Genomic DNA, 72,089 nt, shown 5'->3' on the forward strand with positions numbered 1-72,089 from the left:
AAGGAAAAAAACTCATTTTTTCGTTTCTGAGAGGCACGGTCGTGACTCTCGCTAAAGCACAACCGTGCCTCTTACGGAAGTAAAACCGTGATTCTCGCGATAGGAAAAAAAGTAGAAAACACGTTTTTTCTCACGTTTTCAAGAGGCACGGCCATGACCCTCGCGAGAGCAAAACAGTGCCTTCACGGAGGCAAAACAGTGACTCGCGAAAAGAAAAACGCGTTTTTTCACGCAAAAGAAAAAAAGAATTTCCGAATTTTTTATCAAAAAGCTAAGGAAGATAGATGGAAAACCTAAACGTTGAATAAAAAGGAAAAAAACCCGTTTAAAAAGCTGAAAACGTGTGTGAAAAAATAAAAAAATTTCAGAGAAAGCAGCCAGAGTGCGACACGTGGCGAATAGCTGAGAGTGTGCTAGGTGGCGCTGATCGTTGAAAGGCTGCCGAAGAAGCGCTCATTAACTAGTTGCTCTCATGCTAGGCAGCGACCTACGTGCCGTATAGAGTTTGCCAAATAGCTGGGCACCCCTATTTCTCATTTTAAGCGAGCACATGGGGACGTCTCGCGTCAGGGGGAGCCCAGATGGGCCGGCCCATCCGCATGGGAGGCAAAGGCTTGCTATTTAGTTTAGTTTTATGTTTTATGTTCTTTTTTTGCTTTATCTTTGTACTTTTACTTATATTTTAAAACATTTTACATATATATAAAAAACACTTTTCAAAAACACATTGAAAAAATGTTGAACAATTATTTTATTTTTTTTGCATAAGTATTAAAACATGTTGAAAAAGTATTTGAAAATTGTGAATAAGTATTAAATATGTTGAACAAGTATTTGAAAAATATTAAATAAGTAATAAAAATTGTTGAATGAGTATTTGAAAAATGTTAAACAAGTTTTTGAAAATTGTTGAACTAGTATTTGAAATGTTGAATAAGTATTAAAATGTTGAACAAGTATTTAGAAAATCTTGAGTAAATATTAAAAAATGTGTAGCGAATATTTGTAAAATGTTGAACATGTATTTAAAAAATGTTGAAAGAAGTATTAAAGTGTTGAACAATTATATGAAAAATGTTGAATAAGCGTTCGGACAACGTCGATCACTTATAAAAAAATGTTTATTGACACATACAATAATATACAGTGAAAAAAATATAAGAAAAACAGAAGAGAAACAATAAATGGAGAAGAAAAAGAAAACCAAACAAAAAATGAAGAAGAAACAAAACTGCAAGAAAACAAAAAAACGAAGAAACAAAATTCTTGCACCTTGGTGGGGCTACAAGGATGCATGACTCTGAGGGAGGCGATGAATTGGCTACCGAGCGACAATATGATGCCTACTCTGTTGTATCTGCGATTCTGCATGGGTGTCTACGGCTAGAACGAGAACATCACGTAGTGTAATTGCAGCCAATTACCCTTGCTTAATTTTTCTCACCATGCTATGCTCCAATTCACTATAGTGGATTTCAGGGGCTCCAGAGGTGATATGTCTTCAAATGCTACCTCATAATTTTTCATTTGTGGTGTTTCTCATAGTTGTTTCAGTAAGAGATCAATGGGAAACGACAATGTTTTGGATAAGAAGTTATTTATGTGAGAATTTATCTATTAGGTTCTTTTCATAACTTATCAGAAACTAATTCCATCCAATTACATTCATTGGTTTCCCCACTAAATTTGCTCAAATTTGAGAGGGGCTCTAGGCCCATATAGCAATTTCTGAAAAATCTCTAAGGGCTCATGTGGGTTTATTGACACTAGATGGAGTGGGAAGTTTAGTCTCACCCCGGAAGTGGAAGAGGAGTTGGACCTCCTTATAAGGGTTTCTCTTCTACACATTATTGGAGCTTGAGAAGAGATGAGGCCCTCGCGCACTCCTCCTCCGCCGCCCGCCTCGTCACACCGGGCCGCGGGTTGCGGGATTGAGCCGAGCTCACACCTACGCGCTTATTTTTGTCAGTCACTAACGGAGAGTTCTCTGACAGCTGGGCCACGATCTGAGACGTCGGATCATGGGCTGTCACGGACATGGGTCGAGCCCATGTCTCTCCACGCGGCTGCGCCTATATAAGTGCGCGGTGTCTCCTAACCCTAGCCGCCACGAACATATCACATCTGAGCAGGTCTCTGAAACCACGCCCTTCTGGTTCCTGTACGGGTGAGGGACGAATAGGTTTTTGGGCAGCGATTACGCGACTGCTCGCTTTCGACCGTCTACTTCCTCTACGTCCGTGTCGCCTTCATCATCATCATGTCCATCGACGCCGAACGTGCCGCCGCCGAGAAAGCTAAAGCCGACAAGAAGGCCGCCGAGGACGCAGCTACTGCCACCAAAGCAGCGGCCTCTGCATGGCCTACTGGAGGGTATAACTCATTTATCCGCTCCTACTGTTTTCTGTTTTAGCCATGCTAGCATTATACGTAGATTTTTCTGCAATTAGCGTAGTATGTTCTTGCTTGACTGAATATCAGTATGCATTTATTTGTGTCAATGCCATGCTAGTGATTTACTCGTGGATTAATTTAATCAAGAAATTGCCTATTTACTGAACAATCCACCAAGAAAGCTAAAGCCGACAAGAAGGCCGCCTTATGTGTAGAAATTTTTCGGCAAGTGGCTTTGCGGCTGCACTGAAACCGGATAAGTTTACCGATACGTATTTTAAGCGTTGACAGACTAAGACCATTTTATGGCTCACGGCTATGAACATGTTCTGGGTCACCGGTGTCTCCATGGGAACGATTGCTCCTGAACAGGAGAAGGCGTTCAAGGAGGCCACCGTTGTGTTTCTCGGAGCAGTTCTTAGCGTGATCAGAGATAAACTGGTCGACGCATATTTACATGTGCATGTCGCCAAGGACTTGTGGGAGGTGCTCGAATCTAAGTTCGGGGCCTCCGATGCCGGGAGCGAGATGTATATTATAGAGCAGTTGCACGATTACAAGATGGTTAAAAACCGTCCTGTATTGGAGCAGGCTCATAAGATAATATGCATTGTTAAGGAGTTTGAACTTCTTAAGTGCGAGTTATCGGACAAATTTATCGCGGGCTGCATAATCGCTAAGCTCCCTAATTCCTGAAGGAACTTTGCCACTACTCTGAAACATCAGAGGCGTGAATTCTCTGTCGAGGATGGCATTGGCCATCTGAGTGTTGAGCAGAATTCAAGGGCAAAGAACTCACACGGAAAAAGGGTCGAAGGAATTTCTGTTGCCAACATGGTTAACCAGAGGAACCATAACTCCCACAAGCCCAAGGGAAAGAACGGTGTCCAACACAATATTGATGTCTACTACACAACCTTCTTCTTGTAGACGTTGTTGGGCCTCCAAGTGCAGAGGTTTGTAGGACAGTAGCAAATTTCCCTCAAGTGGATGACCTAAGGTTTATCAATCCGTAGGAGGCATAGGATGAAGATGGTCTCTCTCAAGCAACCCTGCAACCAAATAACAAAGAGTTTCTTGTGTCCCCAACACACCCAATACAATGATAAATTGTATAGGTGCACTAGTTCGGCGAAGAGATGGTGATACAAGTGCAATATGGATGGTAGATAAAGGTATTTGTAATCTGAAATTATAAAAACAGCAAGGTAACTAATGATAAAAGTGAGCGTAAACGGTATTGCAATGATAGGAAATAAGGCCTAGGGTTCATACTTTCGCTAGTGCCAGTTCCCTCAACAATGATAACATAATTGGCTCACATAACTATCCCTCAACATGCAAAAAAGAGTCACTCCAAAGTCACGAATAGCGGAGAGCAACCGAAGAGATTATGATAGGGTACGAAACCACCTCAAAGTTATTCTTTCCAATCAATCCATTGGGCTATTCCTATAAGTGTCACAAACAGCCCTAGAGTTCGTACTGGAATAACACCTTAAGACACAAATCAACGAAAACCCTAATGTCACATAGATACTCCAATGTCACCTCAAGTATCCGTGGGTATGATTAAACGATATGCATCACACAATCTCAGATTCATCTATTCAACCAACACAAAGGACCTCAAAGAGTGCCCCAAAGTTCTACCGGAGAATCACGATAAAAACGTGTGCCAACCCCTATGCATAGGTTCATGGACGGAACCCGCAAGTTGATCACCAAAACATATATCAAGTGGATCACGTGGTATCTCATTTTCACCACAGATACGCACGGCAAGACATACATCAAGTGTTCTCAAATCTTTAAAGACTCAATCCGATAAGATAACTTCAAAGGAGAAACTCAGTTCATTACAAGAGAGTAGAGGGGGAGGAGAAACATAAGATCCAACTATAATAGCAAAGCTCGCGATACATCAAGATCGTATCACCTCAAGAACACGAGAGAGAGAGAGAGAGAGAGAGAGAGAGAGATCAAACACATAGCTACTGGTACCCCGAGGGAGAACTACTCCCTCCTCATCATGGAGAGCACCGGGATGATGAAGATGGCCACCAGAGAGGGATTGCCCCCTCCGGCAGGGTGCCGGAACGGGTCTACATTGGCTTTCGGTGGCTACGGAGGCTTCTGGTGGCGGAACTCCTGATCTATTGTGTTCTGCGGTGTTTTAGGGTATATGGAGATATATAGACGGAAGAAGTACGTCGGTGGAGCTTCGAGGTGTTGGGGAACGTAGTAATTTCAAAAATTCTCCTACGCACACGCAAGATCATGGTGATGCATAGCAACGAGAGGGGAGAGTGTGATCTACGTACCCTTGTAGATCGACAACGGAAGCGTTTGGTTGATGTAGTCGTACGTCTCCACGGCCCGACCGATCAAGCACCGAAACTACGACACCTCCCAGTTCTAGCACACGTTCAGCTCGATGACGATCCCCGGACTCCGATCCAGCAAAGTGTCGGGGAAGAGTTCCGTCAGCACGACGGCGTGGTGACGATCTTGATGCACTATCATCGCAGGGCTTCGCCTAAGCACCGCTACAATATTATCGAGGACTATGGTGGAAGGGGGCACCGCACACGGCTAAGAATATGATCACGTGGATCAACTTGTGTGTCAAGGGGTGCCCCCTTGCCCCCGTATATAAAGGATCAAGGGGAGGAGGCCGGACGGCCACTATGGCGCACCAAGGAGGGGGAAAGAAGTGGGGAGGGAGAGGGAAAGGGGGGGCGCCGCCCCCCTCTCCTAGTCCAATTCGGACCAGGGGGGAGGAGGCGCGCGGCCCACCTTTGGCTGCCCCTCTCTCTCTCCACTAAGGCCCATATTGCCCATTACTTCTCCCGGGGGGGTTCCGGTAACCCTCCGGCTCTCCGGTTTTCTCCGAAATCACCCGGAACACTTCCGGTGTCCGAATATAGCCGTCCAATATATCAATCTTTATGTCTCGACAATTTCGAGACTCCTCGTCATGTCCGTGATCACATCCGGGACTCCGAACTAACTTTGGTACATCAAAACTCATAAACTCATAATATAACTGTCATCGAAACCTTAAGCGTGCGAACCCTACGGGTTTGAGAACAATGTAGACATGACCGAGACACGTCTCCGGTCAATAACCAATAGCGGAACCTGGATGCTCATATTGGCTCCTACATATTCTACGAAGATCTTTATCGGTCAGACCGCATAACAACATACGTTGTTCCCTTTGTCATCGGTATGTTACTTGCCCGAGATTCGATCGTCGGTATCTCAATACCTAGTTCAATCTCGTTACCGGCAAGTCTCTTTACTCGTTCCGTAATACATCATCTCGCAACTAACTCATTAGTTGCAATGCTTGCAAGGCTTATGTGATGTGCATTACCGAGAGGGCCCAGAGATACCTCTCCGACAATCGGAGTGACAAATCCTAATCTCGAAATACGCCAACCCAACATGTACCTTTGGAGACACCTGTAGAGCACCTTTATAATCACCCACTTACATTGTGACGTTTGGTAGCACACAAAGTGTTCCTCCGGCAAACGGGAGTTGCATAATCTCATAGTCATAGGAACATGTATAAGTCATGAAGAAAGCAATAGCAACATACTAAACGATCGGGTGCTAAGCTAATGGAATGGGTCATGTCAATCAGATCATTCACCTAATGATGTGATCCCGTTAATCAAATAACAACTCCTTGTTCATGGTTAGGAAACATAACCATCTTTGATTAACGAGCTAGTCAAGTAGAGGCATACTAGTGACACTTTGTTTGTCTATGTATTCACACATGTATTATGTTTCCGGTTAATACAATTCTAGCATGAATAATAAACATTTATCATGATATAAGGAAATAAATAATAACTTTATTATTGCCTCTAGGGCATATTTCCTTCAGTCTCCCACTTGCACTAGAGTTAATAATCTAGATTACACAGTAATGATTCTAACACCCATGGAGCCTTGGTGTTGATCATGTTTTGCTCGTGGAAGAGGCTTAGTCAACGGGTCTGCAACATTCAGATCCGTATGTATCTTGCAAATCTCTATGTCTCCCACCTGGACTAGATCCCGGATGGAATTGAAGCGTCTCTTGATGTGCTTGGTTCTCTTGTGAAATCTGGATTCCTTTGCCAAGGCAATTGCACCAGTATTGTCACAAAAGATTTTCATTGGACCCGATGCACTAGGTATGACACCTAGATCGGATATGAACTCCTTCATCCAGACTCCTTCATTTGCTGCTTCCGAAGCAGCTATGTACTCTGCTTCACATGTAGATCCCACTACAACGCTTTGTTTAGAACTGCACCAACTGACAGCTCCACCGTTTAATGTAAACACGTATCCGGTTTGCGATTTAGAATCGTCCGGATCAGTGTCAAAGCTTGCATCAACGTAACCTTTTACAATGAGCTCTTTGTCACCTCCATATATGAGAAACATATCCTTAGTCCTTTTCAGGTATTTCAGGATGTTCTTGACCGCTGTCCAGTGATCCACTCCTGGATCACTTTGGTACCTCCCTGCTAGACTTATGGCAAGGCACACATCAGGTCTGGTACACAGCATTGCATACATGATAGAGCCTATGGCTGAAGCATAGGGAACATCTTTCATTTTCTCTCTATCTTCTGTAGTGGTCGGGCATTGAGTCTTACTCAATTTCACACCTTGTAACACAGGCAAGAACCCTTTCTTTGCTTGATCCATTTTGAACTTCTTCAAAACTTTGTCAAGGTATGTGCTTTGTGAAAGTCCAATTAAGCGTCTTGATCTATATCTATAGATCTTAATGCCTAATATGTAAGCAGCTTCACCGAGGTCTTTCATTGAAAAAGTCTTATTCAAGTATCCCTTTATGCTATCCAGAAATTCTATATCATTTCCAATTAGTAATATGTCATCCACATATAATATCAGAAATGCTACAGAGCTCCCACTCACTTTCTTCTAAATACAGGCTTTTCCAAAAGTTTGTATAAAACCAAATGCTTTGATCACACTATCAAAGCGTTTATTCCAACTCCGAGAGGCTTGCACCAGTCCATAAATGGATCGCTGGAGCTTGCACACTTTGTTAGCTCCCTTTGGATCGACAAAACCTTCTGGTTGCATCATATACAACTCTTCTTCCAGAAATCCATTCAGGAATGCAGTTTTGACATCCATCTGCCAAATTTCCTAATCATAAAATGCGGCAATTGCTAACATGATTCGGACAGACTTAAGCATCGCTACGGGTGAGAAGGTCTCATCGTAGTCAATCCCTTGAACTTTTCGAAAACCTTTTGCAACAAGTCGAGCTTTGTAGACAGTAATATTATCGTCAGCGTCAGTCTTCTTCTTGAAGATCCATTTATTCTCAATTGCTTGCCGATCATCAGGCAAGTCAACCAAAGTCCATACTTTGTTCTCATACATGGATCCCATCTCAGATTTCATGGCTTCAAGCCATTTTGCGGAATCTGGGCTCACCATCGCTTCTTCATAGTTCGTAGGTTCATCATGATCTAGTAGCATGACTTCCAGAATAGGATTACCGTACCACTCTGGCGTGGATATCACTCTGGTTGATCTACGAGGTTCAGTAGTATCTTGTTCTGAAGTTTCATGATCATCATCATTAGCTTCCTCACTAACTGATGTAGGTGTCACAGAAACAGGTATTTGTGATGTACTACTTTCCAATAAGGGAGTAGGTATAGTTACCTCGTCAAGTTCTACTTTCCTCCCACTCACTTCTTTCGAGAGAAACTCCTTCTCCAGAAAGTTTCTGAACTTAGCAACAAAAGTCTTGCCTTCAGATCTGTGATAGAAGGTGTATACAATAGTCTCCTTTGGATATCCTATGAAGACACATTTCTCCGATTTGGGTTCGAGCTTATCAGGTTGAAGCTTTTTCACATAAGCATCGCAGCCCCAAACTTTCAGAAACGACAACTTTGGTTTCTTGCTAAACCATAGTTCATAAGGCGTCGTCTCAACGGATTTTGATGGTGCCCTATTTAACGTGAATGCAGCCGTCTCTAAAGCATAACCCCAAAATGATAGCGGTAAATCAGTAAGAGACATCATAGATCGCACCATATCTAGTAAAGTACGATTACGACGTTCAGACACACCATTACGCTGTGGTGTTCCGGGTGGCGTGAGTTGTGAAACTATTCCACAATTTTTCAAATGTACACCAAACTCGTAACTCAAATATTCTCCTCCACGATCAGATCGTAGAAACTTTATTTTCTTGTTACGATGATTTTCAACTTCACTCTGAAATTCTTTGAACTTCTCAAACGTTTCAGACTTATGTTTCATTAAGTAGATATACCCATATCTGCTTAAGTCATCTGTGAAGGTGAGAAAATATCGATATCCGCGACGAGCCTCAACATTCATCGGACCACATACATCTGTATGTATGATTTCCAACAAATCTGTTGCTCTCTCCATAGTACCGGAGAACAGTGTTTTAGTCATCTTGCCCATGAGGCACGGTTCGCAAGTACCAAGTGATTCATAATCAAGTGGTTCCAAAAGTCCATCAGTATGGAGTTTCTTCATGCGCTTTACACCGATATGACCTAAACGGCAGTGCCACAAATAAGTTGCACTATCATTATCAACTCTGCATCTTTTGGCTTCAACACTATGAATATGTGTGTCACTACTATCGAGATTCAACAAAAATAGACCACTCTTTAAGGGTGCATGACCATAAAAGATATTACTCATATAAATAGAACAACCATTATTCTCAGATTTAAATGAATAACCGTCTCGCATCAAACAAGATCCAGATATAATGTTCATGCTTAACGCTAGCACCAAATAACAATTATTTAGGTCTAATATTAATCCCGAAGGTAGATGTAGAGGTAGCGTGCCGACTGCGATCACATCGACTTTGGAACCGTTTCCCACGCACATCGTCACCTCGTCCTTAGCCAATCTTCGCTTAATCCGTAGTCCCTGTTTCGAGTTGCAAATATTAGCAACAGAACCAGTATCAAATACCCAGGTGCTACTGCGAGCATTAGTAAGGTACACATCAATAACATGTATATCACATATACCTTTGTTCACCTTGCCATCCTTCTTATCCGCCAAATACTTGGGGCAGTTCCGCTTCCAGTGACCAGTCTGCTTGCAGTAGAAGCACTCAGTTTCAGGCTTAGGTCCAGGTTTGGGTTTCTTCTCTTGAGTAGCAACTTGCTTGCCATTCTTTTTGAAGTTCCCCTTCTTCTTCCCTTTGCCCTTTTTCTTGAAACTAGTGGTCTTGTTGACCATCAACACTTGATGCTCCTTCTTGATTTCTACCTCCGCAGCTTTCAGCATTGCGAAGAGCTCGGGAATAGTCTTACTCGCCCCTTGCATATTATAGTTCATCACGAAGCTCTTGTAGCTTGGTGGCAGTGATTGGAGAATTTTGTCAATGACGCAGTCATCTGGAAGATTAACTCCCAATTGAATCAAGTGATTATTATACCCAGACATTTTGAGTATATGCTCACTGACAGAACTGTTCTCCTCCATCTTGCAGCTATAGAACTTATTGGAGACTTCATATCTCTCAATCCGGGCATTTGCTTGAAATATTAACTTCAACTCCTGGAACATCTCATATGCTCCATGACGTTCAAAACGTCGTTGAAGTCCCGATTCTAAGCCGTAAAGCATGGCACACTGAACTATCGAGTAGTCATCAGCTTTGCTCTGCCAGACGTTCATAACATCTGGTGTTGCTCCAGTAGCAGGCCTGGCACCCAGCGGTGCTTCCGGGACGTAATTCTTCTGTGCAGCAATGAGGATAATCCTCAAGTTACGAACCCAGTCCGTGTAATTGCTACCACCATCTTTCAACTTTGCTTTCTCAAGGAACGCATTAAAATTCAACAGAACAACAGCACGGGCCATCTATCTACAATCAAGCATAAACAAGCAAGATACTATCAGGTACTAAGTTTCATGATAAATTTAGGTTCAATTAATTTACTTAAAGAACTCCCACTTAGATAGACATCCCTCTAATCCTCTAAGTGATTACGTGATCCAAATCAACTAAACCATGTCCGATCATCATGTGAGATGGAGTAGTTTCATTGGTGAACATCACTATGTTGATCATATCTACTATATGATTCACGCTCGACCTTTCGGTATCCGTGTTCCGAGGCCATATCTGTATATGCTTGGCTCGTCAAGTATAACCTGAGTATTCCGCGTGTGCAACTGTTTTGCACCCGTTGTATTTGAACGTAGAGCCTATCACACCCGATCATCACGTGGTGTCTCAGCACGAAGAACTTTCGCAATGGTGCATACTCAGGGAGAACACTTCTTGATAATTAGTGAGAGATCATCTTATAATGCTACCGTCAATCAAAACAAGATAAGATGCATAAAAGATAAACATCACATGCAATTAATATAAGTGATATGATATGGCCATCATCATCTTGTGCTTGTGATCTCCATCTTCAAAGCACCGTCGTGATCACCATCGTCACCGGCGCGACACCTTGATCTCCATCGTAGCATCGTTGTCGTCTCGCCAATCTTATGCTTCCACAACTATCGCTACCGCTTAGTGATAAAGTAAAGCATTACATCACGATTGCATTGCATACAATAAAGCGACAACCATATGGCTCCTGCCAGTTGCCGATAACTCGGTTACAAAACATGATCATCTCATACAATAAAATTTAGCATCATGTCTTGACCATATCACATCACAACATGCCCTGCAAAAACAAGTTAGACGTCCTCTACTTTGTTGTTGCAAGTTTTACGTGGCTGCTACGGGCTTAATCAAGAACCAATCTTACCTACGCATCAAAACCACAACGATAGTTTGTCAAGTTGGTGCTGTTTTAACCTTCGCAAGGACCGGGCGTAGCCACACTCGGTTCAACTAAAGTTGGAGAAACTGTCACCCGCAAGCCATCTATGTGCAAAGCACGTCGGGAGAACCGGTCTCGCGTAAGCGTACGCGTAATGTCGGTCCGGGCCGCTTCGTCCAACAATATCGCCGAACCAAAGTATGACATGCTGGTAAGCAGTATGACTTATATCGCCCACAACTCACTTGTGTTCTACTCGTGCATATAACATCAACATATAAAACCTAGGCTCGGATGCCACTGTTGGGGAACGTAGTAATTTCAAAAATTCTCCTACGCACACGCAAGATCATGGTGATGCATAGCAACGAGAGGGGAGAGTGTGATCTACGTACCCTTGTAGATCGACAACGGAAGCGTTTGGTTGATGTACTCGTACGTCTCCATGGCCCGACCGATCAAGCACCGAAACTACGGCACCTCCGAGTTCTAGCACACGTTCAGCTCGATGACGATCCCCGGACTCCGATCCAGCAAAGTGTCGGGGAAGAGTTCCGTCAGCACGACGGCGTGGTGACGATCTTGACGCACTATCGTCGCAGGGCTTCGCCTAAGCACTGCTACAATATTATCGAGGACTATGGTGGAAGGGGGCACCGCACACGGCTAAGAATATGATCACGTGGATCAACTTGTGTGTCAAGGGGTGCCCCCTGCCCTCGTATATAAAGGATCAAGGGGAGGAGGCCGGCCGGCCACTATGGCGCGCCAAGGAGGAGTCCTCCTCCTAGTAGGAGTAGGACTCCTACTAGGAGAGGGAAAGAAGTGGGGAGGGAGAGGGAAAGGGGGGGCGCCGCCCCCCTCTCCTAGTCCAATTCGGACCAGGGGGGAGGAGGCACCGGCCCACCTTTGGCTGCCCCTCTCTCTCTCCACTAAGGCCCATATGGCCCATTACTTCTCCGGGGGGAGGGGGGGTTCGGTAACCCTCCGGCTCTCCGGTTTTCTCCGAAATCACCCGGAACACTTCCGGTGTCCGAATATAGCCGTCCAATATATCAATCTTTATGTCTCGACCATTTCGAGACTCCTCGTAATGTCCGTGATCACATCCGGGACTCCGAACTAACTTCGGTACATCAAAACTCAGAAACTCATAATATAACTGTCATCGAAACCTTAAGCGTGCGGACCCTACGGGTTCGAGAACAATGTAGACATGACCGAGACACCTCTCCGGTCAATAACCAATAGCGGAACCTGGATGCTCATATTGGCTCGTACATATTCTACGAAGATCTTTATCGGTCAGACCGCATAACAACATACGTTGTTCCCTTTGTCATCGGTATGTTACTTGCCCGAGATTCGATCGTCGGTATCTCAATACCTAGTTCAATCTCGTTACCGGCAAGTCTCTTTACTCGTTCCGTAATACATCATCTCACAACTAACTCATTAGTTGCAATGCTTGCAAGGCTTATGTGATGTGCATTACCGAAAGGGCCCAGAGATACCTCTCCGACAATCGGAGTGACAAATCCTAATCTCGAAATACGCCAACCCAACATGTACCTTTGGAGACACCTGTAGAGCACCTTTATAATCACCCATTTACGTTGTGATGTTTGGTAGAACACAAAGTGTTCGTCCGGCAAACGGGAGTTGCATAATCTCATAGTCATAGGAACATGTATAAGTCATGAAGAAAGCAATAACAACATACTAAACGATCGGGTGCTAAGCTAATGGAATGGGTCATGTCAATCAGATCATTCACCTAATGATGTGATCCCGTTAATCAAATAACAACTCCTTGTTCATGGTTAGGAAACATAACCATTTTTGATTAACGAGCTATTCAAGTAGAGGCATACTGGTGACACTTTGTTTGTCTATGTATTCACACATGTATTATGTTTCCGGTTAATACAATTCTAGCATGAATAATAAACATTTATCATGATATAAGGAAATAAATAATAACTTTATTATTGCCTCTAGGGCATATTTCCTTCACGAGGGCCCCACAAGGCAGGGGCGCGCCCTAAGGGGGGCGCCCCCACCCTCGTGAGCACCTCCCTTGGCTCCTGACGTGGGGTCCAAGTCCATCGGTAGCTTTCCTTCCAAAAATAACTTCTCTAGTTGATTTCGTTCCGTTTTGACTCCGTTTGATTTTCCTTTTCTTTGAAACCCTAAAACAGGGTAAAAACAGAAACTGGCACTGGGCTCTGGGTTAATAGGTTAGTCCCAAAAATGATATAAAAGTGTATAATAAAGCCCATAAACATCCAAAACAGTAGATAATATAGCATGGAGCAATCAAAAATTATAGATACGTTGGAGACGTATCAAATACCGACTTTAAGAAAAAGGGTAAGAAGACCTTCAAGAAGAACAAGAAGGATGAGGGCTGCTTTATTTGTGGTTCGGTTGAACACTGGGCCAACAAGTGCCCTAACAAGTACAAGAAGCCAGGACAGGACTCCAAGTCTGTCAACATGATTGTGGGCAACAATGAGAATGGTGCACCTAGGTACGGTAATTTATTTACTATTTTTTCAGTGTTTCAGTCCACCGATTGGTGGGTGGACACAGGTGCAGGTGTTCATGTGTGTGCTGACATTTGATTGTTTTCTTCTTACCAGGTCACAGGCCACGGGTCCGTATTGATGGGGAATGGCGCAAGTGCTTCTGTTCATGGTGTTGGCATGGTTGATCTGAAGTTTACTTCGGGAAGGATCGTGCAGCTGAAGAACGTGCAACATGTCCCCGCCATCAAGAAGAGCCTCGTTAGTGGCTCCCTTCTAATTAGAGAAGGGTTTAAGTTGGTTTTCGGGTCTAATAAATTAGTTGTTACGAAATATGGACTCTTTGTTGGAAAAGGTTATGAGAGCGGAGGGATGTTCCGCCTTTCCCTCGCAGATTTTTGTAATAAAGTCGTGAACAATATTCATTCGAATGTTAATGAATCTGAAGTTTGACATTCACGTCTTTGTCACATTAGTTTCAGTGTAATGACGCGGCTAGCCAGGTTGGATTTAATCCCGAGTTTCACCTTAACCAAAGGTTCTAAGTGCCTTTCATGTGTGCAAGCTAAGCAACCTCGCAAGCCTCACAAGGCCGCGGAGGAGAGACACTTGGCACCATTAGAACTCATACATTCTGATCTTTGTGAGATGAATGGTGTGTTGACTAAAGGTGGAAAGAAATACTTCATGACGTTGATAGATGATTCCACTAGATATTGCTATGTGTATCTGTTAAATACTAAAGATGAGGCTCTACACTACTTTAAAATCTATAAGGCAGAAGTTGAGAATCAACTTGAAAAGAAAATTAAACGAGTCCGATCAGATCGTGGTGGAGAGTACTTCTCGAGTGAGTTTGATTCCTTTTGTGTGGAACACGACATTATTCATGAGAGGACGCCTCCCTATTCACCCCAGTCAAACAGGGTTGCCGAGCGGAAAAATCATACTCTAACTGATTTGGTTAACACCATGTTAGATACATCGGGTTTATCCTAGGCATGGTGGGGGAAGGCTATATTAACGACATGTCATATCCTGAATAAAGTTCCGACAAAGGATAATGAAATCACTCCCTATGAGAAATGGGCGAAGAGAAGGACAACACTTTCGTACTTGCGTACTTGGGGCTGTTTGGTGAAAGTCAATGTGCCGATCCCCAAAAAGCGTAAGCTTAGACCCAAGACTGTGGACTGCGTTAATTTGGGCTACACTAAGAACAACATTGGCTATAGATTTCTAGTAGTGAAATTTGAGGTACCTGACCAGAAGGTCGGTATAATTATGAAGTCTAAGGATGCTACATTCTTTGAGGATATTTTTCCTATGAGAGATATGCAAAGAACTTCTGGACAGGAATCTGAGGAGACTCCTGAGCCTGCCATTCCTATGGATTATTATGAACAAACAGATGATGAAAATCCTAAGGAGGATGACAAGGAAACCCTTCATAGGGGCAAGAGACAAAGGACTGCAAAGACCTTTGGTGATGATTCCTTCGTGTACCTCGTGGATGATACTCCCACTTCTATTTCAGAAGCGTATGCCTCTCTAGAAGCCGACTACTAGAAGGTGTGGTCCGTAGCGAGATGGATTCCATCATGGCTAACGGGACATGGGAGATCACTGAGCTCCCTATGATTGCAAACCATTAGGATGTAAGTGGGGGTTCAAAAAGAAGCTCAGGCCCGATGGTACGATTGAAAAGTACAAGGCTAGGCTTGTGGCCAAGGGCTATGGCCAGAAAGAAGAGGAAGATTTCTTCGACACTTATTCACCTGTGGCTAGACTGACCACCATTCGAGTATTACTCTCGTTGGCAGCCTCGCATGGTCTTCTCGTCCACCAGATGGATGTTAAGACGGCTTTTCTGAATGGAGGGCTAAACGAGGAAATCTACATGAAACAGCCAAATGGCTTTGTGATAGATGGTCAGGAAAGAAAGGTGTGTAGGTTTCTGAAATCTTTATATGGCCTGAAGCAAGCACCTAAGCAATGGCATGATAAGTTTAATACAACTCTGACATCTGTTGGTTTCGTTGTTAATGAGGCTGACAAATGTGTATAATATCGCCATGGTGGGGGCGAAGGAGTTATACTGTGCTTGTATGTTGATGACATACTGATATTCGGAACCAACCTCAAAGTCATTGAGGAGGTCAAGTCGTTTCTGTCTCAAAACTTTGAGATGAAAGACCTTGGTGTGGCTGATGTTATCTTGAACATCAAGCTACTGAGAGATAATGAGGGTGAGATTACACTTCTGCAATCCCACTATGTTGAAAAGGTGTTGAGTTGTTTTGGATATTCGGATTGCACACCATCTCAAACACCATATGATCCTAGTGTGTTGATTCGAAAGTCCAAAGGCACGGGCTATAGATCAGTTGAGATACTCTCAAATCATTGGTTCACTGATGTACCTAGCGAGCGCAACGAGGCCCGACATCGCGTTTGCTATGAGCAAACTGAGCCGGTCTGTTTCCAAACCGGGTGATGTGCACTGGCATGCTGTTGAACGAGTTACGCGCTATCTGAAAGGTACTATGAACTATGGACTTCACTATACCGGAGACCCGTCGGTACTTGAAGGGTATAGTGATGCAAATTGGATCTCTGATGCTGATGAGATGAATGCCACAACTGGGTATACGTTTACTCTTGGAGGTGGCGCTATTTCCTGGAAGTCTTGCAAGCAAACGATCTTAACGAGATCGACAATGGAAGAAGAATTAACGACATTAGACACATATGGTGTTGAAGCGAGATGGCTTCGAGATCTTTTGATGGACTTGCTATTGGTTGATAAACCGGTTCTGGCTATCCTTATGAACTGTGACAATCAGACTGTCATCACCAAGGTGAAGAGTTCAGAGGACAACATGAAGTCCACCAAACACATAAGAATGAGATTAAAAGCTGTCAGAAAATTAATAAACTCCGGAGTAATAGCGTTGGACTATGTCCATACAGCTAAGAATCTGCCAGATCCCTTTACGAAAGGGCTATCACGTGTTGTGATAGATAATGCATCGAGAGAGATGGGTATGGGACCCACATGAGTTGCCATGGTGGCAACCCAACCTATGTGATCGGAGATCCCGTGAAGTAGGACCTGGGAAAACAAGCCAGTGGTGAACTAAGGAGAGTAACTATACTAACCCACTCCGTTGGAGACGCAATACTCTCAAGACTGTATGGTAGGATGACTATTGTCTTAATGAGTTCCAAAGCTTATGTAAGCAAGATGCTTTCCTACAGAGTGATCTTTGGAGAAACACACCTATGTGAGCCCGACTGCTGGTCATGGTCTATGAGATTGGGGTGATCTCTAGTAAGCTCATGAATAGGCCAGTAGTGTGACTTATATGCTCCACCCGAGGGGTCAGCTTTCGGCAGCCCAGTACTAGTAAGACATGTGGTGAAGCTTCTTTACGCCAAACTGACAATTCAAGGCATAGTCCATTGTTCAATTGTGAAGGAGTGTAGCTACTTGCTCTAGGTGAAGCTCAACCTTAACAGGTCTTCACTGAAACACTGGTATATCGAAACAGTAATTGGAACAGAGGACACAATGGTCCCTAGAGATCTGGTGGGGGATTGCTGAAATTTGAGATGGACTCTAGGCTCATATAGCAATTTCTGAAAAATCTCTAAGGGCCCATGTGGGTTTATTGGCACTAGGTGGAGTGGGAAGTTTAGTCCCACCCCGAAAGTGGAAGAGGAGTTGGACCTCCTTATAAGGGTTTCTCTTCTACACGCTATTGGAGCTTGAGAAGATATGAGGACCTCGCGCACTCCTCCTCCGCCGCCCGCCTCGTCATGACGCGTCGCGTGTTGCGGGATTGAGCCAAGCCGAGCTCACACCTACACGCTTATTTTTGCCAGTCACTAACGGAGAGTTCTCTGACAGCTGGGCCACGATCTGAGACGTCGGATCATGGGCTGTCACGGACTCGGACGTTGGTCGAGACCACGTCTCTCCACGCGGATGCGCCTATATAAGTGCGCGGTGTCTCCTAATCCTAGCCGCCACGAACAGATCACATCTGCTCCACGCGCACGCCCGCCGTCATTCCCTTGCTGCTGCTGCCGCCGGTGACTCAATCCTGTCCGTCGCGTACACGGTCGACGGGAGAGCAGGTCTCCGAAACCACGCACTTCTGGTTCCTGTACGGGGTGAGGGACGAATATGTTTTTGGGCAGCGATTACGTGACTGTTCGCTTTCGATCGTCTACTTCCTCTATGTCCGCGTCGCCTTCATCATCACCATGTCCACCGACGTCGAACGTGCCGTCGCCGAGAAAGCTAAGCCGACAAGAAGGCTGCCGAGGACGCCGCTGCTGCCACCAAAGCAGCGGCCTCTGCATGGCCCATTGGAGGGTATAACTCGTTTATCCCACTTTTACCGTTTTCTGTTTTAGCCATGCTAGCGTTATACATAGATCTTTCTGCAATTAGCATAGTATGTGTTTGCTTGACTGAATATCAGTATGCGTTTATTTGTGTCAATGTCATGCTAGTGATTTACTCGTGGATTGATTTAATCGAGAAATTGCCTATTTACTCAACAAAATTAGCATATAGGTTGGTCTTTATGTCAGCCTGTACCGACAAATTTCACATTTGTTGCCAACAGGAAAATTATTTTTCATGTTTGTCTTTAAGTTTCATTGTGCATTCATAGATCTTCAAGTGCAGTACTAAGATATTTCTGACTTATTATACTTCTTCACTTTCAGAAATTTCAGACTCGATAGCCTAACAACATGTACTTTTCAAATTCTTGCAATGATGAATATTTATCTTTAAATGTTCAATGTTTGTAGACTCTGGCGTATTAGCGCGTCTCCTACTTCATATTTGTCTGCAACTTAGTGTGCTGAAAATGCAGACTTGAAGCAGCGCAAGGAAATTATGAAAATTTTCATGTCGGTGTTGCAATTTGTTCGCTTCATTTCTCATATCTTACCGATAGCCGTCAGTCTAGAGTGCCCATCAGTTCTCTTAAGCGATCTATCTCACTAATGTCCCGCGGCAACGCGCGAGGCATCACCTAGTATACATAAATTTACATTCACATCCAAAGTCCTTCAAGGTACACATCGGCCACTAGGCAAGATACCATTCACGCTAGCCATGCATCATCAGCAATTGAAATTACATTTCAGAGATACATATCATATAAATAAACTCTTGGTACCGTCATATCAAAAGTCCTTTAAGGTACACATCGGGCAAGATACAATATGCATTAGCCGTGCATAGGAACTGCGATTTAAGAGAACTTGTGGTTCAGAGATACAGATCACACACATAAATCCTTGCTATAAATTCATACAACTCTTGTAATATCATGATAGATTATTCGTTAGGGGGGCAGGCCACCCTTAACGCTGTGCGACGGTGCCCTTGGTCAGATTCAGGGCCCGCTGATGGAGGGACTCGTGGAGGCAAGCCCCAACACGGATGCTGTCGGGCAATAGTTGGTACAAGCACATCTGCAGCCTATGGCCCGGGTTGGGAATGCAGACAGGGAGACCATGCCCGATCCAGCGTGCCGCCGCATGGGCGTACGAGTCTGGTGTCGGCGTGATCAACTGTGACATGAGGCCTCCCCACGTCATCATCTTCGCCATCATCTTCGTGTCCACAAATAGTGGGACCTGCACCAGACACAAATAACATATTGGTGTGGTTTCTGTCAATTAACCTCAGACTAATTTCGTACACTTATGCACTTTTTTTTGGAGTAAAGGGGATTGTATTGATTAAGTAAGTGTCACATTACAATCTCGAAGGAAAAGGCCTAAATATCTTTAAGCCAGCCACGCATGACACAAATGGACCAACGTCCATTTTTTGTCCGGGCAACATTTCAGGCCTAAATTTGGGCCGGGTTTGCGCCGGCACAGACACACAGCGGATGCGCGCAACGCCCGCCGTTGCCTCCCCCTGGCCTGCCAGTCGGTGGCACACTGGCCATTCCCCCTTCCTCCCATCGACAACCAGCTCACCTTGCCGTCCCACCCGTCGCCGCCGCCACCCAGTATCGTTGCCCAGGCTGGCCGCCTGCACCAACATACCTCCCCCAGCAGCACGCCACCCCCCAACGGCCCCATACTCCGGTGTTTGGTGAACCATTTTCGCCGACGTCGCAATACCCCGACGTCTACGCCACCACCTCTAGCCTCCCCTGCCGGCAGCACACAAGTGCGACTACCTCGCTCTCAGACGATGTCACGTTCGCCTCCATGCCGATAGACCTGCTATCTGGTCTCGGAGAGGCGCAAGACTCTTCACCGGCCGGTTTCTTCCACCACACCTGCAAGGCGTTCGACGGTTTGCCCGCAAGGTACAAATGGATACCGACGACGAGTATTTTTTCCACAATTTCATTTGCGATTCGGATGATTCTTCATCCGATGATGAGGAGATTGTGGTTGCTGCTTTGGTCGTCCATGACCATATTAGTAGGAAGCGGCCGATGTTTGGGGCTCGATCCCGGGTCATACTCCGGCGTTGAATCGCAACAGAAAGAGTGGCCATTGCCTACTTTGACAGGACTACTTCCAGTCCCCTAAATCGCTCTTCCAACCCCACATATTCTAGTGTCGTTTCCTGATGGCTAGAAATGTGTTCAACCGTATCCGGGAGGGGGTGGTGGCGTACGATAACTATTTCGAGTGCAAGGGGGATGCCATGGGAAAGATTGGCTTCTCCTCTTTTCAGAAATGCGTTGTAGCGATGCTTGCATACGGAGTACCCGGTGATCTCATTGATGAGTATGTATGAATGAGTGAGTCCACGTGCCTAGACTCCATGCACAAGTTCTACAAGATTGTGGTAGTGTTTGGCCCGGAGTACTTGAGAGAGCCAACTACTGTAGATACAGTCCGATTGTTGGCGACCAATGCGAGTAGGGGCTTTTCAGGGATGCTTGGTATCATAGATTGTATGCACTGGGAGTGGAAGAACTACCCTTCTGCTTGGCAGGGGAAGTATAGGGGCCATGTGAAAGCATGCATTTGAGGCCGAGGCTTCACAGGATCTCTGGATTTGGCACTCTTTCTTTGGCATGGCCGGATCTTACAACGACATCAACATGCTTCGGCGCTCTCTGGTGTTTGCAAGACTTGCAGAAGGCAACTGCCTAGAAGTCAATGTTGATATCAATGGCCACCACTACAACAAAAGGATACTACCTAGCTGACGGTATCTATCCTCGGTGGACTACTCTTGTGAAAACAATCCCTAACCTTGCAGGAGAGAAGAGGAAGAGATTTTCCCAAGCACAAGAGGGTGCAAGGAAGGATGTGGAGCGTGCCTTTGCTGTGCTTCAATCTCGATGGGCATCGTTTGGTATCCTACTAGAACTTGGAGCACCAAGAAGTTATGGGAGGTAATGACTCTTTGTGTGATCATGCACAACATGAGCGTACATGATGAGCGTCCGGATGAAATCTATGACCAAGGGTTTCAATTCAGGGTGACAATGTGCCTCAGCATGGAGGAGCGGCAACGTTTGCACAGTTCATCAAATTTCATCATCAAATGCGTGATTGAGAAACTCACATTCATCTGCAAGATGATTTGGTTGAGTATATGTGGGCTCACGTTGTCAACCAGTTGATGTAATGCCTATTTTTTCTTTCAAATGTATTTGAGACAATTTAAATTTTATTTGGCTTATAAACTATGAGATATTTATTTGGTTGTGAAACTATCAGATATTTGTATTTTGTTTGAACTATGTGAACTTGGGCCAAAAGAGGTCAAAAATAGCCGCAAAGCAGCCATGAGGACGAAAATGCGTCCGCTTGTTGGGTGCACTACTGACCCAAACACGAAGCGGAGCAGATGACGAGAGGACACGCCGACCCAAAAGGACAAAAAAGAATAAAATATGCGTCCGTTTGGGTCAACGTGTTGGAGCTGCTTTAACAATGCTACAGTTTGACCCTCCCGTCGATCTTCTCTTACCAGCTTCTCTATTTCTCTTCTCCTTTCCACTATTTGTGTACTAGTTCCCAATTATATATTTAACTGATTTACATAAATTAGGAAAGTATGTTTTGGTCCTTCATGTTTATGCAAAGTATATATTTGCCCTCTTATCTTCTTTTGTGGACATTTCATCTGTCATGTTTCCAAACTGGGTATGATTCGTCCAAATGGTGGTTTCATGCTGATGTTGACCGGCATTGACCTTTGACCTCAGCACATAAGTGCCACCTGGCACATGATGATCCACACATCTCTCTCATGCGCGATGTCTTCGACCCAAGCCACTGCCAGGTGATGGTCGCGTGGAGGGTTCCCTACACAGCCTCCCTTCTTCCTCACAGTGTGCGCCACCTCCCGCCCGGGAACAACCACGCCGTCGACCATGGCCGACGCCGCCTCGCCACCCGACGCCAACAAGAAGCACACCACGTGCGGCTGGGCGCATCCGGCCGCAGGCACACCTCACCATCGCTTGCGCTCGAAGCCTCCTCAGCCTCTTCCTGTTGTGCCTCATCCTTGCGACCTCGAACTTGAGGCCGACAAGCTTGCGCAACGGTCCTGCGAGCTGCTGCTGGAGCCCGGACATCAAGGCGGTGGCCATGTCCACGACGTCCTGGACGTCGAGATCGAGGCCCTGGAGTAGGGGCTACGGCAGGAGGAGGTCCGGCAGGCCCTCGTCTCTAGCGACGGGAGTGCGAGGCTGCAGAGCATATCTCCTCCTAGCCCAGAAACTACACGACAACTATTCGACAAAATGCTTATAAGACCGTACGAGAAATGGCTGGTTTCGAAACCTGAGGAACCAAATGTCGACCGGAAATAGATGAAGAGACCAAACGTCTACTTATAAACTTGAGGGGCTAAAACAATATTTTTCTCTTCTTAGTCAGCATCTCCAGCTGTTGGCCTCTCCAGGAGGCATAAAAAACGTCGTCCGGGGACGAGCTGGCGGTAGAATCGGCTCTGGGGGCGGTTGGGCATCCCGCCGTCTCCCCCAGGCGTCGATATCGGCCCATTCCTAGCCGTTTTTCGGCCCACTTTCAACGAAAAATGGCCCATATCGGCGAGAATCGGCCCATATTCAGCGTGGTTCGGCGTTGAATTCTTAACATAAATATTTTTTTATCACATCATTCATCACAGAAAATCAAATAGTTCAACAAAATAATGCAACAACAAATATTACAATTATGTAGTTCAACGAATAAAAACTCATATTTCATCACACGTCAAGCTAGGCGTCGTCTGACGGTGTGGGTCACGCGTGCTTTTCCCTTGCACCGGAGCCCCCGAGCGCCCCCCAGTGCGCCGGGTTCGGCCTGCGATCGCCGGGCCAAAAAACGGCCGGCGGATTTCGGCGTCCTAGGGGGCGCGACTGGGATGTTTTTTCGGTGCCAGCGCGGAAAAAGTCACCGGGGAGGGAGGGGGCGCGGCTGGAGATGCTCCGAGGAGTTATATATTCACCCCTTCTTAGTCTGGCATCCTCGTTTTTACATGTTCTCTCATCTCTGATTTTTTTCCACCAGATTTTCTTTAAAAGCGCATTAAATATCCCATCTTTAGTGACTTAACAAATAAAATTATGTTTATTCTGGTAAGCTAATAAATACTTACTAAATGAGTGTTTACCAAATAAAATCACATTATTTTACCCAATCGCATTAATAATGGGCTAATCTATCAGAATATGTATCCCCGGGTTGCAAAGCATGGGCTTATCTAATTGATATTTTACATAAAAAGAATGTAAGATTTTCGTTTTTCTTCTTCATTCGTCCAATCCTCACATATATCCTCCCTCTCCCTACTCGTTTTGATTTGTTTGTTGCGAACTATGCAAAACTTTGTTGTATTTGTTGGCTTTGAATTATTGAACATGTATGAATGTTTTATAAGATGCAGTGGACTCATGCGCTGAATGAGAATGTGATATGTGTGTCTACGTGTATGTGATGCAACATATTTTATGTCAATATTTATGAATACTTTCGTGTGAATATCAATTGCGAGTTTGGCAACAAAAAGCAATTAAAATGACATCCCTGAACAACAAATCAAGGCTGTTCTACTCTTGAAATTACTTGTAAATTGAAGTATTGCCAAGCGCGCACATGCCTTTGCACCGTCCGGTCACAGTCACATACAGTAGCTGAGACACTGAGTCGCTAGCTGGTTTACTGTCTCATGCATTGCACGATCACAAGTAGACCCACGATAGTTGTCACAAAGAAATGGTGGGAGACCGATGGTGTGGGGAGGTGGGACGTGTCATGGGCAGCGGGCAGGATAGACCGGGATGTGATGATGTGTAGCAAGTCTGGTGCAATCCTTTGCAATTAATTCAGTTCCCATTTTATTAAAGCTACTCCCTTCGTACCAGGCTAGTCATAGTGGCCGACGCCGATAAACCCGTCGCTGGTCTGACCCACCTCACTGCAGCCCTCGTCGGCGTGACCACGGTCCCTAATTTGGCCTCCGTCTCCATGTGGCCTCCCAGATTTGCCCCACCTCGGCCGGTTGACGTCGCGCCGAAGCTCCCTGCTAAGAAGCAGCGGGCCGCCAAGCCACGCGATGAAGGCGTGAAGCGGCAGATGACGCGGGGGTGCAACCCGGTGGCGAACCAACGTTGGCAAAAATTTCGAAGCCGGACACGGCTGCGGCGGGCGATTGGCTGCCGGCGGCGGCCGTGACTTCCTCCTCCGGCCAAAGAGGCCCTCCTCCACCTTCGCCGCCGCCCCTATGCCGTTCCTCCTCCTCTCTAAGCATCCAATCGTCGCTGCTCTGCCGTCCCGATTCGCGCCGCCACTGCTGCTCCACCACCGCCCTAATTCGGCCGCCGCCCACTAGTTTTTACATCTTCTTTTTGCATCACCTATTGGAGTTGCACTTTTACATCTTCGTTTTGCATCATCTGTTGGAGTTGCTCTTTTTTGGAGATATAAATTTTTACATCTCCTATTTTACATCTTTAAATTTGTATCTTCTATTAGAGATGCTCTAAGTAGTTACTGAGGATAGAGATGTTTGTGAAACTAACACCTCTTAACATAAAATGAGTCAGTATCTAAATAAATGAAGGCTTGTATGATACTCCAATATAGACTAGTAACATATACTCCCTCCGTTCAAAAATACTTGTCGGAGAAATGTATAAAAATAGATGTATCTAGAACTAAAATACGTCTAGATACATCCATTCCTTCGACAAGTATTTCCGGACGGAGGGAGTATAAGGTAATAATATAGGCCCAGTAACATATGCATGTTACAAGTCTAAATTACTTCCCAGTATGACCAGCATGCAGCTGAACTTAGGTGGCTATGGATTGGACGAGGGAAAAAAATCCAACATGGAAACCATCCAATAAACATGCACAACTCTTCCTCGTAACCAGCCAAAAATCAGCTATGAATCCCTAACTAATAAATAGGCATTATTGTTTAGCTACTCCATGCAGTCGTTAAATTCACATGCAAACCGCTTAAGGCCAGTTAGGCTAGTCATAGTGGGAAGTAATTTAGACTAGTAGGCTAGTCATAGTGGGGAGTAACTTAGACTAGTGTCATGTATATGACACTAGTCTATGTTACTACCTTTACTAGAAGAACGTCCGTGCGTTGCAACGGGGCCACATTAACTTTAAGAGTTCAATATTAATCATGTTAATAATACATTTAATATTCTCATACATATCAAGTGACACTGGCAACCTTTTTTGTCAATGTAGCAACGGGCTCAGTTGCAACGGGCTCTTTATACATATCAGACAACTCGCTACTACTTAAACTACAACTATGGCTACCAATATTTTTTTGTCAATTTAGCTCAGCAATAGTGCCTGGCTTAATAGACTGCTTTGCATTCACCCCCTCAGAAGACAGAGAGAACCAACTCAACATGTCAGAAGATTAACAGAAATTTCATTTGTATGGCATGAACATATAGCAGGAGCACCAACACATAGATCAGCAGAGAGCAGAGCACAGCATGCACACACTCGGGCCATCTATATCATACACACACAGCAACGCACACACACATCACGCTGGCATACACATACAGAAAAGCAGGCACACACGCATCATGCGCATTGGCCGGTGCGACGCACGCAAAGCAAGTACGTACGCACGGAGAGCAAGCTAGCAAGCACGCATGCATCCAACCCCGCCGCTGCATGCGCTGGCAGAAGGTGAGACAGCAAGGGAGACTACACATTGAAGCTGTCCATGCAAGGCTGGAGGTGCTGGGCCGACGACGGCGGTGTCAGGACGACGCTTGATTCGTTCCCGGTGGCGTGGAGCTTGGGGCGGCAACACGGCGATAGCTAGTTCTCGGGGATGGGGGTTTGGGGCGGGGGCAGTCGACCCGATGGCTGGCGAAGTTAACGGGCTCGGGCGGCTGGAAATTCGGCGGGTGGCGGCGGCACAGCGCGAGGATGGGACAGGCGGAAAACCTAGCGGGCGTTCAACTACCAATACCCACGCCTTTTTTTAGGAGAATTGCTTGTGAAAATAACGTGCGACGACGACTTAGCGAGCGGATCCCCTTAAAAAAGACATAGCGAGCAGATTCCCTTAAAACTGGTAGGAATGGATACGATTGATGACGTTGATAAATAGTGGTGAATGTTGGCCTAATTTACTATCATCATGCATGGAAACGAATCATCAAGAAAAAGAATACTTCCTATTACTACACTCATAGGAAGCTTCCTAATCTCTGCTACCAAACAGTTTCTGCCCAAACAAGGAAGGAAAGTTATGGACGTGATTCGGAAAGAAACAAACGTTATGAAGATTAATTGTGATTGATTGTGATTGATTCTTTTACGTAAAGACATTACTAAATAATTTGCATCAGTATGGAAAGTTCTGATCCGTTCAGTTTTTTTCGTTGTGTGAGAGGGTGAAGTGAAAATAAACCGATGAAGTGGGGGAGGCGACAAAAAAAATCTATGACGGTTAACCTACAAAAAAACGGACGAAAGTGGTGGGACGAAAAAAAATCTGAAAGCGAGACTACCAACTGCTCCATTATGAGTAGAGATAGTGCTAAGTGTCATAGAAGTAGTATCATATATGGCTGCATTTATTAGCTTATAGACTCAACTTTTCTTGGAAAGCACTATGTGATGGTAACATAATATGTTACTCTAAACACCTCTCTCCTCATTAACTAGCTGCCACGTAAGTAAACTTGCATTGGGGTGTGTTATGTTACTAGCTAAGTTACTCCCACTATGACTAGCCGTATCATGCATATGAAATAAGTCTGTATTAGGCTAATCATAATGAGTATCATATACTAGTATCATCATGTATATGATACTAGTGTATGATACTCCCTCTGTTTTTATTTAGTCTGCATATTAGATTTGACTGAAGTTAAACTGTGCAAAGTTTGACCAAGTTTGTAAAAAATAATATAAATATTTACCACAACAAATCTATATGATGTGAAAGTATCATAGATCATCTTATTTACTGTCATGCATGACACCAACATAATAGTATATCATTTATTATGATACGGTATCTTCCTATGTTGCTTTAACCCTCTCTCTTCTTTAATTATCTACCACATCAGCGTGTTTGCTACTCCCAAGTGCATGATACCGCCTAAGATACCACTACCTTCATACTCCCTCCATCCACGCATAAGTATACATATATAAAATTTAGAACAGATTATGGAGTAAAGTAAAAATGCATTGAAAAGATGCAAGCCAACATCTCTCTCCTCTTTAATTACTCCACTCTCAATGAGCTAAGAGCATGTCTAGAGTAAGGAGACCATTTGTTAAATATCATTGGTCTTGATTATCGTGTGATGAGAGAGAAGATTATTTTCTATTTTAAGGTGCATTGGGGAGATTGATGTACATTATTTTGTGGACAAATTTGGAAGCCGAACGTACACTTATTCGTGGATGGAAGGAGTATTGCAAAGTAACTTAAAAGTAGTATTATAAATGATTGCATTTCTTAGATTATGGACTTATTTTGCTTTAGGTTCCGTTATGTTACGGAAACATATTATGTTACTTCAAACACCCTCTCCTTATTAACTACAAGCCACGTAAGCAAACTAGTCTTGGATTACGGTATGTTACTATCTAAGTTACTTCCACTATGACAAACAATTAAAGCAAGTTTGCTTAGGTGACAAATAGTTAATGAGAAGAGAGGTGTTTGTGGTAACATATGTTACCGTAACATAACATAATCCAAGACAAAATGAGTCTACAACCTAATAAATGTAACAATCTATGATGCTACATTATTATTTTGCACTATGAAGATAGTAACATACTCTTAGGCTAGTCATAGCGGGGAGTAACTTAGAGGGTTCTTGGATCCAAGGGACTATTTTTAGTCTGACTAAAAATAGTCTCTTTTAGAGGCTAAAGTTCCAACCACCCCCGACTAAAGAGAGGCTAGGACTAGTCTTGAGGCTAAAATTTTTTAGTCATAGAAAACCTACTAAAATATGTATTAGCCCTCTCTCTCCTCATTTAATTCCTCTCCTTTAACACATGCAAGTTCTGGATTGGAGGGTTTGGAGAATAATAAATGCTCAATAACTTGATTTTAGTCTCTTTAGTATTTGGATCCAAGCATGGATGAGGCTAGCAAGTTTTAGTCCCACTACTTTTAGTCATGGGACTAAAACGTATCCAAGCACCCTCTTAGACTAGTGTCATGCATATGACACTAGTCTAAGTTACTACCTTCATAATGTAAAGTAACATAATAGTAGTATCATAGATGGCTTCATTTATTAGCTCATAGACTCATCTTGTCTTGGAAAGTGCTATGTTACCATCTCTCATTAATTACTTGCCACATGAACAGAATTTTCTCGAAGTGCATTATGTTACTAGCTAAGTTACTCCCACTATGACTAGCCTTATAGTCCTCACTATGACTAGCCTCATTCCCTCGCCTAATCAACGCCTTAGTCCTCTCTCCTCGGCATGCATATATCATTTATTTTGCAATTAACAACTAATTAACATGCGCATGAGAGAAAGTGTGGCCGGCCAAACGAGGCATGAAAGAAAACAAGGAACAATCCATGCTTCCTGCCTAGGAGATTTGGGAGTGCTATTTGGTTTTCATAATATGCCTAATGCACTGGTACGCGAGGAGTATAACTTGAGAGTATCGTAATTAAGATTCATTTTCGCCCTTAGGTTCCTCGTGGTTAGATGTTTCGAAGCTATCTCCTATATGGCCAGGTACGTTTTGACAAACTTTTTTCAAAGCAACTTTAGTGATACGAAGAAACAACATTCATGCACTATGTGTACTATTGAATTTGTTTAACATTCTCCTAGGTTGCTTCCTTGTCATTGCTAATTAGTTGCATGCATTAATGTGAAAATCTCCTACCAATGTTTATAACTCAGTGGTCTGCCATTACTTATGAGTTGTCTCTGGTAATGTGAATATTGGTCTATCGATGTTGCTAAGTTGCCTACCTCTGAATCTACGTTGCTTATAGTAATCACTGATTATGGAAAGCAGGTGAGGACAATGTTAAGTTACTCCCTAGCGTGGCAGGCAACTTAGGATAAACTTTTATGCAACTTGACATTCATGGTAACCAACTTAGTTAAACATCAAGCTAATCGACGTCATGGTAGGTAAACCTAACAAAAATGTGTTTCCTATAGCATGAAAATTGGTTTCAAAAAATAATTTTGCTAAAACATCTACGCGTGAGATCTAATTTCAAACACCTCATCTACGAGAGCTCCAATGGTTATACTGGATCATAATTCTAACACAAGATTCAAAATGTATAGCTTTTTGATTAAAAAAACTGAATTAGGATGGTCGGCCCGATTGAGCACCTCTGGAACATTGGGTTTTGTGGTCTTGGGCTGGGAGAAATCCCTGCTATGCGACGTCAAGGCTAGCAATGGCGACATCCGTAGACGCCGTCCCCTCCCTAGAGGCGTCGCTTTGGCCCCAATCCAACTCCCCTCCTCTTGCTCAGGGGAAACCCTTGGTACGACCTTTGGACCAGGCAGCGGCGGTGTCATGGCATCGTCCCTTCCTTGGAGGCCCCGTCTTGTTCATCGAGGAGTTTCAGTGGCATGGCTCAATTCGTTGTCAGCTTCTACTACGGGTCTGGGCCTCATTGGTGCAATGTACACCATCGCGGGTGCTCTCTCAATGATGCCATCTCTTGGTCCGCCCAGGCCCTGCCGATCACTTGCGCCGACTTCTTCTTGGCACAATGGGTGGGATGCGTTGGTCTGTGTTGACCTCGAGTGTTGGTCTTGTTGTAAAGGTCCGCGGCGTCGGTTGTGACGCGGCTCGATTGCTCTGTGGGTTGTCTCATCACCACTGGCATGCAGTTGGCTTAGGTGGAGCATGTATCATAGTACGCGTGGTGGGTGTGTTTGGTGGATGTGGTTGCTAACTTTTTTGATTGGCATTGTAATGGCCGAAAGGCATTGTATCCGGCTTCTTTGCCGCTTCTTCTTCAATATAATTCTATAAGAAAAAAAACTAAATTAGTTGTTTTTCTCAAGTTGGCTAAAGCTAGCACAGGGCACATGGGGGCGTGGAGATCAAGTGTGGAGGAGACGGGAGCAGCTGGGTCCAATTTTCCTTTGGGGTCGAAGGGAAAAAAGATCAATTTGTCTAATTCACATCTAGATATTTTTTAAGAATGTCACATCTAAGCTCCCACAATATATAATGCAGCAATAAGAAACAAAAAAATTAGGACAAAAAATAGACAACAAACAGAGTGAAAATCCGATTAGATGTGACATAACTATGTCACATTTAGATGTGTCCTAGACAGACCAAAAGAAATAGACAGAAGGTTTCTAGTATGAATGTGTTCTCACGACCATTAGTAAGCAAACATTGGCTAGATGCGTCTTTATTTTACCCTCTTTTTGTTGCGTACATCAAGTGGTCATATATTTTCTTTGTTCAATAATGTAGTGCATATAAATTTTCTCGAAAATTAAAATCTACAAGTTTATAGAGAAAAATATTGAAATCTAAAGTCCAAAATACATATATATCATTAGATACATCATGTGAGACATATATTTTCGTATTGTATAGATATTTTTTCCTTATAAATGTGATGCAAGTTTATGAAACATGACCTTTTAAAAATACAGTAATGCTATTCAGCGAACGTTCACTGAGGAAGCATCGCAGAATGAACAATTTTTTTATGACAATTTATGTTGTCAGTAGTATGGCAATTCTTTTATGCGAACATGGCAATTTCCGCTCATGAGATTCAAAATCTATAACTTTTTAGAATTTAGTCCTCGTTAAAACTGCTAGCCTCCTTTCCTCCTCCTCCAGAAAAGTCTCATTCCTTCCCCCGTCGGCGCCGCCGCTGATCCGCCCCACCTCCGATGACCTTTGGGCCATGGAGGCGCGGAGGATCTCGGTCCCCCGCCGGCAGGAGGGACCCCATTGTCATTTTTATTAGGTTTAACATATTGGTTGGGGTTGTGTTGTGGTAGCAATCGATGTCCCTCAGTAGGAATAATGTCTCCCACGTTTGATCCCCATCCCGATGGTGCAAACAGTATTGTTGGAAGACGTGTGGAGGTGTGTTTTCGTCGGATCTCACGAGATTTAGTCGGTGCTGGTCTTCGATGGATCTATTTGGATCCAGTGTATGATTACATTTTTGATCTTTTTGGTCTACAACCCTCTTCATTGATGATGGTTGCTGCTCTAGTGTGCTGGTCATTTCGGGTTTTAGCACGACGACTTCCCGAACGTCTACTACAATAAGGTTTGCCCGGCTTCAGTGAGGGATGGGCAATGACGACGCCGCGCCTTCGGCTCGCTTCAGTGCAAGTAGTCATTGTTAGGTGGTCCATGGACATGGTTGTAATTTTTTTTACCTCTTGTGTTCTCTGTACTATCATGATTGATGAGTACATTAAAAATTTCTTTTGTAAAAAAAATCTATAACTTTTTGATTGTTTAATACTAAATTAGTTGTTTTCCTCAAGTTCCCTAAAGCTACCGTAGGGCATGTGAGGGCATGGAGATCAAGTGTGGAGGAGATGGACCAGGCGGTCCAGTTTTTTGGGCCGATGGGGAAAAAGATAGACCAGATCTTCTTTGATGGATTGGCGAGATGCATCTTTATTTTACTTTCTTTGTCGCGTACATCAGTTGATCATATATCTTCTCCATTAATTTGATATTGTAGTGCACATAGATTTTCTAGAAAGTTAAAACTCTACAAGTTTATAGAGAAAAATATCAACATCTAAGTACCAAAAACAGTTATGCTTTTCAGTGAACCTCCGCTGGGGGAGCACGGAATATTGAACATTTTTTATAGCAATTTGTGTTGTCCGTAGTATGGCAATTCCTTTAAGCGAGCATGGTAATTTTTGTTGAATAGCATTACGTTTTGTCAGAATTTGCCGTGTTTGTTTTGAAGAAATTTTCTTGTGTGATTTAAAGAATTTGCCATAGTAAACGTTTGCATTTGTCATGCTCCCGACGAACATTAGCTGGTTAAGCTGGTCCTAAATAAATGTTCATTATATTATCAAATGGAAAGGGAATAGTAGAATGAATTAATATAGAAAATTGTAAACTTACCTGACACTGCACATCGATGCCTTTGCCTCTGTACTCAACGTAAAGGCTCCTGGAGAACTGAGCAACGTACCTATTTCAAATGGAAAAAGTTTATTTTAAACCCTGAATTTATAGAAGTTTGGCGAAACAAACCCTAAAGTCGATCCCACGGTTCTTGTTGGGCCGGTCCGCTTTAGTTTTTTTCCTTCTTCAAAACACGCAGTTTTTCTTCTTCTTTAAAACTGCAAAAATAAGCACGCAGAGTGACTTGAAACCGGGACCTCCTGTTGTTGGTCAACGGAAGTAACCACGAGGACAGCACGTCTGTCGTGTTCACTTGTTCCCTTTTCCTTCTTCTTTTTTCTCTCTTTTCTTTTTCTTTTTCTCTTTCCTTTTTCTTTTTATTTTTCATTTTCATTTTTTCCTTAAATTCGTGGTCATCTTAGTAGGAAAAATAGCAAACGAAAACAAATCCCGGTCGATGTTTGGCACTCTCTTCTCGTGCTCATTCCTACGGTACGAATTAGATTTTTAATGCACGTGTGGTAGTGTAACACTGCATATTACCGTTTGGTGGCGGCGTAGATGGAGTAGAACGGTACGGAGGGTAGCGCCACCGTGCAGCCGGAGCCGATGTTGACGACGGCGCCCCTCCCCCGGTCCACCATCCCGGGCAGCACGGCCGCCGTCACCTCCGTCAAGGCCCACAGGTTCACCCGTATCATGCTCACCCACGCCTCCGCGTCGACCTCGTGCAGGTACACCACGCCCGGCTTCGCCACCCCGGCGTTGTTCACCAGGAGTCCGACGTCCAGCCCTGCCACCGCCTCCCGGAGCCGCCTCATCGCCTCATCCCCTGCCAAAAACACCATCAGTCAGCACATCTGGATTATTTCTACGTTTCAGTACTGTGTGTGCTGCAGTGGTGCTTCACCTCGAGGAGTGGAGACGAGGGAGAAGTCGAACTGCACGGTCTTGGCCAGCACGCCGTGCGTTCGGGAGACGGTCTCGGAGATGTCCTGGAGCATGGCGGGGTCGCGGCCGACTAGCACGAGGTTGAGGCCGCGCCGCGCGAGCTCCAGCGCCATCGAGCGGCCGATGCCGGACGTCGGGCCGGTCACGACGGCCCACGCCCCGTAGCGGCGGCGGAGGTCCTTGGGCTGGCGCAGGCAGAGCGCGAGGCCGGAGATGTGGAAGAGGCGGTACGCGACCACGGCGACGTAGAGGGCGCCGAGGATGCCCAGTGAGACGAACCATGGCTCCTGCTGCCGGAGGAACGCGTCGGTGCCCATCCACCTCCTCTCTCTCTCTCTCTCTCTCCCGCCCCCCTACGCTGCGCTGCGCGTGCTAATTAAGCGCTTGGAGGTTGCCGCTGCCTGTGCTAATTAAGTGCGTGTCGCGGGCTTGTCCCGGATGTAAATTCTAGGCCAACCATGGCGGCAGCTCGTGCCCTTCCGACAAAAAATGCCCAAGTGGAGCGGCCAGCGGCGCCCCTTTCCCGCCCCCCGGTGGCCTGCAATAAAAGTGCGGGCACGCCCAGCTGGTGCTCGTGGGGACTATGAAATGAAGTAACAGGGGACCGATCCCCTCGGGTTACATCTACGGGTCACATCTACGGGTTTCATTAACTTGCAATTTGTAAATATAGGAGTGTAGTACTTCGATCAAGAGCAGTACTCTACGTAACCAGGGCCGGTCTTAAGATTTCGGCGGCCCTGGGCAAAACGAGAACCTAAGGCCCTTATATTTTACTTTAAAATTTTCTTTCGCTTTTCGAGATGCAAAGTCGCTGGTAATGATCAATCTTGGGAATTTGCCAAACCTAACCGCTCTTGGGACATTTACAAACCTCACATTGTTTTTACTAATATATACTAGTCGTATTTAAATGATGCACATACTTCTTACAGTAGAACAAAAGCAATCACAACAAGGAAGCATACCTCGGCCATTATCAATGTGATGGCTCCTTCTACATGTCATTCTTGATAATATTTTTTGCTATTTGATGAAGCATTAGAACCATCTTCTAAGCCCTAGAAATAACATGGATAATGAGTTAAATATCATAAGCAATATGAGAAATCCGTTGACCCAAAGATTCAGTGTATTACTTTATATAATCTGCAGATACAAAGACATCATTTTCTGTCACTTTGATCCTGATCTAAGTTCAAAGTTTCTACAACGAACGGACTACTTTTTTCTGCACGTGAAGCAAGGAAGGGGATAAATCTCAAAATCCATACAAATTCACATGATTCAATAGAAAGGAGCCGACGCAGTCACTACCAGAACATAAAAACGACCCTATTGGTATCGACGGTGATGACCTTGCTGTGATTGGGAACTGGGGTTTGTTGTGTTCTGGACGATGGGAAAAAAACGTTGCGTCAGCGTGTTGCCGCATTTGGGGACTGGAGTTCGACTTGGACCCCCGCCGCTAGGTCACCGGCACCAGGCTGTCGCGCGCAGCGGTGATAAGAAGAAGAATTCCGAGGAGCTGGAGCGACGACTGACGTCTTGATGAAGAAAAGAAGAGACAACTGACGAAGCGATCGATCTGATTGATTTTTTTAGGGAAACGTTTAGATCTGGCACGCCGGTCCAAACTTCCACCGGTCGCGTGACACGCTGGCACTCACAACGTGCTGCAGCCTTGTATTCCCTTCACGCGAAAGGTTCCGCGCGAGACGCGTGCGTGGTGGGTTCGTGCGAACCGTTTTTTTACCTTATCTCTTTTTCCCCTCTTTTTTCCTGGCCACACAACGCCACATCGGTTTTCTTCCACCTCCAGCCCGCGCGCTGAACTTCTCTCATCCGTGCTCCATTGCCCTCATTAATAGCTTCAACCGGCTTCAGAGAAAGCTTCAACCGTCCGCATTTTTTGCTACAACCGACCGTCACCGGAACCAGCAATGTTTTGCTGGAACCGGCCGGAGAGGGAGCTGGAACCAGCAAATTTTTTTGCTGCATCCGGTGACAACATCTTTTTTGATAAGGAGCTGCAACCCACAACAGCGGGGATGACGATGCTACAAGCACGAACCGGGGACCGGCACCTGCAAGCGTGGACGTGTTGCACGGGGATGCTTCAACCATCTACGGAAAAGCTGTTAACGACACTCGACGAAGCTACAAGCAGCGACGGAAATTGCTAAATGCATCATTCTTTCTTGCAGGGACAAGAGAGAAGCAGGTGTTAAAACCGGTGCACATCGAAGCTACAACCGTCAACCCAAAATGCTACGACCAGTGGCATTTTTTGCTAGAACTAGAGAAAGAATAGGCTTCGACGGACGTGCGTCATAGCTGCAACCATACTGAAAAATGCTACGCCTGGCAACCAAAAAAGCTACATCCGATTTTGAAAAAAGCTTCAACTGGATACGGGGTAGCTGGAGGTCAGCCACCGCGCAGCCAAAAAAGCTGCAACCGGCGTCGAGAATAGCTACAACCCGCTTCTAAAAAAGCTTCAAACCTAGATCGAAAAAGCTTCAACCGTCAACAGGGAAAGCTTCAACCAACCAATGTCAAACTCAAAAGAGTTGGAACCATTACGAGAAAAGCGTAAACCTTAGACAGAAAAAGATTCAACTGGCATTTTGTTTTTTGCTACAACGCACCACCGGCGTCGGCAGTTTGTGGCGCCGCCCCGACCAGCACTGCCCTGCTAGAAGCACAGTGCGTGATGCTACAACTAGCGTACCAACTTGCTACAACCAGGGTCTCGTTATGCTATGATGCATCGCCGACGTTGATCTTTTGCTACAACCACACCGGCTATTGCTACAGCCCACATTTCTTATGCTACCACATACCACCGGCGCCGGTTCTTATGCTACAACCGCGTTGCTTTTTTGCTACAACCAGCATTGCCATTTGCTACTATGAACCAATGGCAGCGGAGAAAAAGCTGTGACAGACGATTTTTTTTTTCCTGGAACCGACGGTGTTTTCTTGCTGCGACCGGCAGAGTTTTTGCCGGGACGGTGACGACTGCTCGTTTTTTTTGCCGGGATGGCGAGGCTGCACTAGAGACGGCGAGGGGGCTACGAAGGCGAGTACATGATGTTGCAACCGACGACAAAGAGGGACCATGAACGGCGTGGGTGGTGCGTAGATCATGACGAATGGCGGCGAGACAGTTAGCGGGGGCAACGACGGCGAGGGCCACGAAAGCGCCGGTGATTCGTCGGAGGCCATGGCAAACCATGTCGTTGTACGAGACAGCCTGCATGGGAAGTCATCTACAGCCGGTCAAAGCTGTGTTCCTGTCTCTAATTCGAGACGAAGTGGTGCGGAGGGATGACGTGGTTTTTTTTAATCCAATGACCACAGATGGATTAATCCAACGACTGTGATAGGACCGGCGCAGCGCTTGGGCCGGTGCGCTGGCGCAGATTACTGCCTATTTTTTTAGGAGTCAGCGATCTGATTGATGACGAAGAGAAGAAGCGGCTGTGCGTAGCTATGCTTCAACTAGCGCTAGCGATCAGCAAGGGAATTGGGCCTAGCTTCGCTTCCTTTCTTAATTTTTTTCTCTGCCTAATATTTTTCCTCTATACTAATGTACCTGCATGCCAGATCGTGGGCCCCTCTGAGTCTTGGGCCCTTGGCCGTTGCCTCGTTGGCCATACCCTAGGGCCGGCCCTGTACGTAACATTTTAACCTAAAAACACAAGCTATTTTTTTTAACTGCCTGAAGACTGGGCATCGGGCTTGGTGGCAGCGCGGAGAAGGATGCTAGAAGAGGCATGGTTGGCTTAGCGTCGAGCAGTAGGACGACGGAAGCTCGCGAGGTGGAGGATGGCGGACGACATCGTGGCTCGAGTACCCATGGGAACGGAGTTGTGGTGGTGCTCGGAGGCGGAGACGTGGTGGAGACGAGGCCGCAGCGGAAACCCTTGCGGGTAATAGGATTAGACGAAGCACTGGGCGCAAGGGCAGAGCAGCGAGGCCGTGCCGGGTAACCGGAGGAGGGAGGAGAGCCGGAGTTGGGTCGACGAGGAGAGACGCAGGAGACAGCCGGCGTCAGCTGGGAATGGAGGCGGCGATGGCAGCATTTGGACCACGCGTTGGGGAGAGATGCAACGGAGAAGAGTGAGCCAGTATGCGAGGAGAAGTAGGCTCAATTGAGTTTTACAGGGTTCTGGACAGGCTTTCGCGGGCCGCTGCGAGAGGCATTACCCACCATCCATTTGGGACTCAAGTCAAATGATCATGTAGTTTTGTCGTGTGCTAATAACTCGTGCAGTTTTTCCTTGAGATTTATTACATTGTCTATGAACCTTGTTAGACTAGCCATAGTGAAGAATAACATACACTAGTAATATATTCCTAGACTATGTTATTACCTTCATAATCGATAGTAACATAAGTGTGGTAACATGCAAAGCTTTATTTATAATAAGTGATGTTATTGAAACTACCTCTCTCCTCCTTAACTCATTGCCACATAAGCAAATTTGCTGCATTGGACTCGATGTTACTGCTGAAGTTACACTAGCCACAATGAAGAGTAACATACACTAGTAACATACACATATCCCTAGACTATGTTACTACCTTCATAGTGGGTAGTACTCCCCTCCTTTCCGGTTTATAGGGCTTATCTCAAAATTTTAGTCTTTCCATTTTATAAGCCTCAATTTGATTGTTCTTCATCACATGTTCAGATTTCAAGGTGCATTAAATCATTACATGCAATTATTAAGAGAAAATCAACCAATGCATGTACTTTATGCATGCATGCATTGCAATTAATGCATTGGTAAACATAATTTTTTGAGGAAAATAAGAGCATTAGTTGGATGCTTTTGCAAACTATAAAAAATATTTCACCACTCACCATCTACCTTGGTTGGTGAGATTTTTGAATTAAGCCCCATAAATCGGAAATGAGTGAGTAACATAGGTATGGTGTCATGCAAAACTCCATTTATTAGATTATAGACTCATACTGCATTGGGATATGTGATGTTATAGTAACATGCTAAATTACTAGAACTACCTCTCTCTTCATTAACTCATTGCCATATAGACAAATTTGCTGAGTTGGACTTGAAGTTAGTGCTGAAGTTACTCCCACTGTGACTAGTCTTACTATTATACTCTAAATGATGGACAAGAATTTATTGCACTGTCTTTTTGTGAACCCTGTTAGTATATTGTAAATGGTGGTCAGGAAATTTATTGCACCGTCTATGAACTCTACTGGCTGCAGTTATGCTAAATTGTAGGGGAAAAAATACCGGTGTCTACTTAACTGCTTATACTCAGTATATACATGAAACTAGTAGGGCCACTGGAATAAGTATCTCTAGTCAGTCTCGTACGTGGTGGCATTGGTTCCGTCGTCCCCATAGGGTGTGTGAGTATTAGTTTCACCGTATATGATTCATCTAGTTGTGGGTTAGAGTCGTCAACCATGACGTGTCAGTTTATAGTGAAACGTTATCTCGTACCTCACAATGGTGCTTTTGACTTCAAAGTGAGGTTGGGTCTCCTCGTCTGGCCTTCTCCTTCCTCTTGAGTTTGAATGTTCATTCTTTGGATCCTTGTCGTTGTATCTTTTGACAAAGACTTAATCCTCTTGGTTGCAATTACAACGACTCCTTGCCTTCGGTGATGCGGAGTAAGTGCGGCATTCAGATAGGCTCACGGGATGTCGTCTGCTTGTGCAGGTCGAAGATGGTGATGAATTTTTCTTTGAGCTTGTTTGTAAACTTCATTTTCATCAAGAGTGTTCTTGTAAGACTCGGACTTGGTTAACATATTGCGTATGACCTTGTGGTTAGTACGGTTAGACGCAGCGCTGGGCACGAGGGCAGAGCGGCGAGGCCGTGCTGGGTAACCGGAGGTGGGAGGAGAGCCGGAGTTGCGTCGAGGGAGAGGGGTGCAGGAGAATGGAGGCAGCGACGACAGCAGGAGGCATTGTCCACCATCCATTTTGGACTGAAGTCAAACGATTGTATGATTAAAGGATTTTAGGGCAACATGGATAGCTTTGTTGTGTACTAACTCGCGAAGTTTTTCCTTGAGATTTACTACCTCCGTCTGGGATTTTTAGACCGGCGAGCAACTCAGCGAGGTACAGTTTTACTACGCTGCATGTAAGAGAATTAGTTAAATAAATAGTGCATGCAAATAAAACAATAAGGTTGACCATTTTGGAAATATGCCCTAGAGGCAATAATAAAAGCATTATTATTATATTTTCTTGTTCATGATAATTGTCTTTATTCATGCTATAATTGTGTTATCCGGAAATTGTAATACATGTGTGAATAATAGACACCAACATGTCCCTAGTAAGCCTCTAGTTGACTAGCTCGTTGATCAACAGATAGTCATGGTTTCCTGACAATGGACATTGGATGTCATTGATAACGAGATCACATCATTAGGAGAATGATGTGATGGACAAGACCCAATCCTAAACATAGCACAAGATCGTATAGTTCATTTGCTAGAGTTTTCCAATGTCAAGTATCCTTTCCTTAGACCATGAGATCGTGTAACTCCCAGATACCGTAGGAGTGCTTTGGGTATACCAAACATCACAACGTAACTGGGTGACTATAAAGGTATACTACGGGTATCTCCGAAAGTGTCTGTTGGGTTGACACGGATCAAGACTGGGATTTGTCACTCCGTATGACGGAGAGGTATCACTGGGCCCACTCGGTAATGCATCATCATTATGAGCTCAAAGTGACCAAGTGTCTGGTCACGGGATCATGCATTACAGTACGAGTAAAGTGACTTGCCGGTAACGAGATTGAACGATGTATTGGGATACCGACGATCGAATCTCGGGCAAGTAACATACCGATTGACGAAGGGAATTGTATACGGGGTTGCTTGAATCCTCGACATCGTGGTTCATCCGATGAGATCATCGAGGAGCGTGTGGGAGCCAACATGGGTATCCAGATCCCGCTGTTGGTTATTGACCGGAGAGCGATCTCGGTCATGTCTACATGTCTCCCGAACCAGTAGGGTCTACACACTTAAGGTTCGGTGACGCTAGGGTTGTAGGGATATGTATATGCAGTAACCCAAATGTTGTTCGAAGTCCCGGATGAGATCCCGGACGTCAGGAGGAGTTCCGGAATGGTCCGAAGGTAAAGAATTATATATAGGAAGTGCTATTTCGACCATCGGGACAAGTTTCGGGGTCACCGGTATTGTACCGGGACCATCGAAAGGGTCCCGGGGGTCCATCGGGTGGGGCCACCTGCCCCGGGGGGCCACATGGGCTGTAGGGGGTGCGCCTTGGCCTATACGGGCCAAGGGCACCAGCCCCAAGAGGCCCATGCGCCAAGAGATAAGGAAGGGAAGAGTCCCGAAGGGGGAAGGCACCTCCTAGGTGCCTTGGGGAGGAGGGATTCCTCCCTTGGCCGCCGCCCCCCTAGGAGATTGGATCTCCTAGGGCCGGCGCCCCCCTAGGCTCCCTATATATAGTGGGGAAAGGAGGGCCTCTCAACCACGCCTTTGGTGCCTCCCTCTCCCTCTCCAACACCTCCTCCTCCTCCATAGAGCTTAGCGAAGCCCTGCCGGAGTACTGCAGCTCCATCACCACCACGCCGTCGTGCTGCTGCTGGAGCCCTCTTCCTTAGCCTCTCCTTTCCCCTTGCTGGATCAAGAAGGAGGAGACGTTACGCTGACCGTACGTGTGTTCAACGCGGAGGTGCCGTCTGTTCGGCGCTAGGATCTCTGGTGATTTGGATCACGTCGTGTACGCCTTCCTCATCCCCGTTCTTTGAACGCTTCCGCGCGTGATCTACAAAGGTATGTAGATGCAATCCAATCACTCGTTGCTAGATGAACTCATAGATGGATTTTGGTGAAACCGTAGGAAAAATTTTGTTTTCTGCAACGTTCCCCAATAGTGGCATCATGAGCTAGGTAAGAAACGTTCTTGCTAGAACCCTTTTTCAGCCACGTAAAACTTGCAACAACAATTAGAGGACGTCTAACTCGTTTTTGCAGCAAGTGCTTTGTGATATGATATGGCCAAAGTTGTGATGAATGATGAATGATATATATGTGATGTATGAGATGTTCATGCTATTGTAATAGGAATCACGACTTGCATGTCGATGAGTATGACAACCGGCAGGAGCCATAGGAGTTGTCTTTATTTTTTTATATGACCTGCGTGTCATTGAGAAACGCCATGTAAATTACTTTACTTTATTGCTAAACGTGTTAGCCGTAGTAGTAGAAGTAATAGTTGGCGAGCAACTTCATGGAGACACGATGATGGAGATCATGATGATGGAGATCATGGTGTCATGCCGGTGGCAAGATGATCATGGAGCCCCAAGATGGAGATCAAAGGAGCTATGTGATATTGGCCATATCATGTCACTATTATTATTTGATTGCATGTGATGTTTATCATGTTTTGCATCTTGTTTGCTTAGAACGACGGTAGTAAATAAGATGATCCCTCATAATAATTTCAAGAAAGTGTTCCCCCTAACTATGCACCGTTGCGACAGTTCGTTGTTTCGAAGCACCACGTGATGATCGGGTGTGATAGATTCCAACGTTCACATACAACGGGTGTAAGACAGATTTACACATGCAAACACTTAGGTTGACTTGACGAGCCTAGCATGTACAGACATGGCCTCGGAACACAGAAGACCGAAAGGTCGAGCATGAGTCGTATAGAAGACACGATCAACATGAAGATGTTCACCGATGTTGACTAGTCTGTCTCACGTGATGATCGGACACGGCCTAGTTAACTCGGATCATGTTATACTTAGATTACAGGAGGGATGTCTATCTAAGTGGGAGTTCATTGAATAATTTGATTAAATGAACTTAATTATCATGAACTTAGTCTAAATTTTTTACAATATGTCTTGTAGATCAAATGGCCAACGTAGTCCTCAACTTCAATGCGTTCCTAGAGAAAACCAAGCTGAAAGACGATGACAGCAACTACACAGACTGGGTCCGGAACCTGAGGATCATCCTCATAGCTGCCAAGAAAGATTATGTCCTACAAGCACCGCTAGGTGACGCACCTGTTCTCCCTGCAGAACAAGACGTTATGAACGCTTGGCAGGCACGTACCGATGACTACTCCCTCATTCAGTGCGGCTTGCTTTACAGCTTAGAGCCGGGGCTCCAAAAGTGTTTTGAGAGACACGGAGCATATGAGATGTTTGAAGAGCTGAAAATGGTTTTCCAAGCTCATGCCCGGGTCGAGAGATATCAAGTCTCCAACAAGTTCTTCAGCTGTAAGATGAAGGAAAACAGTTCTGTCAGTGAGCACATACTCACTATGTCTGGGTTGCATAACCGCTTGACTCAGCGGGGAGTTAATCTCCCGGATGACGCGGTCATTGACAGAATCCTTCAGTCGCTTCCACCAAGCTACAAGAGCTTTGTGATGAACTTTAATATGCAGGGGATGGAAAAGACCATTCCTGAAGTATTTGCAATGCTGAAATCAGCAGAGGTAGAAGTCAAAAAGGAACATCAAGTGTTGATGGTGAATAAAACCACTAAGTTCAAGAAAGGCAAGGGTAAGAAAACCTTCAAGAAAGACGGCAAGGGAGTTGCCGCGCCCGGCAAGCAAGCTGCCGGGAAGAAGCCAAAGAATGGACCCAAGCCCGAGACTGAGTGCTTTTATTGCAAGGAAAGTGGTCATTGGAAGCGGAACTGCCCCAAATACTTAGCAGACAAGAAGGCCGACAAAACAAAAGGTATATGTGATACACATGCAATTGATGTGTACCTTACCAGTACTCGTAGTAGCTCCTGGGTATTTGATACCGGTGCAGTTGCTCACATTTATAACTCAAAGCAGGAGCTGCGGAATAAGCGGAGACTGGCGAAGGACGAGGTGACGATGCGCGTCGGGAATGGTTCCAAGGTCGATGTGATCGCCGTCGGCACGCTACCTCTACATTTACCTACGGGATTAGTTTTGAACCTCAATAATTGTTATTTAGTGCCAAGTTTGAGCATGAACATTGTATCAGGATCTCGTTTAATTCGAGATGGCTACTCATTTAAATCCGAGAATAATGGTTGTTCTATTTATATGAGAGATATGTTTTATGGTCATGCTCCGATGGTGAATGGTTTATTCTTAATGAATCTCGAGCGTAATGCTACACATATTCATAGTGTGAATACCAAAAGATGTAAGATTGATAATGATAGTCCCACATACTTGTGGCACTGCCGCCTTGGTCACATATGTGTCAAACGCATGAAGAAGCTCCATGCTGATGGACTTTTAGAGTCTCTTGATTACGAATCATTTGACATGTGTGAACCATGCCTCATGGGTAAAATGACCAAGACTCCGTTCTCAGGAACAATGGAGCGAGCAACCAACTTATTGGAAATCATACATACTGATGTGTGCGGTCCAATGAGTGTTGAGGCTCGCGGTGGCTATCGTTATGTTCTCACCCTCACTGATGATTTGAGTAGATATGGGTATGTCTACTTAATGAAACACAAGTCTGAGACCTTTGAAAAGTTCAAGAAATTTCAGAGTGAGGTTGAGAATCAACGTGACAGGAAAATCAAGTTCCTGCGATCAGATCGTGGAGGAGAATACTTGAGTCATGAGTTTGGCACATACTTACGAAAATGTGGAATAGTTTCACAACTGACGCCGCCTGGAACACCTCAGCGTAATGGTGTGTCCGAACGTTGTAATCGCACTCTATTAGATATGGTGCGATCTATGATGTCTCTGTGACGCCCCCGGTTCAATCGTACACTAATCATGCACGCAAATGTGTACGATCAAGATCAGGGACTCACGGGAAGATATCACAACACAACTCTACAAATAAAATAAGTCATACAAGCATCATAATACAAGCCAGGGGCCTCGAGGGCTCGAATACAAGTGCTCGATCATAGACGAGTCAGCGGAAGCAACAATATCTGAGTACAGACATAAGTTAAACAAGTGTGCCTTAAGAAGGCTAGCACAAACTGGGATACAGATCGAAAGAGGCGCAGGCCTCCTGCCTGGGATCCTCCTAACTACTCCAGGTCGTCGTCAGCGGGCAGCACGTAGTAGTAGGCACCTCCGGTGTAGTAGGGGTCGTCGTCGACGGTGGCGTCTGGCTCCTGGACTCCAGCATCTGGTTGCGACAACCAGAAAGAAAGGAAAGGGGGAAAAGGGGGGAGAAAGCAACCGTGAGTACTCATCCAAAGTACTCGCAAGCAAGGAACTACACTACATATGCATGGGTATAGGTGTAAGGAGGCCATATCAGTGGACTGAACTGCAGAATGCCAGAATAAGAGGGGGATAGCTAATCCTATCGAAGACTACGCTTCTGGCAGCCTCCGCCTCGCAGCATGTAGAAGAGAGTAGATTGAAGTCCTCCAAGTAGCATCTCCAAGTAGCATCTCCAAGTAGCATCTCCAAGTAGCATCGCATAGCATAAACCTACCCGGCGATCCTCTCCTCGTCGCCCTGCGGAAAAGCGATCACCGGGTTGTCTGTGGAACTTTGAAGGGTGTGTTTTATTAAGTATCCGGTTCTAGTTGTCATAAGGTCAAGGTACAACTCCAAGTCATCCTGTTACCGAAGATCACGGCTATTCGAATAGATTAACTTCCCTGCAGGGGTGCACCACATAACCCAACACGCTCGATCCCATTTGGCCGGACACACTTTCCTGGGTCATGCCCGGCCTTGGAAGATCAACACGTCGCAGCCCCACCTAGGCAAAACAGAGAGGCCAGCACGCCGGTCTAAACCTAAGCGCGCAGGGGTCTGGGCCCATCGCCCTGAGCACACCTGCACGTTGCGTGGGCGGCCGAAAGCAGACCTAGCCTAGTGGCGTTCCAGTCCAATTCGGCGCGCGCCGCTCCGTCGCTGACGTCTGAAGTGCTTCGACTGATACCACGACGTCGGGATACCCATAACTACTCCCACGTAGATGGTTAGTGCGTATAGGCTCGTAGCCGACTCAGATCAAATACCAAGATCTCGTTAAGCGTGTTAAGTATCCGCGAACGCCGAACAGAGCCAGGCCCACCTGTCTCCTAGGTGGTCTCAACCTGCCCTGTCGCTCCGCCACAAAGTAACAGTCGAGGGCCGTCGGGAACCCAGGCCCACCTCTACCGGGATGGAGCCACCTGTCCTTTCAGCCCCCTCGTCAGAATCACTTGCGGGTACTCAATGAGCTGACCCGACTTTAGTCACCATCTGTATAGCATGTATGTAGCAAGGCAGACTGACAAGAATGTAGGGCCAATGATGATAAACTAGCATCCTATACTAAGCATTTAGGATTGCAGGTAAGGTATCAACAGATGTAGCGACAATGTCAGGCTATGCATTAGAATAGGATTACCGAAAAGCAGTAACATGCTACACTACTCTAATGCAAGCAGTATAGAGGAGAGTAGGCGATATCTGGTGATCAAGGGGGGGGGGGCTTGCCTGGTTGCTCTGGCAAGAGAGAGGAGTCGTCAACAACGTAGTCGATCGGGGCAGCAGCAGCGTCGGTCTCGGAGTCTACCGGAAAGGAGTAACGGAGGGGGAACACAATAAATAACAGAGCAATCAAATGTAACACAAAGCAAGACGCGGCAATACGTTGTGCTAGGGGTGACCTAACATAGGGTTAGGCGATACCGGTGAAGGGGGAAACATCCGGGAAAGTATTCCCGGTGTTTCGCGTTTTCGGACAGGTGAACCGGAGGGGGAAAGTTGCGAGTTCGATAGGTTAGGGGTGTGTGGCGGACGAACGGACTGCGTATCCGGAATCGTCCCGCCGTTCTGAGCAACTTTCATGTTGAAAATATTTTAATCCGAGTTACGGATTAAAAGATATGATTTTCTAAAGATTATATTAATTTCTGGAATTTAATTAATTAATTATTTAATTCGAAAATGAATTTATGACGTCAGCATGATGTCATGCTGATGTCAGCAGTCAACAGGGTTGACTTGGTCAACCTGACGCGTGGGTCCAATGGGACCCACCTGTCATACTCTGTTAGGTTAATTAGGATTTAGTTAAACTAATTACTGTTTAATTAAGCTAACAAGTTAATTAGATTAATTAATTAAGGTTAATTAACTTAATTAATTTAATTAATTAATTAATTAATTAAATTTGTTTTTATTTTAATTATTGTTTTTATTAATTTTTATTATTATTTTTTTTATTTTTTTTATTCTCAGGGCGTGGGCCCCGGATGTCATTGGGCCAGGGGGCCAAACGGGCATACGGGCAGGCGGGTGCGGGCAAAGCCACAGCCCTGTCCGATAACAAGGGGCGGCCGGAACGGGCTCCTGGGCGCCGGCACGGCACTAGCGCTGGCGCCGGAGGTGGCCGGTGCGGCGCAGGCGCGACGAAGCCAGAACGGGGGGGGGGGCTGCGAGACGACGCCGGAGCGCGACCGGATCGAACTCACAGCGGCGGGAGTGAGCAGAGGCGGCAATAGAGCGGCGCGGACGCGGCGAGTGAGGCCAGGCGCAGGTGGTCGAGGCAAGGCCACGCGCGGGAGTGCGCGAGCGCGGCGCTGGGTGAGCGCGCGGTCGGGGGAGAGCCGCGGTCGGCGTGGTGGCGGGGGCGCGCGCGCGCGGAGGCGCGGCCAGATCCGGTGACGGGAGAGAGGGGAGGGGCGCAGCTCACAGGGGGGATGTAGGGGACGAGGCAATGGGGCTCGGGGAGGATGCTAGGGATGTCGTCGGCGTGGAAGCAGACCGGTGGGGGGGCGTGGTCGAGGCGGAGCGATCCGGCGAGGTAGGTCCGGCGGGGTGGCCTGCGAGGTCCAGCGGCGTCCGGTGTGGCGACGGGGATGGGGCGGCTCTCGGCGACGGCGGGGAAGAACCGGGCGGCGTCGGGGTTCGGCGACGAGGGCGGAGGCGCCATGGTGCGCGACGGCAGCGGGGGGGTGTCGAGCGGCGTCGGGGCGCCTGTTCCCCCGATCCAGATCGGAAGGGAGCGAGGGGGGCGAGCGGGGTGGGGCGAGTGGGGGTCTCGTCCCCGATCCAGACTGAGCGGAGAGGAGGAGGGGATCGGGGCGAGGGGATCGGGGGGAGGGGAAGTGGGGACGATTGGGGAGGGAACCGCTAGGGTTTCGGTCGCCCAGGGGGCTATAGGCACCGGCTGGGCCGGCCTGGTTGGCCCAGAGGCCAGCTGGGCTGTGGCCCAGTGGGGGGGGGGGTTCTTTCCCTTTTTTTTCTGTTTCCTTTTCTTCTTTTTTTTATTCTATTTCTTTTCAGTTTTCTTTTATTTTTGTTTTATAAAATATAAAAGTTGTATCTTAAATAGTAACACTAATTATACCTCTGCCACAAAAAGGTTTAACCCCCAAATAATATAGTTTAGTATTTTATAAAATACCAACACACTTATTTATTTATTTTACCGACAGTTTTAATTAATTGAATGCATTTAGACATTTTATAAAAATGTGGTTCCTCCACCAACATTACTTATGAATTATTTGTTACATTTAGAACATTTTAGTTTTGACTTTTGAAAACTTTAACTGTTTGACTTTATTTTGAATTTGAATTTGAATCGGTTTCGAACCAATGTGAGTTTAGCAACAGTAATCGTGGTGACGTGGCATCATTAGCAAAGGTTTACTGTAGCTTGATTATCCGGGCGTCACAATTCTCCTCCACTACAAGAAATCTCGTCCCGAGATTTAAGAGGGGAAGTGCGGGGAAGGGATTAGGTTGCGAAATTCTAACGGGTCTTGTTGGTCTTGGCTACTCTTCTCGAGGAGGTCGATCCATTACATGGTTGTCTTCACTTCTCTGCTTCAGGTCATCATGGTGATGTCGTTCTTTTCTCAGGAACTCCAACGTACTTACGAATAGGTAAGGGGGCAGCTCGGCTACGACAGAATGCTTATGAGGGAAACAATCTGGGGGTTAACCCATGAATGAGCATAAGATTATCTCTTGAGTCGAACATATCGAATACATCAAGAGTAAGGTACGAAGGTACAATAAGAGGTTCCAAGTGGATAGATAGTTGCTCGAAGTCTGACCCAGAGTGAGAAAGGGTTTCAGAGCAGCGAGAGTAAGTATTGCGTCTGATACCAGAATAGAGCATTAGGAAGGTGGCCCGTGAATTAAATACGAAGCCAAGCGCGAGGAATAACTTCGACAATAGGGTGTATAGGAGAGTCAGGTTTTGATCCTGTGGAACTGTGGGTTATGGGCCCACCATGTGGGTTAAACGTTAAAAGAGCGGTGACATCTTGCACGATTATGATAGCAAGGCATGTCAGAGGATAGCCTATCAGTTATGTCGGCACAATGTCGGTACCAGGGGCGAGGGACGAAGAGAACCATTTTCCTGCTCGTTGAACGAGGCGGACCAATAGGCAAAGTTCTCGTCCATCGGTGGTGACCGGAATGCTATCGACAATTTCAACAGGGTCTTACTGACAGAGTTGTACACCGAGGTGTTTACATAAGCAGGAGAATATTATTGCTTAGATCATATAGATCACAAGAAAGGTTAAACAAAACAATGGAAAGGAAAAGGTGATCATCAGATCAAATAGAACAATGGAATGGAAAATATGTTTATACACCTATTTCAGGGGTATATCCTTCCCAAGGACAAACAGAACAAGATATCCATGACAGGATATAAGGTAGACAACCATTTAGGTAAGGGGGGAAGGAATCTCATGATATTACCCATACAACGGTGTTAGGATAAATGATAAGCAAAATTTAGCATCGTGCTTCAAATGTTCTTGTTGAAACATCGGAGTACCATTGACATGCTTCGAGATAGAATTGACATGGTCTTCAGGTGAAGATCAAACTTTGGAAACACGAAGGATCCATCAAGAATAACTTGTAGAATAAGTCTTACAATTTCCTCATGGATGAATGGATAACCTTGCTGAAAAGGAATCTATAATGATAGGTCCTCCAGCCGGGGGGGGGGGTGCTAGGCATGACATCATGTTACCGGGTCATCAGAGGATCAACATTATAACTCTTGGAAAGTTGTCCCAACCATCATATCTGACCGAGATTCATATCCAGTTGGTGTCATGAAACCTCAGACTCGGGGGGGTCCGAGAGGGAAAAGGTGCAACACAAATTGTCGAAATGACATTGCAAGATCCTCGAGAAATGAACTATGGGAGCGGGTTTCTAAAGCAATAGTTCATCATTAAACCAAGGAGAGGACAAGGAGGTGTCTGGTGAACTCAACGGCAATTCACCGAGATTACCAAAAGATGGATTTCCACCATTAAGTGAACAAGGAGATAACATTTGTCAGATCAAATGATATAAGGAAGTATGCTCGAGGAAAACATACACAATTAAACATTGGTTGATATGTGCGCCCAAAATATGGGTTGGGTTGCACGACCAATGTCAGAATGGTGATTCAATTAGCGAAGGACTTAGAATGAACTATCGCCCATTCACTTCAAAGCAATAGGGTTGTTAGAAGTTTTGAATTCACACGTCATAGCTCCATTGTCGGTATTCCGGTTGAAAACAATACGGGGACCAAGGAATGAACGAAGATGGCAAGAAATATTATGTTATGAAGAATTATTAAGAGGTGGTGAAATTCTCACCACATTCTTGACAAAAAGAGATGGTAATACTACCGAGGTAAGGAAGATCGACTGCTGGTTAGCAGTGATCTCAAGGTTTACATCAAACACGAACAAGTTGTGTTGAACGGAAGGCAATAAAGTGGTCGATGAGAACAGGAATCATCGAGGGGCAAGGATGGTATTACCCATCATGAATTCAACTGAATTCCTGGAAGAGCTCATAAGGTTGATGATGATCACGACACAAGTGTCGAGAGTTTCCATGCCGATGTGATCAATCAGCGACGACATCAAGTCAAAGTAATGATGAAGCAAGAGGTTAATGGAACCACGGTTATGGCATAAACTCGAACTCAAGCTTGTTGTTTAAGGTGAAAGGAAATGACGAGGAAAATCGACGTAAGCTTAATTCATCGTCAAAAATTGTGCTCCGAGAAGAAGGACCGGGTAGCACAGTTAAAATCATCACGACAATGATATAGCCAAACAGGCTAGGAATGACATGATCGGGTACAAACTTGTACTTATAGAAGCTTACTGAAGAGTGGTTGAACCGTAGAGCGGACTCGGTTCAGTTATCGATGTCTTTGAGTGTTCAATAACTCAGAGCCCATGAAAAATTGTAATCAGTGAGTATGTAGTACTTGATGAAGAACTCATAGGAAGTTATGCAGTTCCAAGATAATCTCGAGATACCATGGGGTAATACTCGACGACAGATCAAAGTAGAGGTTGTACCGGGGTATTGATCCACAGAAGACAAGTGCTTACACTTGCATCAAAAATGGTATTTAAAGGAGAACATGGTCGGAACCACGATTGTAAAAGGCCATACCCCAGATATAAGATGAACTTATATCAAGGGAATAATTAATTTTAAAAGAAGCTTCGATGAGAAGATGTACATCGGGTCCATGGGCATGAACACAAAGTTCAAGGTCGACTCCCACTTCTCCAATGCATAACCTTTCATCCACTTCTCGCGTTCGATTAAGTTGCAGTGTTGAAATTTTATCTGGCGAAGCACCAGAAGAGTATGACTCGTGAAAACTTTCGAGTTCTCACCCATTAAGGAGGGCATAGGTTCAACCCATCGGAGCATCTTATAATCATATACCAGAATCTTTAGAAGTAATTAACTCAAGCTCGAAGACAGAGCATGGTTAAGAAAGCAGAGGATACAATTTACCAAAGGCATTATGTATCAGAGGAAAGGCTCACAAGGTTATTGAATATGAAGGGCGTTGTCAGATAAAATCCAACAAAGGATCTGGTGGTCCACAAGGGATCTGACGTGAGCATCGGTACTCAACCAGAGGAAGAAGAATGCACGGGCATCATATTATAGAACATCGGAAGGATTCGATGCTTAGATAATAAAGGAATTTCGATCCCCTAAACAAAGGATCAGAAGCAATGCTCTGAGTAGGGATGGATAAGTTGAATATACCAGAGGCACAATTGACGACAAATAGTTTGGTCCAGAACCAGCTCATGTTCAAAAATGATGTTTGAGCCGGAAGGATAATTTAGAAGGGTTGATAGATGTTTGTGTGCATTCGCACACATGCTGAATCAATAGGATCAAAATGACGATGCCTAAGGATACTAACGAATATTGCCAATGGGAAGCATCCATAATGCAAGCAGACAAGTATTGCAGAGCAATAAGCTATTAAGGATTTTTGGAGGATCAAATAGTATTTCGAAGACCATTGTGAAACACATGAACAACTGGGGGATGAGCGGATACTCGATAAGTGCGAGAATTATCCATAGGGGTATTCAGGTGACAAGGAACAGCAAGGTGATAATCTCAAGGATTATCGAGACAACGACGAGTGTTTCGAGGTATCTGGTAATAACAAGACCAACTGGGGATGAATGTAAGAATAACAACTGCAAGTAGTTATCCATAAGGGTTGACGGTGGAAGGGGAATTGCAAATGCGATGAACATAAGTTCTCGGGTTAACAACGGAGAGTATCTTCAGGGTCTTCACGTGCCGCAGACGATCATCATTAATAAGGGGCTCTCCGGGTGAAAGTGATAACGAGATCCTAATGTTAGATTTTAGCAAAAATCATTTAACCCGAATAGAAGAGAAATAAGAGTCCCAGAGTATAGGTCGAGGAGTAAAAGATCCTACTACCACCCAATGGCGACGTGGGCCCATGGGCCGCACAGCCATGTTAGTAAAAGTTTTGTAAAGTTTAGACTCGACTTCGGCCAAGGAGTTGGAAGGGGGATTCCTACAGGCAGTCGGCTCTGATACCAACTTGTGACGCCCCCGATTCAATCGTACACTAATCATGCACGCAAATGTGTACGATCAAGATCAGGGACTCACGGGAAGATATCACAACACAACTCTACAAATAAAATAAGTCATACAAGCATCATAATACAAGCCAGGGGCCTCGAGGGCTCGAATACAAGTGCTCGATCATAGACGAGTCAGCGGAAGCAACAATATCTGAGTACAGACATAAGTTAAACAAGTGTGCCTTAAGAAGGCTAGCACAAACTGGGATACAGATCGAAAGAGGCGCAGGCCTCCTGCCTGGGATCCTCCTAACTACTCCAGGTCGTCGTCAGCGGGCAGCACGTAGTAGTAGGCACCTCCGGTGTAGTAGGGGTCATCGTCGACGGTGGCGTCTGGCTCCTGGACTCCAGCATCTGGTTGCGACAACCAGAAAGAAAGGAAAGGGGGAAAAGGGGGGAGAAAGCAACCGTGAGTACTCATCCAAAGTACTCGCAAGCAAGGAACTACACTACATATGCATGGGTATAGGTGTAAGGAGGCCATATCAGTGGACTGAACTGCAGAATGCCAGAATAAGAGGGGGATAGCTAATCCTATCGAAGACTACGCTTCTGGCAGCCTCCGCCTCGCAGCATGTAGAAGAGAGTAGATTGAAGTCCTCCAAGTAGCATCTCCAAGTAGCATCTCCAAGTAGCATCTCCAAGTAGCATCTCCAAGTAGCATCGCATAGCATAAACCTACCCGGCGATCCTCTCCTCGTCGCCCTGCGGAAAAGCGATCACCGGGTTGTCTGTGGAACTTTGAAGGGTGTGTTTTATTAAGTATCCGGTTCTAGTTGTCATAAGGTCAAGGTACAACTCCAAGTCGTCCTGTTACCGAAGATCACGGCTATTCGAATAGATTAACTTCCCTGCAGGGGTGCACCACATAACCCAACACGCTCGATCCCATTTGGCCGGACACACTTTCCTGGGTCATGCCCGGCCTCGGAAGATCAACACGTCGCAGCCCCACCTAGGCAAAACAGAGAGGCCAGCACGCCGGTCTAAACCTAAGCGCGCAGGGGTCTGGGCCCATCGCCCTGAGCACACCTGCACGTTGCGTGGGCGGCCGAAAGCAGACCTAGCCTAGTGGCGTTCCAGTCCAATTCGGCGCGCGCCGCTCCGTCGCTGACGTCTGAAGTGCTTCGGCTGATACCACGACGTCGGGATACCCATAACTACTCCCACGTAGATGGTTAGTGCGTATAGGCTCGTAGCCGACTCAGATCAAATACCAAGATCTCGTTAAGCGTGTTAAGTATCCGCGAACGCCGAACAGGGCCAGGCCCACCTGTCTCCTAGGTGGTCTCAACCTGCCCTGTCGCTCCGCCACAAAGTAACAGTCGAGGGCCGTCGGGAACCCAGGCCCACCTCTACCGGGATGGAGCCACCTGTCCTTTCAGCCCCCTCGTCAGAATCACTTGCGGGTACTCAATGAGCTGACCCGACTTTAGTCACCATCTGTATAGCATGTATGTAGCAAGGCAGACTGACAAGAATGTAGGGCCAATGATGATAAACTAGCATCCTATACTAAGCATTTAGGATTGCAGGTAAGGTATCAACAGATGTAGCGACAATGTCAGGCTATGCATTAGAATAGGATTAACGAAAAGCAGTAACATGCTACACTACTCTAATGCAAGCAGTATAGAGGAGAGTAGGCGATATCTGGTGATCAAGGGGGGGGGGCTTGCCTGGTTGCTCTGGCAAGAGAGAGGAGTCGTCAACAACGTAGTCGATCGGGGCAGCAGCAGCGTCGGTCTCGGAGTCTACCGGAAAGGAGTAACGGAGGGGGAACACAATAAATAACAGAGCAATCAAATGTAACACAAAGCAAGACGCGGCAATACGTTGTGCTAGGGGTGACCTAACGTAGGGATAGGCGATACCGGTGAAGGGGGAAACATCCGGGAAAGTATTCCCGGTGTTTCGCGTTTTCGGACAGGTGAACCAGAGGGGGAAAGTTGCGAGTTCGATAGGTTAGGGGTGTGTGGCGGACGAACGGACTACGTATCCGGAATCGTCCCGCCGTTCTGAGCAACTTTCATGTTGAAAATATTTTAATCCGAGTTACGGATTAAAAGATATGATTTTCTAAAGATTATATTAATTTCTGGAATTTAATTAATTAATTATTTAATTCGAAAATGAATTTATGACGCCAGCATGATGTCATGCTGACGTCAGCAGTCAACAGGGTTGACTTGGTCAACCTGACGCGTGGGTCCAATGGGACGCACCTGTCATACTCTATTAATTTAATTTAATTTTTATTAACTTAATTTAATTAAGGTTAATTAAATTTGTTTTTATTTTAATTATTGTTTTTATTAATTATTATTATTATTTTTATTTATTTTTATTATTTTTTTTATTCTCAGGGCGTGGGCCCCGGCTGTCATTGGGCCAGGGGGCCAAACGGGCATACGGGCAGGCGGGTGCGGGCAAAGCCACAGCCCTGTCCGATAACAAGGGGCGGCCGGAACGGGCTCCTGGGCGCCGGCACGGCACTAGCGCTGGCGCCGGAGGTGGCCGGTGCGGCGCACGCGCGACGAAGCCAGAACGGGGGGGGGGGGGGGCTGCGAGACGACGCCGGAGCGCGACCGGATCGAACTCACAGCGGCGGGAGTGAGCAGAGGCGGCAATAGAGCGGCGCGGACGCGGCGAGTGAGGCCAGGCGCAGGTGGTCGAGGCAAGGCCACGCGCGGGAGTGCGCGAGCGCGGCGCTGGGTGAGCGCGCGGTCGGGGGAGAGCCGCGGTCGGCGTGGTGGCGGGGGCGCGCGCGCGCGGAGGCGCGGCCAGATCCGGTGACGGGAGAGAGGGGAGGGGCGCAGCTCACAGGGGGGATGTAGGGGACGAGGCAATGGGGCTCGGGGAGGATGCTAGGGACGTCGTCGGCGTGGAAGCAGACCGGTGGGGGGGGGGGCGTGGTCGAGGCGGAGCGATCCGGCGAGGTAGGTCCGGCGGGGTGGCCTGCGAGGTCCAGCGGCGTCCGGTGTGGCGACGGGGATGGGGCGGCTCTCGGCGACGGCGGGGAAGAACCGGACGGCGTCGGGGTTCGGCGACGAGGGCGGAGGCGCCATGGTGCGCGACGGCAGCGGGGGGGTGTCGAGCGGCGTCGGGGCGCCTGTTCCCCCGATCCAGATCGGAAGGGAGCGAGGGGGGCGAGCGGGGTGGGGCGAGTGGGGGTCTCGTCCCCGATCCAGACTGAGCGGAGAGGAGGAGGGGATCGGGGCGAGGGGATCGGGGGGAGGGGAAGTGGGGACGAGTGGGGAGGGAACCGCTAGGGTTTCGGTCGCCCCAGGGGGCTATAGGCACCGGCTGGGCCGGCCTGGTTGGCCCAGAGGCCAGCTGGGCTGTGGCCCAGTGGGGGGGGGGGTTCTTTCCCTTTTTTTTTCTGTTTCCTTTTCTTCTTTTTTTTTATTCTATTTCTTTTCAGTTTTCTTTTATTTTTGTTTTATAAAATATAAAAGTTGTATCTTAAATAGTAACAATAATTATACCTCTGCCACAAAAAGGTTTAACCCCCAAATAATATAGTTTAGTATTTTATAAAATACCAACACACTTATTTATTTATTTTACCGACAATTTTAATTAATTGAATGCATTTAGACATTTTATAAAAATGTGGTTCCTCCACCAACATTACTTATGAATTATTTGTTACATTTAGAACATTTTAGTTTTGACTTTTGAAAACTTTAACTGTTTGACTTTATTTTGAATTTGAATTTGAATCGGTTTCGAACCAATGTGAGTTTAGCAACAGTAATCGTGGTGACGTGGCATCATTAGCAAAGGTTTACTGTAGCTTGATTATCCGGGCGTCACAGTCTCTTACCGATTTACCGCTATCTTTTTGGGGCTATGCTTTAGAGACTGCCGCATTCACTTTAAATAGGGCTCCGTCGAAATCCGTTGAGATGACACCGTATGAATTATGGTTTGGGAAGAAACCTAAGCTGTCATTTCTAAAAGTTTGGGGATGCGATGCTTATGTCAAGAAACTTCAACCTGAAAAGCTCGAACCCAAGTCGGAAAAATGCGTCTTCATAGGATACCCTAAAGAAACTATTGGGTATACCTTCTACCTCAGATCCGAAGGCAAGATCTTTGTTGCCAAGAACGGATCCTTTCTGGAGAAGGAGTTTCTCTCGAAAGAATTAAGTGGGAGGAAAGTAGAACTTGATGAAGTATTACCTCTTGAACCGGAAAATGGCGCAGCTCAAGAAAATGTTCCTGAGGTGCCTGCACCGACTAGAGAGGAAGTTAATGATGATGATCAAGATACTTCTGATCAAGCTCCTACTGAAATTCGTAGGTCCACAAGGACACGTTCCGCACCAGAGTGGTACGGCAATCCTGTCTTGGAAATCATGTTGTTAGACAACGGTGAACCTTCAAACTATGAAGAAGCGATGGCGGGCCCGAATTCCGACAAATGGCTAGAAGCCATGAAATCCGAGATAGGATCCATGTATGAAAACGAAGTATGGACTTTGACTGACTTGCCCATTGAGCGGCGAGCCATAGAAAATAAATGGATCTTTAAGAAGAAGACAGACGCGGATGGTAATGTGACCATCTATAAAGCTCGCCTTGTCGCTAAGGGTTATCGACAAGTTCAAGGGGTTGACTACGATGAGACTTTCTCACCGGTAGAGAAGCTAAAGTCCGTCCGAATCATGTTAGCAATTGCCGCATTCTATGATTATGAGATATGGCAAATGGACGTCAAAACGGCATTCCTTAATGGTTTCCTTAAGGAAGAATTATATATGATGCAGCCGGAAGGTTTTGTTGATCCTAAGAATGCTAACAAGGTGTGCAAGCTCCAACGCTCGATTTATGGGCTGGTGCAAGCATCTCGGAGTTGGAACATTCACTTTGATGAGATGATCAAAGCGTTTGGGTTTACACAGACTTATGGAGAAGCCTGCGTTTACAAGAAAGTGAGTGGGAGCTCTATAGCATTTCTCATATTATATGTAGATGACATACTTTTGATGGGAAATGATATAGAACTCTTGGACAGCATTAAGGCCTACTTGAATAAGAGTTTTTCAATGAAGGACCTTGGAGAAGCTGCTTATATATTAGGCATCAAGATCTATAGAGACAGATCAAGACGCCTCATAGGTATTTCACAAAGCACATACCTTGATAAGATATTGAAGAAGTTCAATATGGATCAGTCCAAGAAGGGGTTCTTGCCTGTGTTGCAAGGTGTGAAATTGAGCTCAGCTCAATGTCCGACCACGGCAGAAGATATAGAAGAGATGAGTGTCATCCCCTATGCCTCAGCCATAGGTTCTATTATGTATGCCATGCTGTGTACCAGACCTGATGTAAACCTTGCCGTAAGTTTGGTAGGAAGGTACCAAAGTAATCCCGGCAAGGAACACTGGACAACGGTCAAGAATATTCTGAAGTACCTGAAAAGGACTAACGAAATGTTTCTCATCTATGGAGGTGACGAAGAGCTCGTCGTAAAGGGTTACGTCGATGCTAGCTTCGACACAGATCTGGATGACTCAAAGTCACAAACCGGATACGTGTATATTTTGAATGGTGGGGCAGTAAGCTGGTGCAGTTGCAAGCAGAGCGTCGTGGAGGGATCTACATGTGAAGCGGAGTACATGGCAGCCTCGGAGGCAGCGCATGAAGCAATTTGGGTGAAGGAGTTCATCACCGACCTAGGAGTCATACCCAATGCGTCGGGGCCGATCAAACTCTTCTGTGACAACACTGGAGCTATTGCACTTGCCAAGGAGCCCAGGTTTCACAAGAAGACCAGGCACATCAAGCGTCGCTTCAACTCCATTCGTGAAAATGTTCAAGATGGATACATAGATATTTGTGAAGTACATACGGACCTGAATGTAGCAGATCCGTTGACTAAACCTCTCCCTAGAGCAAAACATGATCAACACCAGAATTCCATGGGTGTTCGATTCATCACAATGTAACTAGATTATTGACTCTAGTGCAAGTGGGAGACTGTTGGAAATATGCCCTAGAGGCAATAATAAAAGCATTATTATTATATTTCCTTGTTCATGATAATTGTCTTTATTCATGCTATAATTGTGTTATCCGGAAATCGTAATACATGTGTGAATAATAGACACCAACATGTCCCTAGTAAGCCTCTAGTTGACTAGCTCGTTGATCAACAGATAGTCATGGTTTCCTGACTATGGACATTGGATGTCATTGATAACGAGATCACATCATTAGGAGAATGATGTGATGGACAAGACCCAATCCTAAACATAGCACAAGATCGTATAGTTCGTTTGCTAGAGTTTTCCAATGTCAAGTATCCTTTCCTTAGACCATGAGATCGTGTAACTCCCGGATACCGTAGGAGTGCTTTGGTTATACCGAACGTCACAAGTAACTGGGTGACCATAAAGGTATACTACGGATTTCTTCGAAAGTGTCTGTTGGGTTGACACGGATCAAGACTGGGATTTGTCACTCCGTATGACGGAGATGTATCACTGGGCCCACTCGGTAATGCATCATCATTATGAGCTCAAAGTGACCAAGTGTCTGGTCACGGGATCATGCATTACGGTACGAGTAAAGTGACTTGCCGGTAACGAGATTGAACGAGGTATTGGGATACCGACGATTGAATCTCGGGCAAGTAACATACCGATTGACGAAGGGAATTGTATACGGGGTTGCTTGAATCCTCGACATCGTGGTTCATTTGATGAGATCATCGAGGAGCGTGTGGTAGCCAACATGGGTATCCAGATCCCGCTGTTGGTTATTGACCGGAGAGCGATCTCGGTCATGTCTACATGTCTCCCGAACCCGTAGGGTCTACACACTTAAGGTTCGGTGATGCTAAGGTTGTAGGGATATGTATATGCAGTAACCTGAATGTTGTTCGGAGTCCCGGATGAGATCCCAGATGTCACGAGGAGTTCCGGAATGGTCCGGAGGTAAAGAATTATATATAGGAAGTGCTATTTCGGCCATCGGACAAGTTTCGGGGTCACCGGTATTGTACCGGGACCACCGGAAGGGTCCCGGGGGTCCACCGAGTGGGGCCACCTGCCCCGGGGGGCCACATGGGCTGTAGGGGGTGCGCCTTGGACTATATGGGCCAAGGGCACCAGCCCCAAGAGGCCCATGCGCCAAGAGATAAGGAAGGGAAGAGTCCCGAAGGGGGAAGGCACCTCCTAGGTGCCTTGGGGAGGAGGGATTCCTCCCTTGGCCGCCGCCCCCCTAGGAGATTGGATCTCCTAGGGCCGGCGCCCCCCTAGGCTCCCTATATATAGTGGGGAAAGGAGGGCCTCTCAACCACGCCTTTGGTGCCTCCCTCTCCCTCTCCAACACCTCCTCCTCCTCCATAGAGCTTAGCGAAGCCCTGCCGGAGTACTGCAGCTCCATCACCACCACGCCGTCGTGCTGCTGCTGGAGCCCTCTTCCTTAGCCTCTCCTTTCCCCTTGCTGGATCAAGAAGGAGGAGACGTTACGCTGACCGTACGTGTGTTCAACGCGGAGGTGCCGTCTGTTCGGCGCTAGGATCTCTGGTGATTTGGATCATGTCGTGTACGCCTTCCTCATCCCCGTTCTTTGAATGCTTCCGCGCGTGATCTACAAAGGTATGTAGATGCAATCCAATCACTCGTTGATAGATGAACTCATAGATGGATCTTGGTGAAACCGTAGGAAATTTTTTGTTTTCTGCAACGTTCCCCAACAGTGGCATCATGAGCTAGGTCTATGCGTAGTTCTCTTGCACGAGTAGAACACAAATTTGTTGTGGGCGTTGATGTTGTCAACTTTATTGCCGCTACTAGTCTTATCTTGCTTCAACGGTATTGTGGGATGAAGCGGCCCGGACCAACCTTACACGTACACTTACGTGAGACCGGTTCCACCGACTAACATGCACAAGATGCATAAGGTGGCTGGCGGGTGTCTGTCTCTCCCACTTTAGTTGGAGCGGATTCGATGAAAAGGGTCCTTATGAAGGGTAAATAGAAGTTGACAAATCACGTTGTGGCTTTCACGTAGGTAAGAAACGTTCTTGCTAGAACCCTTTTTCAGCCACGTAAAACTTGCAACAACAATTAGAGGACGTCTAACTCGTTTTTGCAGCAAGTGCTTTGTGATATGATATGGCCAAAGTTGTGATGAATGATGAATGATATATATGTGATGTATGAGATGTTCATGCTATTGTAATAGGAATCACGACTTGCATGTCGATGAGTATGACAACCGGCAGGAGCCATAGGAGTTGTCTTTATTTTTTTGTATGACCTGCGTGTCATTGAGAAACGCCATGTAAATTACTTTACTTTATTGCTAAACGTGTTAGCCGTAGTAGTAGAAGTAATAATTGGCGAGCAACTTCATGGAGACACGATGATGGAGATCATGATGATGGAGATCATGGTGTCATGCCGGTGACAAGATGATCATGGAGCCCCAAGATGGAGATCAAAGGAGCTATGTGATATTGGCCATATCATGTCACTATTATTATTTGATTGCATGTGATGTTTATCATGTTTTGCATCTTGTTTGCTTAGAACGACGGTAGTAAATAAGATGATCCCTCATAATAATTTCAAGAAAGTGTTCCCCCTAACTGTGCACCGTTGTGACAGTTCGTTGTTTCGAAGCACCACGTGATGATCGGGTGTGATAGATTCCAACGTTCACATACAACGGGTGTAAGACAGATTTACACATGCAAACACTTAGGTTGACTTGACGAGCCTAGCTTGTACAGACATGGCCTCGGAACACAGAAGACCGAAAGGTCGAGCATGAGTCGTATAGAAGACACGATCAACATGAAAATGTTCACCGATGTTGACTAGTCTGTCTCACGTGATGATCGGACACGGCCTAGTTAACTCGGATCATGTTATACTTAGATTACAGGAGGGATGTCTATCTAAGTGGGAGTTCATTGAATAATTTGATTAGATGAACTTAATTATCATGAACTTAGTCTAAATTTTTTACAATATGTCTTGTAGATCAAATGGCCAACGTAGTCCTCAACTTCAATGCGTTCCTAGAGAAAACCAAGATGAAAGACGATGGCAGCAACTACACGGACTGGGTCCGGAACCTGAGGATCATCCTCATAGCTGCCAAGAAAGATTATGTCCTACAAGCACCGCTAGGTGACGCACCTGTTCTCCCTGCAGAACAAGACGTTATGAACGCTTGGCAGGCACGTACCGATGACTACTCCCTCGTTCAGTGCGGCTTGCTTTACAGCTTAGAGCCGGGGCTCCAAAAGCGTTTTGAGAGACACGGAGCATATGAGATGTTCGAAGAGCTGAAAATGGTTTTCCAAGCTCATGCCCAGGTCGAGAGATATCAAGTCTCCAACAAGTTCTTCAGCTGTAAGATGGAGGAAAACAATTCTGTCAGTGAGCACATACTCACTATGTCTGGGTTGCATAACCGCTTGACTCAGCTGGGAGTTAATCTCCCGGATGACGCGGTCATTGACAGAATCCATTAGAATTCAAGGTGTATTAAATCATTGCATGTAGAATCATAGACTAGTATTAGGGATGTATTAGGGATGTATAAGGATGATACTAGTATATGATACTCCCCATTACAACCAGCCTAAGTGGTATCATGCACTTGTGACTAGCAAACATGCTTATGTGATAGACAATTAAAAAAGAGAGAGATGATTAGGTTGGTCATAATGGGAGTATCATAGGTAATATCATGCATGTCAACTAGGCAAATTTGATGAGGTGGCATAGGATTAAATAAAGAAAAAGAGCGTTGAGTATCATATCATGATACCATATCATATTAAATGTTTCGCTACTATGTGTCATGCATGCTAATAAATGAAGTCATTTATGATACTAACATATGATACTATGCACTACGGATGTAGTATCATACACTAGTATCATGTGCATGATACTAGTATATGATACTTGTCATTGCCACCATTTATTATGACCACTGGTATCATAACAAATAGTATGCTACTATATGTCACAATATGATACTAGTGTACTATGTGCATGTAGCGGTCAGTTACCCTGGAAAGGTGCGGGGCGTGCATGTTCTTTGCTGCATGCAACTGCAATAATTAGTGACAAACTAGCTCGTTCTCTCTCGTTTTTCATCCCGTCTTGGTACGAGAATTTCGGTCGGCAGGAACTACTCCCTTCTTTCCGGTTTATAGGGTTTATATTAAAATTTTAGTTTTTCCATTTTATAAGGCTCCATTTGGTTGTTCTCCATCACAAGTTCAGAATTCAAGGTGTATTAAATCATTGCATGCAAGTATTAAGAGAAAATTGACCAATGCATGTACTTTATGCATGCATGTATTGTAATTAATACATTGGTAAACATAAATTTTTGAGAAAAACAAGAGCATTAGTTGGGTGATTTTACAAATTACAAAAAGTATTCCATCACTCACCATCTACCTTGGTTGGTGAGATTTTTGAATTGAGCCCTATAAACCGGAAAGGAAGGAGTATAAGACCTCTTCCAATGCAAATGTGCTTAGATGATGTGCTAAGTGCATTAAATACTTTAGCAACTCAACTCCCCAATGCATAGGTGCTTAACTTCTTGTTGCTAAGTACACTTTATTTAATGAGTTAGCACCTAAAGTCTTTCATGCATTGGTCAAATTGTTTCATTTAAGTGGTTTGTCTAGGTTCTCGTGCTTGGCATTGGTTCTTCCTGTGGTCACCAATGTGTTCTCTCCCCTCCTTAAATGTTGTGCCATGTCATTTTTTCACTTATGTGGCAATGCTTAACACCTGTCCACGGTGGAGCACTGGGAAGGGCCTAAACCTAGACGCAGATAGTATTACACTGTCTGTGAACCCTGTTAGTATATTGTAAATGATGGACATAAAATTTAGTCTATAATCTCTGTTAGTATACTGTAAATGATGGACAGGATTGCACCGTTTGTGAACTCTACTGTTTATAGTTATGCTAAATTATATGAAGAAATAGTGGTGTCTGCTTAACTGCTTATACTCAATATATACATGGAACAAGTACGGCCAATGGAATAAGTATCTCTAGTCAGTCTTAGACGTGGTGGCATTGGTTCCGGCATCCCCATAGGGTGTGTGAGTATTAGTTTCACCGTATAGGATTCGTCAAGTTGTGGGGTAGAGTCGTCAACCATGATGCATCGGTTTGTAGTGGAATAGTTATCTCGTATATCATATCTCGCAACAGGGCTTTTGACTTCAAAATGAGGTTGGGTGTTCTCGTCCGGCCTTCTCGTTCCTCTTGAGTTTGAATGTTCATTCTTCGGATCCTCATCGTTGGTATCTCTTGACAAAAACTTAAGCTTCTTGGTTGCAATTACAAAGGTCTAAGCTTGGAGGAGTTGATACGTCTCCGTTGTATCTACTTTTCCATACACTTTTGCCCTTGTTTTGGACTCTAACTTGCATGATTTGAATGGAACTAACCCGGACTAACGTTGTTTTCAGCAGAATTGCCATGGTGTTATTTTTGTCCAAAAATAAAAGTTCTCGGAATGACCTGAAAATCAACGGAGAATTATTTTGGAATATATAAAAAATACCGAAGGAAAGATCCACGTCAGGGGGCCCACACCCTGTCCACGAGGGTGGGGGCGCGCCCCCTGCCTCGTGGGCCCCCTAACGCTCCATCGACGTCCACCTTGACTCCATATATTCACTTTCGGGGAGAAAAAAATCAGAGAGAAGGATTCATCGTGTTTTACGATACGGAGCCGCCGCCAAGCCCTAAACTCTCTCGGGAGGGCTGATCTGGAGTCTGTTCGGGGCTTCGAAGAGGGGAATCTGTCGCCATCATCATCATCAACCTTCCTCCATCACCAATTTCATGATGCTCGCCGCCATGCGTGAGTAATTCCATCGTAGGCTTGCTGGACGGTGATGGGTTGGATGAGATTTCTCATGTAATCGAGTTAGTTTTGTTAGGCTTTGATCCCTAGTATCCACTATGTTCTGAGATTGATATTGCTATGACTTTGCTATGCTAAATGCTTGTCACTAGGGCCCGAGTGCCATGATTTCAGATCTGAACCTATTATGTTTTCATCAATATATGAGAGTTATTGATCCTATCTTGCAAGTCTATAGTCATCTATTATGTGTTATGATTCGTTAACCCCGAAGTGACAATAATCGGGATACTTACCGGTGATGATCGTAGTTTGAGGAGTTCATGTATTCACTATGTGTTAATGCTTTGGTCCGGTACTCTATTAAAAGGAGGCCTTAATATCCCTTAGTTTCCAATAGGACCCCGTTGCCACGGGAGGGTAGGACAAAAGATGTCATGCAAGTTCTTTTCCATAAGCACGTATGACTATTCGGAATACATGCCTACATTACATTGATGAACTGGAGCTAGTTCTGTGTCACCCTAGGTTATGACTGTTACATGATCGATCGCATCCGGCATAATTCTCCATCACTGATCCAATGCCTATGAGATTTTCCATATAGTGTTCTTCGCTTATTTACTTTTTCTTTGCTACTGTTACAATCACTACAAAACCCAAAAATATTGCTTTTGCTGCTGTTACCTTTTGCTACCATTATCACTACTATCATATTACTTTGCTACCAAACACTTTACTGCAGATATTAAGTTTCCAGGTGTGGTTGAATTGACAACTCAGCTGCTAATACTTGAGAATATTTTTTGGCTTCCCTTGTGTCGAATCAATAAATTTGGGTTGAATACTCTACCCTGGAAAACTGTTGCGACGCCCTATACTTGTGGGTTATCACCAGTTGCTGCTAATTGTGTTACAAAACATGATCATCTCATACAATAAAATTTAGCATCATGTCTTGACCATATCACATCACAACATGCCCTGCAAAAACAAGTTAGACGTCCTCTACTTTGTTGTTGCAAGTTTTACGTGGCTGCTACGGGCTGAGCAAGAACTGTTCTTACCTACGCATCAAAAACCACAACGCGGTATAGTGATTACTTTTTGATCTTCGGAAACAACCCTGTTCATTGAATCCGATTCAACTAAAGCTGGAGAAACAGACACCCACTAGCCACCTATGTGCGAAGCACGTCGGTAGAACCAGTCTTGTGTAAGCGTACGCGTAATGTCGGTCTGGGCCGCTTCATCCAACAATGCCGCTGAATCAAGAATCAACTAGTGACGACAAGCAATGTGTATATACCCATGCCCACAACTCCTTTGTATTCTACTCGTGCATATAACATCTACGAATAAACCTGGCTCGGATGCCACTGTTGGGGAATGCAGTAATTTCAAAAAATTTCCAATGCACACACAAGATCATGGTGATGCATAGCAACGAGACGGGAGAGTGTCGTCCATGTACCCTTGTAGACTATAAGCGGAAGCGTTATGAGAATGCAGTTGATGTAGTCGTATGTCTTCACGATCCGACCGATCCAAGTACCGAACGTACGACACCTCCAAATTCAGCACACGTTCAGCTCGATGATGTCCCATGAACTCTGATCAAGCAGAGCTTCGAGGGAGAGTTCCGTCAGCACGACGGCGTGATGACAGTGATGATGATGCTACCGACGTAGGGCTTCGCCTAAGCACCGCTACGATATGACCGAGGTGGATTATGATGGAGGGGGGCACCGCACACGGCTAAAAGATCAACTGATCAACTTGTGTGTCTTGGGGTGCCCCCTGCCCCCGTATATAAAGGAGCAAGGAGGGAGGCTGGCCGGCCCTAGCAGGGCGCGCCAGGAGGAGTCCTCCTCCTAGTGGGAGTAGGACTCCCCTTTCCTAGTCCCACTAGGAGGGGGAAGGAAGGAGTGGGAGAGGGAAAAGGCAGGGGGGGTGCCACCCCCCTTTCCTTGTCCTATTCGGACTCAAGGCATGGGGAGGGGCGCGCGGCCCTGCGCTGGCCGGCCCCTCTCTCTCCACTAGGGCCCAACAAGGCCCATTAACCCCCCCGGCACTCCGGTAAAATTCCGATTTCACTCGGAACTATTCCGATGTCCAAATATAGGCTTCCAATATATCAACTTTATGTCTCGACCATTTCGAGACTCCTCGTCATGTCCGTGATCATATCCGGGACTCCAAGCTACCTTTGATACATCAAAACACATGAACTCATATTACCGATCGTCACCTAACTTTAAGCGTGCGGACCCTACGGGTTCGAGAACTATGTAGACATGACCGAGACTCGTCTCCGGTCAATAACCAATAGCGGAACCTGGATGCTCATATTGGTTCCTACATATTCTATGAAGATCTTTATCGGTCAAACCACATAACAACATACGTTGTTCCCTTTGTCATCGGTATGTTACTTGCCCGAGATTCGATCGTCGGTATCCTCATACCTAGTTCAATCTCGTCACTGGCAAGTCTCTTTACTCGTTCCGTAATGCATGATCTCACAACTAACTCATTAGTCACAATGCTTGCAAGGCTTATAGTGATGTGCATTACCGAGAGGGCCCAGAGATACCTCTCCGACAATCGGAGTGACAAATCCTAATCTCGATCTATGCCAACTCAACAAGCACCATTGGAGACACCTGTAGAGCACCTTTATAATCACCCAGTTACATTGTGACGTTTGGTAGCACACAAAGTGTTACTCCGGTAGTCGGGAGTTGTAATCTCATAGTCATCGGAACATGTATAAGTCATGAAGAAAGTAATAGCAACAAACTAAACGATCATCGTGCTAAGCTAACGGATGGGTCAAGTCAATCACATCATTCTCTAATGATGTGATCCCGTTAATCAAATGACAACTCATGTCTATGGTTAGGAAAGATAACCATCATTGATTCAACGAGCTAGTCAAGTAGAGGCAAACTAGTGACACTCTGTTTGTCTATGTATTCACATATGTACTAAGTTTCCGGTTAATACAATTCTAGCATGAATAATAAACATTTATCATGATATAAGGAAATACAAATAACAACTTTATTATTGCCTCTAGGGCATATTTCTTTCACGAATCGGGGCTAAAGCGTGCGATGCCCTTTAGTCCTAGTTTGTGTCTCAAACGGGACTAAAGGGCCCATTTCTCAAACTCTACCCCCTGTATCGCCATTTTAGTTTTGAAAAAAAAAGGAAATGATAAAAACTTCAAAAAAATAAAATCCTACGAGATGTAGTTATATTACTACATCACTAGTTAGGAAAATTAAAAAACTTAAATTGGACATGTTTTGCAAAAAAGTGTTATGAAAAAGTAAAATGGCTATAACTTTTGCATACGATGTCGGAAAAAAATGTATAATATATCAAAATGTTCAACACGAAAATCCGCTATATATTATACGTCTCAAAAAATTAAGGTTGTCTCAGAAATGAGAGAGAGAGAGAGAGAGAGAGAGAGAGAGAGAGATGGTATCCCGCCGGGGCTTCCCGACAATCAGTTGCGAGCGCGTGGGAGTGTCTCCAACCCGCACGTGCCACGTGCTGGGTGCATCTGTATCCTTTTAATTTCTGCATGTGTATTGGAGGATTTTCTAAATTTTTGGTTTTTGCATTTTTGCTTGGTTTTTTAGGTTTTTATGAAGAAAATTATTTATTTATTATTCTCTCACGTGAAGCGCATTAAAAAAATTCATAGGTTTGCTATTGCGCCTCCACCTGAGGCGAAACCTGTGCATCCCGAAAGTGAAAGAGCATAACTATGTTCTCCGAGAGTGAAAAGGCGCAATTGTGCTTCCTAAAAAGGGGGAAAGCACTGTTGTGCTTTTGCGAGAAGCACAAATGAGGTTCCCGAAAAGTGAAAAACACATGTGCTTCCAGGTTTTTGATTTTTTTTTTCAGTTTTCTCGCTTTCCATTTTTTCTTTTTTGGGGAAAAAGATTGTCCAAACCGATTGATATGCATATAGTTTTGAAGATCTTGGCGCGAGAAATCGAAGAGTGAAAACAGTTCATAATTTGGACGCACGATTTAAGAGATACAATGCTTTGAATTTTTTTTTACGAAAAAGAGTAAAACTTATAGGTTGTGACAAATGTTGAACCTGCAGTGCGTCACTTGTCATCGCGAGAGAAGGTGGAAGTAACCTTTGCAAGAAATACCCTTAACTAGTGATTTTGAGGATACAAAAAGATTCTACAAAGGATTCCGGACGGGCAGGTGTGGATAGGTTTAACAGGGAGTCAGGGGAGTTGGGCCACGGGGAGAGAGATTAGCTGGGGAGAGAGGGGTCCATAGAATACCCGTAATTATCCGTAGGTCTAGTACTTTCTAGAAATGAAGGTTTACTAGGGAGAATCCTATTTGCCGATGGTTCACATAGACGAGCCAGCAATAGCCGGATTGGCCAACCCATTAGCTAGGATTTGTGCAAGAGAGATCTTGGTTATGGAAGTTTTTGACCGGTTTCCAAAACCTTCTGGAAGGTTTCAGTCCATTTTTCTTTCCTTTTTTTGTTGTTTTCTTCATGTTTTTTTCCTTTTTATTTTCTTTACTGTGTTTTTTCAAATGTTTCTAAAAATGTTCAGATTTTTTAAATAATAATGTTTAAAAGTTTCAAATTTTGCATCTTTAGAAGTTCACAACTACAAAAATTCTAAAACCAAAATAACTCCAGCGTTTTGACAAAGCGTCCAATAGGACATCCTGTGTACTGGCACATATGCTGCGAAAACTCGGAAGTTCCTAGTTGTAAAACTGTAGAATGCAAAACATGGTCTATTTGAACTAGTGTAGCATTCATGATGTCATTTTCAAACTTAAATTTTAAGCATCCTTGTAAATGTCGAAGGGAAATTAGGGAAAACACAAATTGAAACATAAGTAAATATCTGTTCATTTAAAAGATGGTTTTAGGGTTGACCAGGAATATGCTCGGTATTAAATAATAATTTTTTCAAGGTTGATTGCGAGAATGATACAAATAGAAATTAGTTTGTTCAAGGAGAGACTTGAAAGGTTGGTTTTTTTTGTGAAGCGTGTTATAATTATCTTAGATAAATGTTACATAAGACAGAACATGCATCGATTGATGCAGAGGTCGGGGTCTTAACCTCCTTTTCCAAAAAAAAGACAAAACATCTTTTTTCTCAAGTCAAGATGAAAAAAACAACAAACAATGATGGCAATTTAAGGTAGTAGTTCCTGCAAAAATGTCATCGCATCAGTTCGGACCTATTTTCGATGTCAGGACATAAAAAACACTAGATCACACAATACATTGGACTGGAACAAAAATATTGACACATGACACCATGTTACCGTTGTTTCAGGAAAAGTAACCTTTACACAAAAATGAAATTTAACCAAGGTCCAAAGGAGCCCATGACCAGTCTATATTTTCAGCCTATGTGTAGTCATTCGAGGTTGATTTTACTGCTTACCTCATCCTTTATAATTTTTTTTAAGTTATAGGTTTGGCATGAGTCATACTTCTATAAGTTTAACCAATTTTATAATAAAATTTACTAATATCCACAACATCAAATACATGGAGTATGAAAATACATTTTCTGATGAATCTAATGAAACTAGTTTGGTGTTATAGATTGATATTATTTTTCTATAGAGTTCATCGAGTGTGGGGAAGTTTGACTTAGAATAAACCTAGACTGCAAATATTTTTAAATGGAGGAGATAGTTAGTTAGCTTCACATCTTTTTTATCTAGAGACATATATAATTTTTTTTTCTGAATTCCTTGTTGCATTAGTTTCTCGATTGGTGTTATCATGTAATTTCTAGACATATCTAGATTGTTACCTCAGTAATTAGGGTGCCACATGACATTCTTGACCTATGAAAAAACACACGACCATCTTAGTAAATTGAACTAGTTTGTGGATATTCAGTGCCGGGGCTCATCTGCATCCAGTGAACAGTAAAATCAAAAAAATAGCATAAACTAGAAAATTGAATTATTTGGATGCAAAATGATTCAGTGCGCCAGGTGCGTGCAAAATTTCATGGCTAAATGACATATGAGGAGCTCGTGACCAAAAATCCAAAATGAGCAGTGCTATTTTCAAAAGTTCCTCGCAGACCCAAATTTGTCTTTTTTTTGCTACGAGCTACCGAAATGTCCAAACTGCTGGAAATTTGGCACGGACTTCATGCACATGAGCATCTTCCATCACAAACAAATTGTTTTTCTCAATATTTATTAATGATTTTACTGTTCACATGCGGGGTGCAGATGCACCCGAGAACCAATACACGCACATATTCGCGGTTCAAGAGTTGTTTTTCCTGAGTCCTGACAAGGGATATGCTTCCTGTCCATTTTGTATTCATTGCTGGGATATCTGTGTTTATTTTTACTTCTGTCGAAAACAGTAGATATTGAAACAACATTATGCATAGTTCCGTCATTTTCATTTTTTTTAGAAAAGGAGTCCCGTCATTTTCATATCCTCTTCCTGACGGCACCCAGCATCTTGAATGAACGCGACCATGCATGCAAACCGGTACGTAATGAATCAATCCTCTTCATATCCTTCATGTCCTTTTCATGTCCGGCCTCTTCATTCAGTCTCTACGTCACTAGAGTCGTGACGGCACCCAGCATCTCGAATGAAGGCGACCATGCATGCAATGCAAACCGATATCAGCTCACGGTCGAATTCACCACCAACGGGTGGCTCGGGGAGCGCCTGCGAGCGGACGACAAACGAACGGCTCATAACCAACATCATCATCGGTGCAACAAAATAAACCACTTATCACCCAGCAGTGAGCTCTAGCTAGTAGTACTATTTCTTGGTGCCGTGATGAACATCCGCGTGCGAGCTCTCGAGACCAACCATGTCCGGCCGGAGATCATTCCCACCGGTCCGCCGTCGGATCACGGCCCCATCAGGCTCTCCCTCTTCGACACCCTGTTCCTCTCGCTCCCCCCGATCCAGCGCCTCTTCTTCTATGACGGCGAGGACCTCCCGCCGTTCCCGGCGCTCGTGCGCTCCCTGCGGTCCTCCCTCGCCGCCACGCTCACCGTCTTCACCCCGCTCGCCGGCAAGCTTGCGGCCTGCACCGATGGCGACGTCGCCATTGAATGCTCCCCCGACGCTGTCCGTCCAGGTGTGAGGTTCGTCGTCGCACAGTACTCCGGCGACGCCTCCGACATGCGCCCGCTAGCGCGGGATGCCGAGCATGACACCGAGGCGTTCTTGCAGCTCGTGCCGGAGCTCGAGGTGCGCAGGCTGCCGGCGCCCGTGCTTGCCGTCCAGGTCACGCGGCCGGCACCGGCAGGGCGAGGCGATGACGGCGGGGCCGGCGCCGTGGCCGTCGGGGTCTCGATGCACCACGCGGTGGCTGACGGGCAGTCGCTTTGGCAGTTCATGCGTGCATGGGCCACCGCATCACGAGATGGCTCGCTGGCGTTGGCAGGGCTCGTGCCACCGCCGATGTTCGACCGGGCGGGCATCCTGCGGCACCCCAAAGCAGAGGCGGCTACACGCCAGTTTGCCCGGCTCTCGGCGCCGGATCTGCCCACGGTGAACACGCTCACAGAGCCGGACTGGACGCGGCAGAGCAGGAGGACCTACCTGCTCACCGCCTCCCAAATCCAATCTCTCAAGCGCCGCATCCTGCAACAAAGCGACAAGGACCAGCCGCCGGAGCCTCCAACCACGTTCATCGCCATCGCGTCCCTGCTCTGGACATCCTTCGCCCGCGCCAAGCACCCGAACCACGGGGCTACTGACGATGAAGACGTGTACTTCCTGTTCCCCGCGGACTGCCGTCGGCGCCTGCGCCGGCCTCTGGACCCCGGCTTCTTCGGCAACTGCGTCAAGCTTTGCTACGCGCGGGCCAAGACAGGCGACCTCTGCGGCCATGACGACGGCGCCGCAC

At 45.5% G+C, this 72,089-nt stretch overlaps 1 protein-coding gene and 1 pseudogene across 1 annotated transcript; one reads left to right on the forward strand and one right to left on the reverse strand.

The window, feature by feature from the left end:
• Positions 1 to 18,935: 18,935 nt before the first annotated feature.
• Positions 18,936 to 33,742, reverse strand: LOC123152177 (very-long-chain 3-oxoacyl-CoA reductase 1). Its single transcript, XM_044571795.1, has 4 exons — positions 33,313 to 33,742; positions 32,946 to 33,234; positions 32,400 to 32,469; positions 18,936 to 19,441 (listed from the first exon to the last, which is right to left on the reverse strand). Exons 1-4 carry the CDS (start codon positions 33,668 to 33,670, stop codon positions 19,166 to 19,168), a joined length of 993 nt encoding a protein of 330 aa, XP_044427730.1. The 5' UTR covers positions 33,671 to 33,742; the 3' UTR covers positions 18,936 to 19,165.
• Positions 33,743 to 70,798: 37,056 nt separating this feature from the next.
• Positions 70,799 to 72,089, forward strand: part of LOC123150565 (anthocyanin 5-aromatic acyltransferase-like) — a 1,899-nt pseudogene continuing 608 nt past the window's right edge.

The sequence above is a fragment of the Triticum aestivum genome, chromosome 7A, assembly GCF_018294505.1.
Source record: "Triticum aestivum cultivar Chinese Spring chromosome 7A, IWGSC CS RefSeq v2.1, whole genome shotgun sequence".
Classification (NCBI taxonomy): domain Eukaryota; kingdom Viridiplantae; phylum Streptophyta; class Magnoliopsida; order Poales; family Poaceae; genus Triticum; species Triticum aestivum.

Excerpts from the sequence above, each read along its gene's own strand:
- LOC123152177 (XM_044571795.1), bottom strand. The coding sequence starts at position 33,670 with ATGGGCACCGACGCGTTCCTCCGGCAGCAGGAGCCATGGTTCGTCTCA. Across the intron at positions 33,235-33,312 it reads CCTCGTCTCCACTCCTCGAG|GGGATGAGGCGATGAGGCGG; the intron begins GTGAAGCACCAC and ends TGTTTTTGGCAG. Across the intron at positions 32,470-32,945 it reads ATCTACGCCGCCACCAAACG|GTACGTTGCTCAGTTCTCCA; the intron begins GTAATATGCAGT and ends CATTTGAAATAG.